Source organism: Cervus canadensis, chromosome 16 (assembly GCF_019320065.1).
Source record: "Cervus canadensis isolate Bull #8, Minnesota chromosome 16, ASM1932006v1, whole genome shotgun sequence".
In the NCBI taxonomy this organism is placed as follows: domain Eukaryota; kingdom Metazoa; phylum Chordata; class Mammalia; order Artiodactyla; family Cervidae; genus Cervus; species Cervus canadensis.
The window spans coordinates 29,445,443-29,517,531 of NC_057401.1; positions in this window are offsets into that span (position 1 = coordinate 29,445,443).

The window sequence follows — 72,089 nt, forward strand, 5'->3', positions numbered from 1 at the left end:
CGGGAAGATCCCCCGGAGGAAGGATTGGCTACCCACTCCAATATTCTTGCCTGGAGAATCCCACGGACAGAGGAGCCTGGCGGGTGTCGCAAAGAGTCAGACATGACTGAGCAACTAACACTTTCACTTTCACTTCCCTCGATGATATACAAATCCAGGGCAACATACAGACTTTCAATCTCACCATTGCATAATCTATCATATGCATTTCCAAAAATCTGTAGTTTTTTTTTAAGGCACTGTGAGCCACCAAGGAAGTAGTGATTAATTTCAACTGAAAGAAAATCTTGAAGGAGAATATTCTGTCAAGCCTTGAAAGATTTGTTTGATTTCAACAGTGGCAACTAGAAGGCATTCTTGGCTTAATGAGTAACACAAATCAAATGTAACATGAAAAAGTTTCTAGTGTTCACTAAGAAGCAGTGAGTAACAGAGTGGCAAGGTGTAATGTGTGAGTGTGAGGGAAATGTGCCTGGAATGGCATATTTGAAATTAAACTGAGTACAGGATACTATACTAAACATTTGACCCAGAAGTCATCCACAAATTCCCCTTCTCACATTCAATCCATTTATATTATAGATGCTGCTGCTGCTGCTACTGCTAAGTCGCTTCAGTCATGTCCGACTCTGTGCGACCCCACAGATGGCAGTCCACCAGGCTCCCCCGTCCCTGGGATTCTCCAGGCATGAATACTGGAGCGGGTTGCCATTTCCTTCTCCAACGCATGAAACTGAAAAGTGAAAGTGAAGTCATTCAGTCATGTCCGACTCTTCACGACCCCATGGACTGCAGCCTACCAGGCTCCTCCGTCCATGGGATTTTCCAGGCAAGAGCACTAGAGTGGGTTGCCATTGCCTTCTCCAATTATAGATGCTAGCTCCTGAAATTACTCATTAGTTTAAGGATTTAAAATGAAAATATTATCACAGTCGTTAAACTTGGAAATTAGCTACCTAGAATTGATAACCAGTTTTTGACAACTTCTTGAAGAGATATAATATAGGAAATATAAACAAATAAAAGATTATTGCAGCTGCAGTTTGGAGAATGCATTGGAGATGAGCAAGAGAAACACAGAGAGGCCAGAAAGAGGCAAATGTTGAAATCCAGTCAAGAAATGATGGTAGCATTATTGAGAGTAGCATGATGGACAATGCAGAGAAAAGTAACAAATATGACAACTATTGAAAAAGGCATCTATAACGTAGGACAACCTGAATCAATATCTGTGGAATAAGTGGATTTATCTCTAGGCCATGGTGAACCAAATAATCTTGAGAGTGGAAATTTGTATTTCATAATTCTGACAAGTGTGGCAGTTGGATAATGGTGGTTTAGAGATAGGAATTCTGAAGGTGGCAAAATTAATTAAGAAGCTAGGATAAATATGCAGGGGAAAGAGGCCTGAGGTTCAGAAACAAGATAGGGCAGAATAAAGGAAATTCAAAAGATGGAATTTTAAAGAAAAAGCTGGGTGAATCTAGAGGTTAATTTTGTAGAGAGCTTAGAGAACAATAAGGAACTAAAGACTCCTAACAAGGTGTAAGCATTGTGCCCTCTACAGAAATAGGGCACAAAGATAAACCAAGTTCGAGGTAGAAAAAGCTGGTAAGTCTCTTTTAAACATGTTGAAGTTGAAATGAGAGGTAACCATGTAAAAAAAAGATAATCACAGTTTCTCTGGTCCATACCAGGTCCAAACTAGGGACCAGGTTAATAGAGCCTAGCCACAGTGCAGAGTGGCTAGGTCACAGGGCATGCTGCTCTCTGGTGGATAACACAAGCATACAAATCAGAAGACATGAGGAAGGCTAACCTCTTTGGGCACAAATGCTGCTGGATAGGGAAAGTTGAAGAGGACCCTTCCTCATGCACCTTGTTTCTTGGTAAGGACACAAAGAAGAATCTGAGGTCTTACCTGTGATAAAAACAAGTTTATTGAAGAAAAAACAGAAAGAACACCTCAAGGGAGAGGTGGGCCAAGGCCAAGAGAGGCACTGGTCCAGAATGAAGAGGTACGGGGTTTTTAAGACAGGGCTTTTACATTTTCATCTAGGCGGATGTGGACTGACAGTTTTGATTGACAGTTGCAAGCTGCATAACAACAGGCTCTATTGTGAATGTCTTTCCCACAATTCAGTTGATTATAATCAGATGTGTGTATGTATACACTATTAATGAACATTTAATAGGCTCCTGGGCTTCCCTAGTGACTTGTCAGTAAAAAGTCTGCCTGCAATGCAGGAGCCGCAGGAGATGTGGGATCAATCCCTGGGTCGGGAAGATCTCTGGAGGAGGGCATGGCAACCCACTCTAGTATCCTTGCCTGGAGAATCCCATGGACAGAGGCATCTGGTGGGCTACAATCTATAGGGTCACAAACAGTAGAACACAACTGAAGCAACTTAGCATGCAATAGGCTCCCAGCTGCCGAAGGCCACTTGAGGACATGACTGTGCATCAAGGGCATGTGTGCCAGAGTTGAAGTCCCTGTGGTTAGTTTATATCCACTGTGAACATAGGGTGCATGTGCAGGAGCTGGAAATGTCTCTACAGTTATTTTGTAGCATATCTGTGAACTCTCCCAGGCCACACTAGTGTGCATCTGGTGTGAGGTTTAGAGGTCAGTTTGAAGCTTTTTCTGCTAGGCCACCCCTTTTTGCCTAACTTCCTGCCTAATATAAATACATGGATACATGGTGCAAAAAAAGAAATAGCAGTAGGGGAGATATAGCAACAGATGAGGATGCATGCATGCTAAGTCGCTTCAGTCATGTCCAACCTTTTGAGACCCTATGAACTATAGTCCACCAGGCTCCTCTGAGCATTTGATCCCAGAGAGATTAAACATTACCCATGTAAAGTATTTAAATTACAACTAGTCTAAGGCTTAAACACAATTGAACATTTAGTGTAGTTACTTTGAGGGGAGGGGATCTCAAGGACAGAGGTTCCTGCCACCAAGGGTAGAGTTGAGTAGGGAGCCAGAAAAATTACTGATAAAACTAAAAAATTGTGTTTCTCTACACATGTAAGTTGTAGTATGAGTTAAATTTATGACCCTGGAAAGGTAATAATATAATAGTGATAATGTTAGTAATACTGACAAGTTTCTTAATTGACCACATTAGTAGGTAATATTCACCTGTCATGAAATGGCATTCCCAATATCAGGCACCATTTGCCCTAATAAAAGAAGCAAGCAAAGCATAGTTCACTAAATAGACAGTGAGTGATAAAACCCCTCATACTGAAAGTTGCTCGGTTGTGTCCAACTCTCTGTGACCCCATGTAGCCCGCCAGGCTCCTCTGTCCATGAAATTCTCCAGTCAAGAATACTGGAGCAGGTAGCCATTTCCTTCTCCAAGAGATCTTCCCAACCCAGGGGTCGAACCCAGGTCTCCCGCACTGCAGGCGCATTCTTTACCATCTGAGCCACCAAGGAAGCCCCATACTGAAATAGAGTGCTAATTAATATGAATAGCTAGAGATGACACTGAAAACTTAAGAAAAAGGTTATGAAAACTCTTAAACATCAGACTAAGGAATTACTTCTATAAGTAGAGAGTAAATTCACATTTTTTAAGGATTAGAATAACAATAGAGAAATCTGTGCTTTAAGATTAACCTGACAGTTATGTGGGGGATAGTTTGGACATGGGGTGTCGGCCAATATGGATCTCACAGACAGGGAAAACTTGGAAGATATGGGCCCTAGGGCCCCTTTCAACTATGAACATTCTGTAGTCCTCTGCTTCAAAAAAATACCTGGAGCATTTTACCAGAAGAAATCAAGTTAAGATGAATACCGGAGGCAGTCTTAAAATGGAAAAGACAGAAAGCATGCAATGTGACCTCTGGAGGGAAGGGTGTAAGAGCAGGAAGGAAGAAGACTTGGTTACAAATGGATAGATGGAGATTGGTACTGAGAACACAATCTATCCTCACCCTCCTACCTCATTGCCAGCTTACTGGGTATACTTAGGGCGCAAGAGTGGGATTGCATTGTGGCAGCAGACCACGTGGGAAATGGTGAAGACACAAGACTGGTGATGACCCATGAATGCAAGGATGCAGGCAGATGTGACTGGTGCTCTGAAGGAACCAAGACCTCAGAAGGCAGTTAGGCAGTTAGAAGACCCAAGTTACAATACAGTTCTGCCATTAACTAATTACATGACCGTGAGAAAATGATGCAATCCCTCTGAGCTTCATTCATTCTCCTATCAAAATGAGACACAATGCATGTTCACTAAATTTACCTCTCATAGACAATGACTCTAAGATCTCAAAGGTTCTTCCTTTCTCCCCTAAAATTCACAAATACATATGTGCCAAAAGTTATGTTGTCTAAAATCCAGTGGAGCAGTAGCCTTTTTGGAGTAAGCTTACAAACTGAAGATAAGTTTCTCTTCCTGAATCAATTCTATTCTAGTTCCCTTCAAGGAGAATGTTCAGAAACTAAAATGGAAATTTATGTACTCAGATTTAAGTAATGCTTAGGATTTTCTAGTTTGCCACAGAGGTTGTTTTCACTTTCATACACCTTAAAATAAACCCAAAACAATTCTTTGCATAAATACTTTGAGTACACCTCTGATTATATTATTTTCCTATTTCATTTTCTATATTAAAATTTTGTTGTAAAGCCAGCTTTTCTCACAGTCCAATTATTCAACAAAATGTCAAAAATAAAACTTATACTCTTTAGATGATTTTTAACTGATCAAAATGTTCCACACTAAGCAACTAAGGAAACTTACCCCAAAAAATACATTATAACATATCAGATATTCTTGTTATTAATATCAGAATATAAAATTCCTCTTTAAAAAATGACTTTGGCTTCAAAATCCTATGCTAGCTTATAGCCAAAACTCATGTCATCTCATTTAACTTAGCCAGATCATGTATAGTTTGATTTGTCACTACTACAAAATAAATAATTTAAAGGGCATAATTACCTCAGATTGTACCTTTCAGATATCTTTCCAACCTGTAGTCTTTGGTCCTATTTTACATTATTTGACCTTATCATTCCCCTGGGTACTTGCTTCCTAGTAATTGAACTCACCTTTCCCAAAAACACCACTCAGAATACTACATATCTCTGAAATATCTAGTAATTATTTTGCTAGTGATATTACAAGAGTGTCCCATGTCTCTAGCTTGCCCTAATTAATATCACTTCGATCATTACAGATGAGTTTGCTAGAAGAGCACCTTTATAAAGGAAAAACACAAAATATTCCTATGAGTATTTTCAAAATTACACAGCTAGGATTATTTACATGCATTAACTTATTAACAGATGTTTGCGTTTCTTGACCTTAGCTTTCACAGGTAGACTGATTATTTTTTAACTTACATGTGACAATAGTAGTTCTATTTTACAATCGTATTTTCAATGAGGAAAAATAAAATTCTATATACAACATATACATATAAAGAACTGATCTTTAAAATACACCTGAAAACGTGAATCTTTTAAAAGGGTCTAGTTTCTAAATGGAGTCCAATAAAATATGAATACTTCTACCATCCTTGAATAAACAGAAGCTCATATATATGCTTGAATATTGACTATTTACTGTCACCTGAATTCAAAAAAAGCAGCCGATGCTTTAAAGTTGAGCACAAAAGTAATGTTTTGAAAGTGGGTGAAATCCCATCTTCTCTTTGAGCTGTCATTCAAGCCTTAGACTTTGACCATATATTCTATTTGATATTCTTGTTCTCAACCTGTGATACCTGATTCCCAGTTCAGTTATTTCCACCTTTTGTGCACAAGTATTTCCCCTTAACAATACACCATTCAGAAAAAGGTATGTCTTTGAATTGTCAACTAGTACTTTGTTCTGATAAAAGACACTCTAGTGTTTCAAGACTTTATGTTAGAAATCTTGAAATTAACACTGTTTTATCAAAAATGAATTTATTTCACAAGTGGTACTTTAGAAAGTAGAGTTAATAACACTGTAAAACAGAATCATACATTCCAAAATGTGTAAATATTTAGCATAGGTTTACATAATATCACTTTAAGGAATCTAAAGGACTATTCTCAGGTATGATTTCAACATACATTTGGTATGACATATTCATTATATAGTAAAGCCTCTATTCCCCAGCCAAAGGAGGGGAAAAAATTAGACAAATTAAGTAATTGAAGGAAAAACTAAATGGCCATAACTTCCTTGTAAAATTTATGTAGGTCAAATATACAAAATAAAGCAAGGTCTTAATTGCCCAGAAAATGAAAGAAATAGAACTGAACTAAAAAGAGAGTTAAATTGGAAGAATTGCACTGTACTTTCCTCAAGCAGCTATCTAGCTTATTTTTTATGTAATATTGCAACATTAATGAAAATATTATACTTTAGAAAATAAAATTATAAGATAATTTAGGAATACTGAAATTGTTTAACTAACTATGCTAAACTCCACCAATGCACATTTTATTAATATTATATTTATATTATATTAATATATGTTAATATATAATGTTATATATCACATATTAATATATTATTAATATATATAATAATTATTATAATATGTAATATTTAATTTATATATATAATATTAATTATATAATAATATATTTGCTACACTATAAATATAATTTAGATATAGTAAATTAGATTAACATAATTTGTTAAAATATTTTAAACAGCATACCACATATTAATATTATGAAAAATTATAGTTTATTACATTTTACTCAAAAGCTTAAAATGACAATATTCTTAATATTGTTTAAAATAATTGTGAAATAGATTGCTTTGATTCATTAATTATAGCACATATTTTCAGTTCTTGATTTTTAGATTTAAATTGGTAGCTGTATATAGTTAAATCATCTAAGAAAGCTGAGTGTCGAAGCATTGATGCTTTCTAATTGTGGTGCTGGAGAAGACTCTTGAGAGTCCCTTGGACTGCTTGGAGATCAAACCAGTCAATCCTAAAGGAAATCAGCCCTGATTATTCATTCATTGAAAGGACTGATGCTGAAGCTGAAACTCCAATACTTTGGCCACCTGATGCAAAGAGCCGACTTATTGGAAAAGACTCTGATGCTGGGAAAGATTGACGGTAAAAGGAGAAGGGAGCAGCAGAGGATGAGATGGTTAAATAAAATCACTGACTCAATGGACATGAATCTGAGCAAACTCCAGTAGACAGGAAAAGACAGGGGAGCCTGGGCCTGCTGCAGTCCATGGAGTTGCAAAGAGTTGGACACAACTTAGTGACTGAAAAGCAACAACATTCAGCTACTAGTTGACCAAAAGTGCTAAAGTCATAAACATGTTTACTTTAATTCTTATATTAATGTTTTCCTTTTTTTTGCTTTTACAAAAATAGACCTCAACATTAAAATGGATCATATGAACAATGAACTAGTCAGCATCTTCCATGTAATAGTGTTTCAAATATTTTATAGATTAGTCCAGAGATATTTAGACATATGCAAAATATATATATGTGAAATATATTTGAATATTACTTTTTCACAAATGATAGCAAACTATACATACTGTTCCTAACTGGTTTCTTTAACAAGTATCTCCAGAGGTCTTTTCATGTCAATAGTTAAAGGACTCTCATACTTCTGTTTTATAGCTATATCTAATTTCATTGTGTAGGTGCACACAATTTATACACCATCCATTACTGATAAATATATAAATTCACCATTTTTCCTTATTAAATGCCATTTCCCACAGAGGAAAGTCTAGCTATAAAATAAGCTTTCAGAGTAATTTCTGGTACAACAGGTACTATGCACATGTAAATTTGTTATTTGCCAAATTTCCCTCCATACAGGCTGTACCAATTATGCTCCCACCAACAATGTATGGGAGGAACAATTTCTCTACATTCTTCCCACACAGTGTATTCTCAAACTTTTTTTAATCTTTGCCAGTCTAATGAGTGAAAAATGGTATCTCACTGCACTTTCATTTCCATTTATCTTACTCCGAGTGATAATGAGAATCTTAGTGTGTTGAAGGATGCTTTTTTAAAAGAATAAAAAAAATCTGAGGTACAATTTGTTAAATTGATCCCTAACAATCTGATACAATCAACTTAGTGAATCGAATATTATTCCTGTACAACAGTTGTTCTTCCCAAAGGTCACCATCTCCACTTGCGCACAAGATGCCATCATCTCTCAGCTGCTCTGGGATGAAGCTCCAGCAGCTCTCCCCTCTCTCTTATGCCACAGTGGGGCACTGACATTCGTATACAAGTGCCTTATACTCCCTCTTAAAACAAAATAAAATCAAAATCTTTCCTGATCCCATATCTGCTTTCAGATTTCATCTCACTTTTCTGTTTCCTTTAGAGCAAAACTCTTCAAAGGATGAATCTATACTCACTATCTTCTTTTCTTTTCGCAAAAGTGCCTTCTGCACTTTGTAGTCAGTCTTCCTTCCTCCACACTCCAGAGAAATAACTCATGTCAAAGTCACAAGGGACCTCGAGGTTGCTGACTCAAATGAACTTTTGCCAAGTCATCTTATTGACCTTATTAACATGATTACCAAGTCATCTTGTTAACAGCAGTGTGTTAAATTCTTGATCACTCTCCACTCTGAAACACTGCTTGCCCTTGGCTCCCAGGACACTACATTTGTTGGTCTTCCTTCTATTTCACTGGCAACTCCTTTTCAGTCTCTCTGCTTATTATTCCTCATCTCCTCAACCTGTAATTTTTAAGTGTTGGAGCATCCCATAGCTCCGACTTTAGATCGTTTTCTTGTCTAAACTCACATCTTAACAATCACATCCATTTTCTTGCTTTATATGCCAACTACATTATGAATGACACCATATACTTCCAGCCAAATATGTGCCTGAAGTTCAGACTCATATAGTCTACTGTCTACTTGACATCTCACCATTGGTGGCTAACACGGGAATCTCACATTACTGCCAACAGAACTCCTAATTTCTGTCTCCACCCAAAATCTCTTCTGATCATATTCTTCTTCCCCATTTCATAAATTATGGCTCCATCTTTCCAACTGTTCAAGCCAAAAATCTTGAAGTCTTCCTAGACTCATTCCTTTCTCTCACACCTCATATTCAATACATCAGCAAATCCTACTGGTTTTAATAGTCAGGATGCAAACACCTCTTATCGTCTCTACCTAAATCATTCTAGTCCTAGCCAGCATCGTCTCTCACCTGGACTTTCACTGGTCACTATCCTGATTGGCATTCATCTTTGTCCCATAAAATCAAATCTCAGATACTAGCAAGAGTGATTCTTTTAAAATATGTCAGATTAAGTTATGCTTTACTAAAATTCCTCCAATATCTCACCATCTCACTCAAAGTAAAATCCAAAGTCATTAATGGCATGTTACATGGTCTGACATACCTTCGTTTCTGAACTTACCTCCCATACCGATGTCCTCTGCACTTACTCTGCTCCAGTCAGTTGTGAACTGAGACTCTCTGCTACTCCTGGAGCTTACCAAGCATGATCTTCAAAACCTTTGCACTTGCTGTTCTCTCTCCCTAGAACACTCTTCTTGCAGAGAACTATAAGCCTTGCCCCCTCCTTCCTCTCAGATCTCTACTCAACTCTCACCTTATCAAAGAAACCTTCCCTAGTCAACTATGTAAAATATTATCATTTCAGTAAGTAATTAATGTGAAAGAGTTCTCAATGAGGCATTCTACATTCTTTTTTGTACTGTTTCTAAAATCCAATACATATTTTATACATATAACACATCTCAATTCAGATACTAAATTTTCATAGGAAATACTTGCTCTATATTTAGACTTCATGAATTTACTCAAAAAGTAAACTGACATACTCAGGTTGTTTCAAACATTCACAGAAGTTTTCCAATGAATGAACTGTGTGTGAGTTTTTTCAATTTAAATTTAAAATAACTAAAATCAAGTAAAATTTAAAATTCTTACCATATTTCAAGTACTAGGTAACCACATTGGCTAGTAACTACTATACTAAGCATCAAAGACATTCTTTTTGTTAGGTCATTAACTGAGTATAGTATCTTATATTGCTATCTGGTATGTGGTTCGTTATGATAATAAAAATTATCTCATTGATCACCAAATAACTTATTTATCCTCTATAAAATATTGTTACCATTAATGTTAGCTAATTCAAATGAATATTTTAGACACAATGTCCAGTATGAACCATTATTTTCTTGAGACACTAAATTCCAAAAGCATACATACATTTGCATGCATGTAAGAGAGTTTATTTTCCCCTTAACATTTCTTGACCTCTTAGCACATCTCTATTGATCTAAATAATCAAAAATTAAATTAGAAGTAATCTGGTATTTCATTTGATCTTGCCACAGACAAGACCTGACTTGTCAGGCAAAACTTAGACTTGAGCAGATGAGCTTATTATTATTGCTTTCTGACCACCAATAGGTCTTGCCTCATCTCCTAAGGAAAGAAACTCTAGTCTGTAGACCAACAGGATGTGAGTTCCAGAGACACCGTAATTGCATAGAAACTAGCTCTATTCCATAGAAACCCAGAAAATTGAGTTTAGGAACAGTTGACTTTAGACATGACACTATAAACGGTAAGACATTAGTTTTGAAAATTACTGAGGACCAATATTCAAAGACACATCACCTGAATGTATATTTAAGGCACCCCCAAATACTGTTGCAGATTCTATTATCATAAAAAGCCTACAGGAAATAAACATATCTATGATATTTTCCTAATCTGGGCAGAGCATTATAGTTCCAGGAGGTTTTTAAGCATGCTTGTGCAGCCTGAAGAAAATCCAAGATGCAGCTGAATGTCAGAGTGCAGGAACAGCAAAAGAAAATAAAAGCATTTCAGGAATTTAGGATCCATGAAACCCTCAAAAATTCAGACGTGAGCTGCATCAGGAACAATAAACGTTTACCGAACACCTGCTGTATGCAAAACACACTGCTTCTTGCTGTGATTAAATTAAATCCTTTCTACTTAAGCATCAGAGACCACCCTACCTGTGTTTTCTGGAAGCATAAGTCCATATCAATTAGGCCACAGCATTCCTTCTTATTATAGTTGACAACCCCTTTCAACCTAGTCCTTGACTCAGAAAAGTGCTGGAAAAGTCCACAGATCCCACTCATGGGATAACTTATCATACCTATGCTCCTTTTCAGTTTGCCCATGATGTGTCTAAAATACTTTGGAAATCTATTTCTATCTAATGGGACAATATTTAAAACAAGTCTTTGTCTCTAATTCATCACATTTATTCCACAGTAGTCTATTTTGTCTTCCTAAAACATCCTTATAAACTCACTTGGATGGTCCCACAATTTTCTGATCAGAAAACTTCTATCACCAAATAAACACTTCATGTTTCTAAGTGTGTATATGCTTTAGATAGATAGGTAGTTGGCTATGAATTTCACTCATATCTAAAATACACTGTAAAACCTCTTTAAGTCAGAAACATCTTCCACTGTTTTCCTACTATCTAATCCACAATTTCATGCAGTTTTCTATCAAACTATCCACAATCAATTTGATGTGGATTCCAATCAAACTTTTGCATTGAATCAAACTAGAATTCTGCTTTCAGAAGTGCAAGCATGAGATAAGTCTGGTAGATAAGATTTCATTTTCAGAATAGGAATAAAGGAATAAAGTAATCCCCATAGATTCCACTCGAGACCTCCCCAGCCAGCTGCTGTGACTCTTCACCTGGCCCCTCTTGGGAAACACAGGAAAAAGAAAAATGAGAGCTCAGGACACAGCCTGGGCACGGCCCTAGGCTAGGATTTGCTAGTAAGTAAACAGCTTCTGACCTGAACTTGCTAGCGTTCTCTCTCTCTGAGAGAGCAACAGAGATGGAACGTGTACAATGGGGCTCCTAATTTTCAGTAGGCCTTCAAGTCAGATCACTTTACACTTGTACATTTTATCACTTGAACACATCAACTTTCCCAAAAGGATGCCCTCTCAAGCTGGATATTCAGGATCAAAAGACAAGTCGCTGGAATCAAAGCCCACCAGCCACAAAGAATATCCACTTAGGTTAAATATATCCACTCAGTTGTCCAATTTGGACTCTATTTCGAGTACACATGGATCATCATCACTTTGTTTTCTAGTAATGGTGCCTTCACTTAGGGCTGAAGAAAGTTTACTTCCATCTTTACATTTCCTGAAAAGGTCCAAAATACAAAGTTTATCTTATCTATGAAATGTAAGATAAAGGAGAAGAATAATTGGCTTCAAACTGTAATCCTGCATGTAAAGCTACAACATAATAACAAAATAACAAAAAATTATCAATAATAATACTTTACACTTATATGGTGTTCCTTCTTAGAACAGGAACTTTAGGTACATTAAATCATTTAATCACAATTTATCAATTTTAACAAAATTTTTCCAGCAGTCATTTCAAGTCCTACAGAATCAAGCAAAAACAAAATAAAAATTGCTCCTCTGATAGGCTTGCATTTGCCTTTTCCTAAAAGGGCAATATCAGGAGGACCAGTAGAATGTGTAAGATGATAAAACACTTCTCTGTCCCAACAGTCCTTTTTCACTCCCCATCCGTAGACTTATCTTCATAATAACTGAGCCTGCACGACACTTCACCCTTCAGGAAAGCGGACTTGGCTAACTGCCCTTCTCAGCAGCCGGCAGAGGCCAAATGGAGGAAGTGTATTTGCTCCCCTCATTGGCTCCTCCCTGGCAGATTGCAGAACTATTACTGGCTGTGGCTTCAAGCTTATCTAGGGATGTGTCACATGTTTGGGCTGTTATGTGATCCACCCTGGCTGCCTTGTACTCCTGAAAGCTTTTTCCAATTCAATGACTTTTACACATTTCTAACAATTGTGAATGAGGTGCCATGTGAGTCCATAGTGCAATCCCAAGGAAAGGGGCTCTCTCACCACCTAAAAGCAGACCAACTGCGAAAGCAGAGCATCCTTCCTAACCCACTCCACTTCCCACCACCAACCCCATCCCAGCTACTCAACAACCACCCTTCACCGTCACCTCTAGCCCACATCCTTCTTCACTGAGCCCTCTATTATCAAATTACATAATTGTCAAATCCAATGGACACTTCTTGGCCTCACTTGGCTTCTCCGAGGCATGCTGACCATCCTGCCCCTGGAACTGTCTTCTCCGGGCTTTCCAGGATCATGCTATGTTCCTCCTCCTTCCACAGGAGCTTCCTGCTTATTTTCCTCCAGTTTCCTCTTAAATGTTGGCCTTACCCAGGTATCTTAGTGAGTTCAGGCCACTACACAAAGTACCATGGACTTTGTATAACTCACGCAGTATAAACAGCAGAAATGTATTACTCACAGCACTGGAACTACAAGTCAAGGAGATCAGGGTGCCAACCTGGTCAGATTCCAGTGAGGACCCTCTTTTGGTTGCAGACTGCCCTCTTCTCATTGCATCCTCAGATGGCAGAAAGAGGATGAGAAGGTGGTCCTCTTTAAAAAGACACTAATCCCATTCACAAAGGCTTCACCTCATGATCTAATCACCTGCCAAAGGCCCCAGCTCCTTATACCCTCACATTGCAGGTGTTAGGATTTCAACATGAATTTGAGGAGGGTGGTGCTAGTGCTAAAAAAAAAAAAACCCACCTGCCAACATAGGAAACAAGGGACACAGTTTCCATCCCTGGATCAGGAAGATCCCCTAGAGGAGGAAATGGCAAATCCACTCCAGTATTCTTGCCTGGAGAATGCCATGGACAGAGACTGGTGGGCTACAGTCCAGGGGGTTGCAAAGAGCTGGACATGACTGAAGGGAATTAGCACGCTCGCACCTTCTTTCCATAACACCAGGTCTATGTCCAAGCTTCTCTTCTCTGTAAAATTTCCCCAGAAAACCTTACTTGTGCTTATGCTTGTGTGGCATCAACCTAAAATGAGGGTCTAAACCTTAACCCTCATTTTCAACTCCCGCCTCTCTCCTGAGCTCGACATACATCTTGCTAGCTGCCCCTGGCATCAGCACAGGATGCTTTCCTGTGTCTCGTGCCCAAACACATTGTTTTACCTGCTGCCTTACCCAGCAAACTCTCTTCTACCAGATCCCTATGCCAATTAGTGGCATCACTACCCCCACAGTTGCTGTGCCAGTTTGAACCATGGCTATAAATTCTTTGACATGCCTGAGACTCCCAAGGGTGCAGCTTCTGCTTTAGTTTCTGGTAACACTTGTTCTTGGAGCCCTGAGCCATGATACTAAGGCAATCATGCTTGAAAGGTCACATATAGGTGCTCTGAGGAGGGTCCTCCAGCACCACCACCCTTCCAGCCCCCAGCCATTCTAGGCACACCCTGACAATTGCATCAACTTCAGCAAAGATCTCAGACATTGTAAAGCGAAGGGGAGTTGTCCTCACTGTGCTCCTTCTGAATTACAAACCCACAAAAACCATGAACGTTTTTTTAAAAACATTGTTTTATGCCACTAAATTTCGGGTGGTTTGTTATATAACAATAAACAACTATAATAGCTCCCCAAGCTTCAAACATGGGAGGCATTACCTTTCTCTCTCTCCCATGTTTTTAACTAACACATAATTTCATTAAGGGCCTACTAGGTGCCAGGCACTGTACCAAGCACTGGTGATACCAATAAATATGATCTAGTGGAGACAACGGTTCAAAGAAAACAAATCGTAAGAAAATGAGACAGCATTCCCCAACCTTGTTCCAGGGAAATCTGCAGATAGATGTTTCTCCAAAGAGATATTTTATGAGAAATTAATTCTGGAAACATTGGATAAAAATAAGTTTCTTTCCTGAATATCTTCTCAGGACCACTAATACTCAAATCAGTATGGTAAGTACATAAGATGAGTCTAGAAGACAGTTTCCCAAAATTATTTGACCACAAAACAGGTCTGGGGTTTGCTTGTTTTGTTGTGTTTTGAAGAGATACTCAAGGAATTAGATTTCTGCAAAGCACTATGGAGATAATGCCCTGGATTATTAGATGTGTGTATAAAATAAACTGGGAGCCTAGGAGAACAGGCATGGAGACTTTCTTCGGTTATCAGGCAACACCTCATGGAGGAAGTAGTATTTGAAGTGATACCTAAAGAGTAAGAGGAAGGTGCCAGGTGGGCAAGCTGTGGGAAGGAAGCCGTAAAACTGACTATGGAGAGGGCCTGAAACTGGAGTGGGCCTGGCTATTTAGGGAAACTGTAAGGAAATATTTTTTGTCTCTTCTTCAAGAGACAGATGCTACAATTTGAAGTTCAGGTCAGAAGTTGTTTACTTACTAGCAAATCCTAGCCTAGGGCTATGTCCAAGTTTTGTCCTCATCTCTTATTTTTCTTTTTCCTGTTTCTCAAGAGGGACCAGGTGAGGAGCCATGGCAGCTGCCTGGCATTTTCTTATTCTTTTATTTCTGTATCTACAGTAAATGTTTTCTTACTTTTAAAATCCACTTCTCATGTCTGCAGTTTGAAAGCAAGAGCTCAGTCTGAGCCAATGAACCCACAACTTTTATAAAACTGCACACAAGATACCGAGGTTTAGTTCAGACAGGCTACATCCAAGATGTATTCCCACACTTAATAACTTGTGTATTTCATATAATATCCTGAGAGGATTTCAAATATATGCACCCTGATTCCATGTGAAGAATTTCTACTGAAGTTTTTGTATTTTACATAGCAAATGCTGAAGAGATTTTTATAGAAATTTATAAAGTCTATTTTAAGATGCTGGATCAGATTATAACAACATAAAGGTAACAATTGGAGGATATAGATACACTGAGTTGTGGTTTTTTCCTGTAGAAACTGGCTGCCAGAACATATAAGGCAGACTTCAAAGTCATTTATATACGAAAAGGATTAACTCTCTCTCTCCTCTTTCCAAAAAATGGAGTATCCATAAGTGAATTCTAGCAGTCGAGAACTAATGAAGCATGGCCAAAGACCAAGAAAAATCTACTAAATGGCTTTGATTTGGGGAGGCTTAAAAACAAATAATATTTAATTCTGTAGCTGATGAGCTAGTAACTGCAAAATGAAAGCATTCCAGGCTAGAATTTTTCTTGTGAGGACCACCCACTGTCAAAATCTAGAAAGATGTGAGCAATAAGGTAAGGTGTGGCAGATTTTATCTCATTCTAAACTGAGACTTTCATATAGAAGTACTAAGGACATCACTTCAACTATCCATGTAAAAATGTCTCTAGTCTGACATATTCAAGAACAAGAATGGAATGAGACCACCAAATGATGAAGTAGGAGACCCTAGCCTCTGTCTTCCCACAAAGATGAACAAACAGCTATCCACAAACAGAACCAGCTCTGGAACAGCCCAGAGGTCTACCTAAGAAATTTCAGCAACAACCATAACAACAAAACTGAGAACAACCTCACTGAAAGGGGAAGAAAAATAACTTCATTTTGCTGGCATCATCTCCTCCCCCAGAAAGGCACTGTCCAGAGCCCAGAGGGAACTCCACAACTAGAAAGATCTCTCCTGGCTGGGAAAGAGAGCAGAGTGAGCAAGCAGCTTCCCCTGAGTTCCAAGGCACGATGTGAAAGATCACTTTGGTTTCACACCGCCCAGAGACTGGCAGAGCTGAGAGTACAGAGATGACGAGGAACAAGAAAGAAGAACAGAGAGCACTGATATCAGTCACACGGAGGAGTGATCATGATTCCCAGTGACTCGCTGTGCAGAGGACCCCAGCAGCTTTCACCACAGACCCCCCTGAAGATTTTACCGATTTTCACCCCACAGGTATTGGCCAAGCAGATGCCAGCTAGCTGCCTGAGTCCCTCCTCCTCCCTCCCCGGCTAGATCCTGGAATCCACAGCAGCTGGCTCAGGCCTTTGCAGCTGCAAGGAGCCTGGAGCCCCGAGGCTGCCCCCACTGCCATGCTCAGGGCTAACCCCTCCAAACGTGCACTTGCACACGCTGGCCTGACTCCGCTAACCACCCTCCACTGCAGCGGGCCCTGGGTGAGGCCCTGCAGCCACAGAAATGCACGCGGACAGCCAGAGCCCCCACATCTGCTCTAGGCCCAGCTCTGGCCCTGTCACCTTCCAAGTGAGACAGAAAGGAGTCATCCCACCAAATGGTGAGGAGGTGCGTGTGCCCGAGGTGAGACCCTGTAGACACAAAAGTGCATGTCAACACTCAAGTGCCCCAGTAGCATCCAGCGTACCTGCAGTAGGTCCTGGCCCTAGCTGTTGGCCCCGGTCCTGACTCCTACGTGTGTTTACAACAGCTCCTGGGATACAGAGCTGGTCCCTGCAGTCCTGTTTTTGCACATGACCGGCACTGCCCACCACCTCTGCCTGCCCAGATCCCTAGCCCCTGAACCCGGAGGTGCTACGAGGACCTCAACAGCCTTTAGAACTACTGTGGACCCCTGCAGCAAGTGCCAAGGACCACTCAGTCATCAATCCTGTGGATCTCGGTGGCCTGAGCTAACAAGACATCATGCCTCCCTGGACCAGAGCCACCACGCACTCTCGCACTTGGAGCCCGGCAGCACAAGACCCAGAATCACAGCACACTCTAGCACACCACACCAGCTGAAGGTCTCTCCCTGTAGATCAGTCCATAAAGTCTGAAAGAGGCAGATAAAGAACAAAGGCAAAAGAAAGACTTCCAAACAAACAAGAGATGAGGAGTTCATCACCACTAGACCTGCCTATACAAAAAATGCTGAAGGTTGTTCAAATTGAAATGAAAGGATATAATTAGTAAAAATAAAATTGTATGAAAACACAAAATATGCAAAACACTGGTAATGTACATAGATTTATAATACTCTAATACTGTAAAATGGTGGTGTGTTAACCATTTAAGTCTAGTATAAATGTTAAAGGACAAAAGTGCTAAAAAATAGCTGTACCTACAATGGTTTGTCTATGGATATACAATTTTAAAAAGATATGTGCTGTGCTTAGTCGCTCAGTCATGTCCAACTCTTGGCAACCCCATGGACTGTAGCTCACCAGGTTCCTCTGTCCATGGAATTCTCCAGGCAGGAATACTGGAGGGGGTAGCCGTTCTCTTCTCCAGAAGATCTTTCCAACCCAGGGACCAAACCCAGGTCTCCCACATTGCAGGAAGATTCTTTTACCGTCTGAGCCACCAGGGAAGCCCAAGAATACTGAAGTGGGTAGCCTATCCCTTCTCCAGGGGATCTTCCCTACCCAGGAATTGAATAGGGGTCTCCTTTTGGCACTGAAAAAATAAAACGCAGGGAGGAAGTCAAAAGGTTAGAATTTTCATATGCAACCAAAGTTATCGTCAGCTTCAAATAAATTGCTATATCAGCACAGGGAACTTTATTCAATATCTTGTGATAAAACATAATGGAAAATAATATGTATCAGTTCAGTCGCTCAATCCTGTCCGACTCTGTAACCCCACAGACTGTAGCACACCAGGCCTCCCTGTCCATCACCAACTCCTGGAGTTTACTCAAACCCATACCATTGAGTAGGTGATGCCATCCAACCATCTCATCCTCTGTCATCCCCTTCTCCTCCTGCCTTCAGTCTTTCCCAGCATCAGGGTCTTTTCAAATGAGTCAGGTCTTCGTATCAGGTGGCCAAACTATTGGAGTTTCAGCTTCAGCATCAGTCCTTCCAATGCACACCCAGGACTGATCTCCTTTAGGATGGACTGGTTGGATCTCCTTGCAGTCCAAGGGACCTCAAGAGTCTTCTCCAACACCACAGTTCAAAAGCATTAATTCTGCGGTGCTCAGCTTTCTTTACAGTCCAACTCTCACATCCATACATGACCACTGGAAAAACCATAGCCTTGACTATATGGACCTTTGTTGACAAAGTAATGTCTCTGCTTTTTAATATGCTGTCTAGGTCGGTCATAACTTTTCTCCCAAGGAGTAAGTGTCTTTTAATTTCATGGCTGCAGTCACCATCTGCAGTGATTTTGGAGCCCGAAAAAATAAAGTCTGACACTGTTTCCACTGTTTCTCCATCTATTTGCCATGAAGTGATGGGACTGGATGCCATGATCTTAGTTTTCTGAATGCTGAGTTTTAAGCCAACTTTTTCACTCTCCTCCTTCACTTTCATCAAGAGGCTCTTCAGTTCTTCTTCACTTTCTGTCGTAAGGGTGGTGTCATCTGCATATCTGAGGTTATTGATATTTCTCCTGGCAATCTTAATTCCAGCTTGTGCTTCCTCCAGCTCAGAGTTTCTCATGATGTACTCTGCAGCGAAGTCTAATAAGCAGGGTGACAATATACAGCGTTGATGTACTCCTTTTCCTATTTGGAACCAGTCTGTTGTTCCATGTCCAGTTCTAACTGTTGCTTCCTGACCTGCATATAGGTTTCTCAAGAGGCAGGTCAGGTGGTCTGGTATTCGCATCTCTTTCAGAATTTTCCACAGTTTATTGTGATCCACACAGTCGAAGGCTTTGGCCTAGTCAATAAAGCAGCGAGCAGTGGCTGTGTGGTGCTGGAGCAGCTGAGAGCAGATATGTATACGTATATGTATAACTGAGTTGTTTTGCTGTATAGCAGAATCTAACACAACAGTGCAATTCAACTATACTTCAATAAAATATAAATGTAAAACAAATGGACTGCTGTATCCATAGGATGTTACAAGTGAGCTTCGTGCATGTGTGCAAAGTCGCTCCAGTTGTGTCCGACTCTGTGCTACTTTATGGACTGAAGCTTGCTAGGCTCCTCTGTCCATGGGATTCTCCAGGCAAGGATAGTGGAGTGGGTTGTGCTCTCCTCCAGGGGATCTTCCCAATCCAGGGACCAAAGCTGCGTCTCAAGTCTATCTACCTGCATTAGCAGGTGGGTTCTTTTTTTTTTTTTTTTTTTTTTTTTTTTTTTTTTAATTTATTTTTTTCCCATTTATTTTTATTAGTTGGAGGCTAATTACTTTACAAATATTGTAGTGGTTTTTGCCATACATTGACATGAATCAGCTATGGATTTACATGTGTTCCCTATCCCGAATCCCCCCTCCCACCTCCCTCACCATCCCATCCCTCTGGGTCTTCCCAGTGCACCAGCCTTGAGCACTTGTCTCATACATCCAACCTGGGCTGGTGATCTGTTTCACCATAGATAATATACATGTTTTGATGCTGTTCTCTCAAACATCCCACCCTCGCCTTCTCCCACAGAGTCCAAAAGTCTGTTCTGTACATCTGTGTCTCTTTTTCTGTTTTGCATATAGGGTTATCATTACCATCTTTCTAAATTCCATATATATGCGTTAGTATACTGTATTGGTGTTTATATTTCTGGCTTACTTCACTCTGTATAATGGGCTCCAGTTTCATCCATCTCATTAGAACTGATTCAAATGAATTCTTTTTAATGGCTGAGTAATACTCCATGGTGTATATGTACCACAGCTTCCTTATCCATTCGTCTGCTGATGGGCATCTAGGTTGTTTCCACTAGCGCCACCTGGTAAACCCCAAGTAAGCCTCAAGGTACCACAAAACTAAAGCCTATGGTAGACAGACATGAGATAAAAAGAAAAGAATAAAAGCATACTAACTATGAAAGTCACCAGTTCACAAAGGACAAGAAGAGAGGAAGAAAGGAACAAAGGAATTACAAAATAACAAGAAAGCAATTAACAACATGGCATTGGTAAGACTTTACCTATTAGTAATTATTAGAAATGTAAATGAATTAAATGTCCCAATCAAAAAATTTAGAGTAGCTGATGGATCAAAAAAATAAAAGACTCCACTATGTACTGCCTAAAAGAAACTCCAATAGCCATGATGGGGAAACAATCCAAATGCCCAATGGCAGATGAACTGATAAAGAAAATGTGATGTTTTCTTGAAATGAAATATTATCAGTGAAATATTATCCAGCCATAAAAAGGAATGAAATCCTGCCATTTTTTATGACATAGATGGACTTTGGGTGTATTATGCTAAGTGAAATAAATGAGAGAAAGACAAATACTATATGACTCACTTATATATGGAATCTATAAATAGCAGACTCTTAGAAATAGGGAGTAAAGAAAGTTTCTCAGGACATTATAGTTTCTATGTTAGACTATATGAGCTACTCACACTTGTGACTCCAAGTGATGAAAAACAGCTAGATCATTTTGTATTTACAATCCCTAGTGAGCCATGTGATGCATAATAATAAAAATGCCTGAAATTGAAAGCACTGACACATTAAAATTATCTTTTATGGAACACTGCCATAATTCTGTATATTGCATTCCATCTAAAAAAGCTATTCACATACCAGATGTCAACCACTTAGAAAATAAACTTTGTATCTAAAATATCTTATTTATTCTTTTCTTGACCACTTTGAAATTGCTCGTTGCAAGCTCTTTGCAGGCATTTCATCTTGAATCAGTTTGGCACTCCTAAAAGCCATCATTTCTTCAATGTTTAGAAGTGGTTTCATTTAGATTTCAAGTTCACAAACCAGTGTTTTTATCCAAAATCCATGCAACGTCAGTAATAATAAATATTAAACCTCAGTGATATGCCATACAAGCTTGGCAACCAACAAGAAGTTTTATCATCCAAGAACACTGCTTTGATGATCTCTACATATTATGGAAGAATTGTCCCATCTTCTCCCAACAGATTACTCCTTCCCTGAATCCTTGTAAGTTTCCTTTTAGGTAGTTGGGAGTCAATATCTTTTCTGTGGCTTACATTTTTCTTAAAAACTCTTAGTGATAGGAAAAAGAAAAAAGTTAAAACTTAATTCTATCTTATTAAGCAATATATTGTATCTAACAAATTGCTCCAAAGTTCCTTGACTCAAAGAAGAGAATCAATACTCTTTGGAGCATCAATTAATAATATTAAGACTCAACAAGCTAATAGTTGCACCCAGCAAAGTATTTTCTCCCCAAATGGAACAGCAAAACCTTAGTCTGAGGTTATTTATAGATAGGCTTATCTGGGAAGAACCTTATCCAACACAGACAAAAATGGACACTACATTAGAGAAGCTACCAGCATGATCTGAGTCACTATCTCATGGTGACCTCTGCCACATGATTGCTTCTCAGATAATATGGGCTTTCTAGATCATTAGACACTATTTCTTAGTTAATACATTTATCATTTGAGGTGCACTGAGAGCACTGAATGCACTCTAAGATACATTAAAGTTCTATTCACATTTAGCTTATTGTTACCAAAATATACACACTTGTGTGTATATGTGTATGCTTTTGTCTAGAGAGAGAAAAAAACCATGGAAAAACATTACCTCTGTTTTTCTTCTTTTATATTATGTTAATTTTTCTACAAAACATTTCTACTTTCATAATAATAAAAATACAAGCTTTTAAGTTAAAAACTGAGAACTCAATTGTATCTCTTATAGAGCTAAGCATTGCACAGCAGAATAAAATAATTAAGTCATATGTTAAAAGGTAAAAACATTTTCAACATCTTTAATTTCACATGTTTAGAAAGGGAAAGAGTAAGAGAAAACCAGTCCAAAATCCATCTCCTACAGGCTACCTATTTTCCAGTAGTCATGTATGGATGTGAGAGTTGGACCATAAAGAAAGCTGAGCGCCAAAGAATTGGTGCTTTTGAACTGTGGTGTTGGAGAAGACTCTTGAGAGTCCCTTGGACTGCAAGGAAATCCAACTAGTCCATCCTAAAGGAGATCAGTCCTAGGTGCTCATTGGAAGGGCTGATACTGAAGCTGACACTCCAGTACTTTGGCCACCTGATGCAAAGAGCTGACTCATTTGAAAAGACCCTGATGCTGGGAAAGATTGAAGGCAGGAGGAGAAGGGGATGACAGAGGATGAGATGGTTGGATGGCATCACCGACTCAATGGACATGGGTTTGGGTGAACTCAGGGAGTTGGTGATGGACAGGGAGGCCTGGCGTGCTGCAGTTCATGGGGTCGCAAAGAGTCGGACATGACTCGCCAGCTGAACTGAACTGACAGGCTATCTCTCAGAGGGAAGACTGGCCTCCTGCAAAACTCAGTGGAAGCTGGCAATGGCCAAGGGCTTAAAACAAGCAAAACTGCTCAACAGAAATATCCAGACCCCAGCTTCCCATCAAGTCAGGAAAAGAACTGGTGCTCCCTTCAACACTTATAAGGCTCATCTGGCTGAGTCTGCCACTTCATAAGCTGCAAATACACTGCGTGGGCCCCAGAACCCTGATCACCCTTGGAGAGAGACTGGTGCTTCCCACCCCCAACACAGCCCCTAAGCTGAGGTGGTAGTTTAGAGCGGCAGACCAGCTGAATGTTTCCAATGTCATATTGCCAGTACCGAACTCCAATTACATTAGATGGTGTCTGTGCTTTCCTAACCATGCAGGATTAGGATCCCCCTCCTAGAGGACATTTATATGTACCTTTGAGGAAACAAATGAAATATAAGTGACATACTTATCACGCATACCAGTCTGTGGTAAAAACTAAAAGATGAAGGCAGTCCTACAAAAATATTTCTCTAGATTAACTCCCACCTGTTTCACAAAAACTCTAATCTCCTTCCAATTCCTCCCAAATAGATCCAGGAGTCCACAGTCTAGTGGGCTGTCTGCTGGTCTGGTTGTATGTTCATTACATCAATTTTTCCCTCTCCTGTTCCATTTCAAGGAGGTGATGTGCCCGGTCACTGCAATAATAGAAAGCAGCCAGCTGCCGCAGTGCCCCAAAGGCATCAGTGCCACCTTTTCTCGGCTGAGGTCACAGTAGCAATGTTATACTAGCTCCCTGTGTACCAAGGATGCTGCAAAAATACTTAGGATGAAGAAAAGGAAGAATATTCCAGAAGTTCAGTATCTGGACCATGAGAGAGAGAAATGTTTCCAACTGCAGTGGATTAACTGGAGATGAATATGTACCAAACAAATTCACAGTAATTCTTAGAGAATCACTCTCAGAGATAAAGACAGTTGAAACAGGTGAAGCATTATCAAGACATCATTTAGCAAAGAGCTAAGATATACCATAAACATATGGAAAGCAATAAGGTAACCCCATAAGGGGGTTTCCCTGGTGGCTCAGATGGTAAAGAATCTGCCTGCAATGCAGGAGACCTGGCTTCAATCCCTGAGTCAGGAAGATCCCCTGGAGATGGGAATGGCTACCCACTCCAGTAAACTTGCCTGGAGAATTCTATGGACAGAGGAGCCTGGTGGGCTACAGTCCATGGGGTTGCAAAGAATCAGACACAACTGGGCGACTAACACAAGCCCATAAGACAGGACACAGAGCAGTGGGAGTTCCAAACAGGAAGAAGGTATTTCCCAACTGTGAAAATCAAGGAAAGTTGGAGCAGACAGTCTCTGCAAAAGGATGGAAGAGGATTTTCATGGAAAAGCAACAGGCCATGATTTTCTCGGCCTGAACCTGGAGCAACATATTGATAAATGGTAGGACCATATCTCAGAAAAGTATGTTGGGCCACATCCTCAAAGGTTCTGGATGTCAAATTATTCACGTGTCCCACATGTTGCTCTCCCCATTAGGTCCTAACTCCTCCCCCAGCTTACAACCTGTAAACCCCCTGCTTCCACGCCAGCCTCATCTCACCACCACTCACACTCTACATTACAGCCAAACTATTTGGTTCCCTGAATAGGTCCAATTCTCCCTGACCAATGGACACATGCAATTCTCTCTTCCTCTAATGCTTTTCACACCTTTCCTTCTCCAACCTCCTCCTCCTGCAACTTTCACACCTGTATTTTCCTTATCACACTTTTTGTTAGGGACTTATTTGCTTTCCACAAGTCTATAAGCTCCCTGACAGCAAATGACTGTGGCTTTCTCATTCATCATTTCATCCTCAGTGCCCAACTTAATACCTGATATACAGTAAATGCTCAATTAATAATTGTTGATTGAATGAGTATATGGGTAAATGAATGACAAATGTTTTGACTAATCAAGCTATTCTAAAGCAATAAACAAACTAGGGTAAATGAGAGCAACAAATATTTTAATGCTTATTCAACATCTTTAAAAACATGAAGTACTTTATTGATAATAAACATTTCACAACTAGGTGGTTATTTAACAAATACTAATTGCTAGAAGGCAAATTCCATGCAGTCATCAGGTTATTTAACTTTTATGTATCCTATCTCAGAGACTTAATAAGCTTTCTATCTCTGATTATGTGGTGGTGACTGCAAAAGATAAAATTCTGCCTATGGTTTATTTCAGAAATCTTCAATGATATATTACAAAGAAAACTCCTCTCCTCAAACTTCCAAGGAAAATCAAAATTCTGCTGTCTCCGAGAGCTGACACAATTGTAATGTGGATTTTTAATTTATGAGTGTTTATACTGAGCAAAATGTGGGAGAATTATACTTAATGATTTGACAGAGGGAATGTAATAGTAAAGTGAAATGTTAACTTTTTCAAGAGAAATAGAGTTCAAAAACACGAAGAACTTGAAAAATAAGAAACAAATTCTACATGTTAGGTAAAGATACCCCAAAGTATCGTGCATGCATGCTCTGTCATGTCCGACACTTTGGACCCCACTGATTGTCACCCACTAGGCTCCTGTGTCTATGGAATTCTCCAGGCAAGAATACTGGAGTGGGTTGCCATTTCCAAAGGATCTTCCTGACCCAGGGACCAAACCCTTGTCTCTTGCATCTTCTGTATTGGCAGGTGAATTCTTTACCACTGAGCCACCTGGGAAGCCCATATGGAAGTACCATGACACATTTAAAACTGGAGAAGAGAATGAGATGGAGAAAGTGAAGAAATAAAACAATTCAGAATGACTTCCACAAAAGGAAAAAAAAATTATTGCTATTCAAACTATCAGAAAAGGGCTTATCACTAAGAAAGACAAAAACTTTGCTGTTTTAGAAAGGAATGCTGGAACTTAAATAAGGTTGAAATGCCTACAGAGAACGCCTATTTCAACCTGGAGTTGAAAGCTAAACCAATAGACCAAGAAAGCAAAGCTAAGTGACCAGAGAATTAAACCTACCATACCTGGGTAGCCAGTAACATAAACAATCCAAGAGCCACATATGCCCACAGAAGAGTCTGTATAAATGAAGCAGTAGCAGAATGAGGCTGTGTATTTGAAACTTACAAGTCATACGTAACTTATATCCAAGATCTCTACAAACAAATCCCTATACATGGGAGACGATATAGTTTATCATTCAAACTGGAATGCTTTTAAGATGGAAAAGGGTGCCACTAATAATTAAGCTGGTACTTAATTAAATTAAAACTGTCTCAGTCAAACTGAGATGTAAGGTCAACCTTATTACATATTAAACCCCTGTGTTATACCAGAGAAACACTTTGAAGAAAGGGCACCGAAGGTGAAAATCTTCAGAGGAAAAACACAACTTCTTTGAGGAGGGGGCCAAAAGTTTCCCAAGCAGGAGAGAACTACAGGGCCTTCTGCTAGTTGCTGACCTCGATGAAAGCGGTTGCACATGTAATGTCCTATATTATTGGGCATACACACCATTTGTGCAACTTGTAAATAACATCTCTGAAATTTCTCAGTGTTTACATGCCCTTCCACTGATTTTTTCTACACTGATGACATCTATGAAATTTTAAGGCTGTAAATGTCAGGAATTTTGTTTCAATTTCCTGTATATAGACTTAGTCTGCGTTGATTTTGCATAATACGTACAGGAGAATATGAAGATTACTTCCATCTCTGAAGAAATATCTTGTTACAGCTCATGGATTAACCACCATCATTTTCTTAAGCACGGCACATTATGTGACAATGCAGTACAGATGTCTTTGGATTACATATAGGTCAGAGCCCCAACAGCACACAGATGGCATACTCAAAAGGGGTGAATAATCTCAGTTTAATGAAGGGCCACTAGCAAAGGTGTGGGCAGAATAAAGGAAACTGTAAGTGATGACAAAAACACTCAAAGGAGACCACTACCATCCCTAGGCTTGAAAGGGCAAGGGGGAAAGCCATCACAGGAACGTGGAGAAGTCTGTAACTGTAGAAGCCTGCCAGGCAGCAGTTGGCCAAAGGAGCCTTCTTTGATGAAAAAACACAGCCACTACCAGTATACAACCCTGTGGAGAAGAAGTTGTGGAGTAAATACTCCAAATTCTCTCTTTTCCAGCCATCCAGTCTCTAGCTGGCACTTTCCTTTGGCCTGATCCACAGGGCAAGAGGGCCTAACTGATAATAATCCAGAGAGATCAGCCTCCTAGGAAACAGAGAAGAATGGAGAAGACAAAAGAATGGATCTTGAAAGATAAAATGGAGATTATCTGGCAGAATTCAATTGAATACTGTAAAAGCCCATATTTCTAAAGCCCAAATAGATCGCATACATCTTTTAAACTTATAAGCGAAAACTAAGAATAATTTGATCTTCACAGGGATACTACAGATAGAGAGGATGTTATTAGTATTACCTTCATTTTACAGAGAAGGAAATCATGGACAGAGAAGAGAAATTACTTGCCTAAATCACCCAAAAAAAAAGATTTAGTGAAGGCCACTGTGTCCATGGACCTGTCTGAGACCAGTTATTTCCAAACTTTAGCTTCAACCTCTAAATCTAGAGATCTTTCCACTTGGCCTTAAGCACGTAAGCCGGTATGCGTGTGTGCTGCATCTAAGTCACTTCAGTCATGTCCAACTCTTTGAAACCCTATGGACTGTACCCCACCAGGCTCCTCTGTCTAAGGGATTCTCCAGACAAGAATACTGGAGTGGGATGCCATGCCCTCCTTAAGAGGATCTTCCTGACTTAGGGATCGAACCTGTGTCTTATCCTGTGTTGGTGGGTGGGTTCTTTACCACTAGTGCTACCTGGGAAGCCCAAAGTACAAGTGTTAGCCATGCAATTGTGTCTGACTCTTTGTAACCCAATGGACTATACCCCACCAGGCTCCTCTGTCCATGGAATTCTCCAGGCAAGAATACTAGAGTAGGTAGCCATTCCCTTCTCCAGAGGATCTTCCCAACCCAGGGATCAAACCAGGTTTCCTGCATTGCAGGCAGATTCTTTACCATTTGAGCCACCTGGGAAGATATTCCCCACCATATGGCAGAAGGAGACCAAGAGCTAATTAAGCAAACACATACCAAAAGAGATTTACAGAATGAAAGCATTGTCTGTGCCTTCCAGGGGCTCTGAGATTATGGACTGGAAAGAACACCACACTGAAAAATATAGGAAAACTATATGTCAGTCAAGGAACATTCCTCTAACACCTACTATGCACTAACTGTCTAGTACATAAAACTTGTGTGTGACTTCAATTAGCCATTTTATTTCTGGGGTCGTTTATTATAATGATTTGTAGTTTATAAGGCAAAGGGGATTGGTGGTAAATTGTCACGACTCTGACTTACAGTGGAATAATGGTTGACACACAGTGTAAGCGGGCCAATGAAATACTAAAAACCTGTTCCTGGGTTTCTTCATGTAGAACCATGCGGCCAGCATCAAGTTCTGGTGGTGGCAACAGTAATGAGAACTGGTTACAAAATCAGGTGATGACATATATTGGTCTTTGACTGAAGCAGAGTCCTGGTAAATCCAATGACAACTTAAAAACACAGTAAAGCATGAGAATAACTATACACATTATCCAGGATCTAACCAGAGATTGCTCTGGATATACCAAAACCCTTTTTCTCCTGAGCATACAGGCCAATCACACTTCCTACCCTTCTTACAATTAGATAAGGCCATAGAAAAGAACTCTGGTCAATGTGGGAGAACACTGTTAGCCTAACCCATAAAACATTCCAGAGATCTTCCACTTTCCCTTTTTTCCCATCTGCCAATTGATAGTCAATGTCCAGAGGACACTGGAAATTCTGAGTTAAAGATGGTGGAACCTATGCCATCCTGAATCCTTGAATGACTATGTGGAGTAGCCCCACACCACCCTGACCACCTCTCAGCCAACAACTGATTCAGTAAAATTATTGAGGTTACTAAATTGACCTTAAGAAAGACACTACCTCTCAAGCATAAGCTCTCAACATTTTTCATATTCATGTGTAAATAAGGATATATATGTACAAAAAGTATACCATATTATACACATTGTCATGTAACCATTTTATCTGTCATCATATTGTGAACAATTTCCCATATTCACTTAATCCTTTAACATTACAATTTTTAATGACTAGAGTGTTCCAAGCTGTGATTATAACATGCTTTCAATTTCTAACTTTTTATAACTTCCATTTTTCAGTCTTGCTAGTACACAGATCCAAAGACTTTTGAGATCCTGTTAACATAAACAAACATCCCTTCTTCATTACAATTATTTGCTGATCTATAGCTGCCATTCAGATTAATGGACCATTGATTTTTGTGCTATTCAACCTCACACAAGTTAATAATTTTCTTTGAGTTTGTTCCATATGATAAACCTTTCTCATGTCTCATAGGAAGATATTCCACAAAAGTTAATGAATGTCTTTTAAAAGGTTACAGAATAAAAGGCCTGGTATGAATCATCAGACACTGGTATCAAGTCACTGACTGCTCTGTGACCTCTATTAGCATACAAAATGATTTATTCTCTTGTCCTAAACTGATGATGATAAAGTCAAAAATAAAATGTAAACCTATACATTGTGAGGCATATTTAATTTCCTGCTTCCAAAAGGAGACATGTCTATATAATCAACTGCATTAACAGAACATTACCTGCTTTCTCACTTTCTCTATTAAAAGGGTAAATATAATCACCTTTTCGAAGTTTTTGAGAATAGGGATTAGCAAACGTCTCCATGGGCACACACAACAAATTCAAGAGAAAGTGAGTAATGTTGCCCTAGATTTTGTACAGTACGTGACTGCAACAGGACAGAAGATAGCAGCTATCTCAAAATGTATAAGGTGATACCACCTTTGAAAATTATTTAAATCAGGGATATAAACATTTTTCTAAAATGTCAAAGAACGCTGCCAATTTGCAGTTAATATTTAAATGTAATTTCACTCTACACAACAGTAACACAACTTTAGGGGGATGGATAAATTAGGATCTTGAAATTAACAAATATACACTACTACATGTAATAGATAAATAACCAGGTCCTACTGTGTAGTACAGTAGGGAATTAGTGATCAATAATGTAATACCTTGTAAACCTATAATGTAAAACCTTGCAATAACTTATAAGGGAAAAAATTCTGAAAAAGTATATATATATATAAACTGAATCACTTTGCTATATACCAGATTCTAATATAATACTGCAAACCAGCTATACTTCAACTTAAAAAAAGTAAAGCCTTGAAATGCTTTTCCCAACAACAGATCCTAAAATAAAGGATATAATTATGACACAATGTTGATTAAACACTTGATAATTATGTTTCTAGAAATATTATCCAAGTTCTTATATGTGATTATTTTTAGATATAAATATTTTTGTTTGTTTGTTTGTTTTCATTTTGAAAGATATATCAGCTTACTTTTTTTTTAATTATTTATTTTACTTTACAACATTGTATTGGTTTTGCCATACATTGACTTGAATCCACCATGGGTGTATATGTGTTCCCCATCCTAAACCCCCCTCCCACTTCCCTCTCCATCCCATCCCTCTGGGTCATCCCAGTGCACCAGCCCTGAGCACCCTGTCTCATGCATCGAACCTGGGCTAGTGATTCGTTTCACATATGATAATTTACATGTTTCAATGCCATTCTCCCATATCATCCCACCCTCGCCCTCTCCCAGAGAATCCAAAAGACTGTTCTATACATCTGTGTCTCTCTTGCTGTCTCGCATACAGGGTTATCGTTACCATCTTTCTACATTCCGTATATATGTGTTAGGATACTGTATTGGTCTTTATCTTTCTGGTTTACTTCACTCTGTATAATAGGCTCCAGTTTCATCCACCTCATTAGAACTGATTCAAATGTATTCTTTTTAATGGCTGAGTAATATTCCATTGTGTATATGTACCACAGCTTTCTTTTCCATTCGCCTGCTGATGGGCATCTAGGTTGCTTCCATGTCCTGGCTATTATAAACAGTGCTGCGATAAACACTGGGGGTACACGTGTCTCTTTCAATTCTGGTTTCCTCAGTGCGTATGCCCAGAAGCGGGATTGCTGGGTCATATGGCAGTTCTATTTCCAGTTTTTTTTTAATATAAATATTTTTAAGGAACTATGTAAAAGAAATGTCAAAACTCGTTGATGTCCATCAGAGCACACTGTGGCACTAATGACCCATCTTCTTGTCTTTCTCTACCTCTTTGTAAGAAACATGGCTAATGTGGAAAGCTTGTGATATGTGAAATCACTATTAGCTTTGAAGGGCTTCCCAATGGCTCAGTGGTAAAGAATCTACCTGCCAATGCAGTAGACGCAGGTTCTATCCTTGGGTTGGGAAGATCCCCTGAAGGAGGAAATGGCAACTCATTCCAGTATTCTTGCCTGGAAATTTCACAGACAGAGGAACTTGGTGGGCTGCAGTCCATGGGGTCGCAAAGAGTCAGACACAACTTAGTAACTGAGCACACACAGACACGTGAAGAAACTAGCATAGTACCTAGAACAAAGCGGTCAACAGCTGCCGGTTCCCTTTTTCACCACTACATTTACTGAAATGTTTTCTCCCTAATACTGTCATTTAGGACTTTTTCTTAAGGCAGCCAGATTTTGTATCATTGAATAGTTTCTTCGAGATCCATTTACACTTTTCTTATCCATTCATCCTTCTAATATACATTTGTCATAAATCTACTATGTTCCTGGGACTGTTCTAGGTGCTAAGGATACTGCAGTGGGGAAAAACAGACCAAAAAAGTCCTGACATTTATGAAGTTTACATGCTTATATAGGAATATATTTTTAAGTAAAATATGCTATAACATCTGGGTTATCTGGGTATAGGTGTTATGGGGCTTCCCTGATAGCTCAGATGGTAAAGCATCTGCTTGCAATGTGGAAGACCTGGGTTTGATCCCTGGGTCGGGAAGATCCCCTGGAGAAGGAAATGGCAACCCACTCCAGTATTCTTGCCTGGAAAATTCCATGGATGGAGGACCCTGGTAGGCTACAGTCCATGGGACCGCAAAGAGTCGGACACAACTGAGCAACTTCACGTAGGTGTTATGAAGAAAAGCATGGCAGGAAAAGAGTTACACAAAATGATATGACTGCCTGTATTTGCAATTTTAAATAGAATGGCCAGAGTAGGCTTTACTGAGAAGGATGTATGTCTGCAGATATTTGAATAAGATGAGGGAGAGCCACTGGAATATCTGAGGGAATAATAGTAAGAGTGAGGAAACAGTAGGTGTAAAGATCCTAAGAGAAGAGCAAGCCAGGCATGTCAGAAAAATAGCAAAGCCAGGGATGGCATGTCAAGAATGGGCAGGATATAGGTGGGTTAAAATGGGAACTACATCATCTATAGCCTTCTAAGCCATTTTAAGAACTTCAGATTTTACTCCAAGTTAAATGAAAGGCATCTAAAATTAAGTAGATGACAGCAAGTGTAAAAGACAGGTGAGCAATATTGTGCATTTTGCAACATTCCAAGTAAAACATAACGGTGGCTTGATCAGGATGGTAGATATGAAAACAGTGAGGAATTGTTAGATTCTGATGTTTTTTAAAGCAGAGATGATTGGATTAGCTGATAGATTGGACGTAAGATGTGAGATCACAAAAAAAGGAGACAAGGATAACACCTGAGCTTTTGGCTGTGGTAGTTGGAAAGATGAATTTGTCACTTATGAGAAAAAGTATGAAAAGAGAAGCTTGGGGAGGAAGGAACAGGAGTTTAGCTTCACACATGCTAAGTTTGAAACATGCACTAGACATCTAAGTGGATATACAAAGAAGGCACCTGGATCATAAAGAGTCTGAAATTGATGATAAAATTCAGGCTGGTAACCAAAACCTGGGATTCAAGAATGTATAGATAATATTTAAAGTCATGAAACTGGCTGCACTCTCCAATCAGGAGCCAGTGTAGACAGGGCAGAGAAGAGATCCAGGGCTAAGCCTTGGAGCAATCAGTGTTTAGAGTTTGGACAAGCAGAATGGGTGGGTTGTTTCTCACACCAATCAATTCCACTTTCCAACACCAAGAATGTGTCTCACAATTCAATTCTGACACTACCTACCTAGAGTTAGTATCAGACGCCACAGGTTTAATGGTTTACTCCCATGAGACTGCCCCACTTCAGATACCAGCTGCTAATGTTAAAAAACAAAACAAGCCCAAAATGGAATCATTTATGCTAAGCTTCATGTCATCAGACCAAGAACTGACTTAATTACAGTCTGACTCTTCCAGAAATGGAATCTTAAGCCAATCAGTAATCACCCGATCAGCACTAGTTAGGTAAGTCTGCCAGACAGACCCTTGCCATCCCCTAAAGGAAAGTAACTTTGCAATAACCAACCCACTTTTTTTGCATAGTATAACTTCCGTGTTCCCACTCCCTGCTGCCTGTAAAAGTTTTTCATTTTGTACAGTTCTTCAGAGTTCCTTTCCATCCATTCCAGATTGAATGCTGCACAATTCAAACTGATTTTCACTCAAACTCTTGAAATCTTTAATATGCTTCAGTTTATCTTTTAACAGTGTCAGAAGAGAGATTTGAAAGAGATGCCGACTGTCCCCAGGAGCACTAAGCAACCAGGAATGAGCAGCTGTTGAGCCCCTTGAGCTTGCTGGTTTCCTGATGCCTCTGGAGGTCATGGGTAAGTCCCTCTCAGATCCTGGCTCTGCAGATTTTGCATTATGAGCTTTCAGACTTCACCTGAGTATTTCTTTTTCTGGACTGGGTCCAGAAACAGCCAGAATTGGACTGGATCTGCCTTAAAAAACAGATTGGGTCTGGGGGCAGAGTGGTTCTGACTGACCCTGGATCCAGTCCAATTTCTAAGGCGGAACAAACAGGTTAACCTTACCAAAATAATCTTGAATTCAAGTAGTCACAGTGGAGAACTTTTAACCTCATAAGCTTATCCATTAATATTTATGAGATGCCCTAGAGAAAATGGGGTCTCAGTCAAATATTTGGCACAAAGGGTAGAGGAAAAATTATTTTTTCCTCCTCTACAGTTTGTGGCACCAGAATGAGACCTGCTGGAATGCCTCCACTTGCTCTAGAACCTTCAGAAAGAATTCTGGGGAAATCGACAGAAACCTATAGAGGGTGGGAAGATCCTTACCCAAGTCAGCTCTCCCAGATTTCTATCTGTGGTACCTAGTTGAGAGAGAAAGGTAGAATTTCACATTATCCCTTTCTTTCCAAATTCAAACTGGCAAGCAAAATAGTTTGGAAGAATTAGATCTTTGGATTGTGAATCATGAATTTGTTTTCAGATACCCATTTGTTGTCAAGTCTTTGTCCACCAGGAACAGGTATTGCCATCCTGTTTGCCTCATTTTGTGTCCTGAGAACTTGGCTTGGCAACCATCAGGTTGACATCCCCAAAAATATGGCTAAACATAAATGTCGGTTGCACTCCATTAGTGGCTAGAAATGTACTCCCACTTGCAGCTAGGGTCCTGCCAGCTGTTGCCAGCTCTCGGGGAAAGGTCTGAGTCTCTTTCTCTAAGCTATCCTTGAGAGTGAATGACTCTGGATCTTGGGTGGGAGGTGTGTTTTGCACCATTTGTGGGGATGTCTCTTGTGTCCAAAGTGTTGTTCAGCTCTGCCAGGAATATTGACTGCTTGTCCTGGCTGAAACTTGACAAGATATTTGAGAGGATTTTTTTTTTAAGTAACTCTATGGTCAGAAGTTGACCAAATTAGAAGCTGATATTCAAAGCCTGATAAGAACTTTTTTCGAGGCTTTCTCCCCTAAGCTAAAACGAACTCATTTGCCCAGAGGGAAAGAAAAACATTCTGAAACCTTTAGAGAAGGATTTACTAAAACATTCCAAAGACACCAGCTCTGAATCTAGGACATAGGAAATTTTTAATTTCCATTTTAGTTGAAGGTCTTCTCCTTGACATAAAGAAGCAAATTGAGATAATGTAGTTCAATGGGTGGAGCAGCCTCTTTACATTATTCAGTTTCTAACTCAATTCTTTGAGAAATTAAAAATAACTGTACTTATCTTTCAAATCTCATCTTTATAAGAACAGAAATATGGCTCTAAAAACAATTCAAAGTTCATCTGTTTTTTAACCAATCTCAAAATCTCCGTAGTCATTTCAAAGGCTTGTGTTTATTGTAAAGATCTAGACTTATGCACCCTGGGAAAGGACTCTTGGAAAAGACCCTGATGCTGGGAAAGATTGAGGGCAGGAGGAGAAGGGGACAACAGAGGATGAGGTGGTTGGATAGCATCACTGACTCAATGGACATGAGTTTGAGCAAATTCCAGGAGATAGTGAAGGACAGGGAAGAATGGCATGCTGCCATTCATGGGTTGCAAAGAGTCAGACATGACTGAGTGACTGAACAGTAAGACTTGTGGAACAAAAGTCCCTCTTGGTAGAACTTACATTCTTTCTCTGTATCTTTTGAGATGTAAGTTTTCTACCTGGTCTTCTTCAGTAATCAAGGTAATTTTTATCAGAAGAAGGAAGGGGAAAAAAGGAAAACCTACCTTGAAAACTAGGCCTTAAAAAAATCTGAAAAATCTCTTCCACAAATATTAGTAAAAATTTTCACCATCTGAGAAGGTAAACTTATTCCACCTGATTTTGATCCAACTGTTCTTTTATAAACTAGTAAGTTATAAATTATTGTACCTGTCTTGTGGCTGAAAGTTTAAAACAAAAGTCTTAAGATCTGTTAGCACATGTTTGTATGTTTATGTATGTCTGTGGTGGTTTAGACGCTAAGTCGTGTCCAACTCTTGAGACCCGGTGGACCGTAGCCTGCCAGGCTCCTCTGTCCATGGGATTCTCCAGGCAAGAATACTGGAGTGGCTTGCCATTTCCTTCTCCAGGGGATCTTCCCAACCCAGGAATCGAACCTGGGTCTCCTGCATTGCAGGCAGGTTCATTACTGACTGAGCTACGAGGGAAGCCATGGCTATGTACATATATATTATAAATGTGATTTTTTTCCACTTCCCCATGGGGTGTGTGTGTGTGTGTGTGTGTGTGCTCAGTTACGTCTGATGCTTTGTGACCCCATGGATTATAGTCCACCAGGCTCCTCTGTCCATGGGATTATCCAGGCAAGAATACTGAATGGGTTGCCATTTCCTACTCAAGGGGATCTTCCTGATGCAGGGATTGAAACTGCATCTCTTGCATCTCTTGCATTGGCAGGCAGATTCTTTACCACTACCAGCACTTGGGAAGCTGCCCAAATGGTATTGTAAATATTAATTTGCAAAGAGCTCTATTTAATTGGATTAAAGACAAGCATTTGTGTAAATCAAGTATACTCTCAGAAATATAAAAACTGACAACAATTATTTTTTAAATTCACACAATCTAGGATATTCTTCAGTAAATTAAAGCTAGTTTATGCTTTCTGGTTTAATTAAAACAGGCATGTCTTTAGAGTTATCAGCATTAAATATAATACTTTTCTTCTACCTAGGTTTATTAACAGTCAAACAAACTCATGTCATCTCTGTCACAGAATTAGTCAGCAAGAAAATGAAAGTGAAAGTCTCTCAATGGTGTCCAACTCTTTGCAACTCCATGGACTGTAACCCGCCAGGCTTCTCTGTCTGTGTGATTCTCCAAGCAAGAATACTGGAGTGAGTTGCCCTTCCCTTTTCCAGGGGATCTTCCCAACCCAGGAATTGAACCTGGGCCTCTGGTATTGCAGGCAGATTCTTTACCATCTGAGCCAGAAAGATAATTTAAAATAATAGTGTTTAATGTCTCATGAAATTTTTGTGACTAATCTAAACGTAATTGTTAAGAACAAATAAATTAAATAGATGTAAGATAAAGGTTTATAAATGAAATTTCCAACTACAATTATGTTTTATGATATGCCTACTTAAAAACAGTTTCTAAACTCTTATTGGTAGCTTGAAATCTTAAAGCTATACTGAAACCAGTTAAAAATGTACATTCATTGAAAATCTAATAATTTCCAAATACTGAACATTAATTATTTTGCATAGGTTTATTTACTTTTGGTTTCTTTTTTACAGTGGGACTAGAGATATTTGTGTTTATTAATTAACATGTTTTATACCACATTGAAAAATTTACTCTAAGGAAAACTATTCTGCTAGAAATTATAAAAATATATGTATAAATTTGGCTAGAACTGAGGGCAATTGTCCCAAGGCCACTTCAGCCTCCACATGTGTTAAAATAGTCAAGTACAGACCCTTTCTCAATACTGGGTTCTAGAATCATCCAGTATTGTATGTTGAGTTTGACTGATCCACTTTGCTAAATTCCTACCTTTCCAGTCTGACTTCTACCCTTTGCCTTCCTCCTAGAGAGAACACCCTCTGATAGGCTTTTCCTAGTTAAAAAATTATTTTCCTTTGTTTGAGTGGTGCTCCTCTTTAGAAACAAATTCAGTTTGTCTCAGGATACCTAGACTGGCATCTATCTCCACTAAAGCCCTTTCTGTCTTATGAGCCAGTGTTATTTAATCTATCATGCCTGTTGTTGCCATTATGTGCCAAAGGCCTGAGTGGAGTTAGAATGCATGTTTTGCACCCCAAAATGTTTGAGCCCCCATACTAGGGTTAGTTGAGTGCTATGCACACCTTTGGTAGCACAATCTAGTATAAACCATTTTCATTTTAAACCATTTCTGATATAAACCATCTTACTGTAGAACCCTCCTGGGCACTGTTCTCTGCATTAGAATGTTTCTTCAACATCATCCATGAATTGAGGCTGTTCTAGAAAATCCCACTCCTGATACCCAATGATTGGCTTTTTCCTCACACCAACCAATTTTCCAACTCTCTGACACCAACCAAGTGTCCTACAATTTCACACTAACTATCCAGAACTACTGTCAGATGCCAGGGGTTTAAGAACTCAGTCCCACAAGACTACCTCACTTCAGGCACCAGTGGTCAATATCAAGTCCTCAGCTTACCATACTTTTGTCCAACTTGGTTACAAAGTCAGTGATCCCCACACATCACCCACTCAGGTTCAGTAAATTGCTACAAAGGAAGCTGAGAGGAAAGATAATGAAAGAGGAAGAAAAGCAGAAGAGCATGGTCCTGAAGCCAAGTGAAGAAAGGGTCTTAAGAAAGAGGGAAGACTGAGTGTGTAAAAAATCATTGATGGCACAAGAAAATTAGAGACAAATGATCGCTAGATTAAACAATGGACATACGATTGGTAACATTTCTGAGAAATGCTTGCCTGGAGTGGAGGGGATAAAAGCCTGGTTGGAACAGGTTTGAGAAAGAATGAGAGGAGAAAAACAAGGGACCATGCTGCCCTAAAAAAAAATGTGAAGTCAAGAGAGATTTAGGGAGGATTGCTTGTTTTTATTTTTAAGATAGGAGATAATATCAGCATATTGTTTTCCTGATGGGAATAATCGACTGCAAGGGGGGAATTAGAATTCAAGACATAAAATGGAGAACTACTGGCCTGAGTAGAGGAGAGGGAATGGGACCCAGTACACGTTTAGAGGGCTTTGCCTTATCTAGGGTCAGAGACAGCCATCCATAGTAACAGGAAGGAGAGCACAGATACAAGAAGGTGAGAAAGCGCCAATGTGTGCTTCAGCAAGTCTCTTGAAATTGGTCTTTTCAGACGAAAAAAGCAAGCCATTAGTTGAAAGTACAGATGAGAGCGAGTGTTGGAAAGTTTAAAGAGAGAAAAGATATTACATGCTTTACACAGGGATTCTCAATCTTAGCACTACAGATGTTTGTGGGATGATAATTCTTTGTGGGGCAGGGTGGGCTGTCCATGCATCATAGGATGTTTAGCAGCATCCCTGATCCTTACCTATGAGATGCCAGTCATATTCCCTCCTCCAGGTTATGACAACCAAAACTATTTCCAGATATTGCCAATGTCCTCTGGGGGTGAAATCACCCTAACTGAGAACCATTGATTGTACTAAGTGATGGAGAGAGTGAATGGATTAGGGAAATGCAAACATTGTGGTCATCTTGAGGCTCACTTGAGGTTAGTGGTCACGGATTTCAAATGAGGCCAGTACCCTTGCTATTGAGTGTTTTTCCAGCTATGCTCAGCTGCACATGACTGGAGCAGGCAAGTTAGTACAGCAAAGTCAGAAAGAACCAAAGAGTTGAAGATAATACGCAAGTAAGTGATTATAATGATACAGTGTAAGTCAGATAAGGAGCAAATGAGGGATGTGAGACCATGGACTCATATAACATATATATATATATATAATTATAAATATATAATGTTTTTATATATGCATACTGTATATTTATCATATACAATATTATATATATACTATATATTATATTATTATATAGCAATGTGTCCATGTGATTAGTAGTAACCTTGAGCAGTTATAAATGAGTTCCAAGCATCTCTCTCCCTAAGCATTACCTCATAATTTCTCAGTTCATACCCTCTGGCATCCAGACACCTACATCTCTCTGGGATTTATAATCTGTTGTTCCCTCATCTTTCCTTGTCCCTCCATAGAAGAGCTGAACTGTAAAGAAGGCAGAACACCAAAGAATTGATGCCTTCAAACTGTGGTGTTGGAAAAGACTCCTGAAAGTCCCTTGGAAAACAAGGAGATCAAACCAATCAATTTTAAGGGAGATCAACCCTGAATATTCACTGGAAGGACTGAGGTTGAAGCTGAAGCTCCAGTATTTCGGTCATCTGGTGAAAACAGGTGACTCACTGGAAAAAACCATGATGCCAGGAAACATAGAGGGCAGAAGGAAAGAGGGCATCAGAGGATGAGATGGCTGGATGGCATCACAATGAACATGAACTTGGGCAAACTCCGAGAGATGGTGAGGGACAGGGAGGCCTGGACTGCTCCAGTTCATGGGGTCACAAAGAGCTGGACATCACTGAGTGACTGCACAACAATAACTATACAATATAATTATTATAATTATCTTATAATAAGATGATGAGAAATATTTAGCCCCATGATTAGTCAAAAGCTGTGTTGCAAATATTACATTCAGTTCAGTTCACTCGCTCAGTTGTGTCCAACTCTTTGCAACCCCATGGACGGCAGCATGCCAGGCCTCCCTGTCGATCACCAATTCCCCCAGAGTTTACTCAAACTCATGTCCATTCAATCGGTGATGCCATTCAATCATCTCATCCTCTGTCATCCCCTCGCCTTCAATCTTTCCCAGCATCAGTCAGCTCTTTGCATCATGTGGCCAAACTATTGGAGTTTCAGCTTCAACATCAGTCCTTCCAATGAATATTCAGGATTGATTTCCTTTAGGATGGACTGGTTGGATCTCCTTACAGTCCAAGGGACTCTAAGAAGTCTTCTCCAACACCACAGTTCAAAAGCATCAATTCTTCAGTGCTCAGCTTTCTTTATAGCCCAACTCTCACATCCATAAAACACGACTGGAAAAACCTTGAATAGATGGTCAAGGCCTTGACTAGATGGACTTTTGTGGCAAAGTAACATCTCTGCTTTTTAATATGCTGTCTACGTTGGTCATAACTTTTCTCCCAAGGAATAAGCATCTTTTAATTTCATGGCTGTAGTCACCACCTGCAGTTATTTTGGAGCCCAAAAAAATAAATTCTGCCACTGTTTCCACTGTTTCTCCATCTATTTGCCACGAAGTGATGGGACCGGATGCCATGATCTTTGTTTTCTGAATGTTGAGCTTTAAGCCAAATTTTTCACTCTTCTCTTTCACTGTCATCAAGAAGCTGTTTAGTTCTTCTTCGCTTTCTGCCATAAGGGTGGTCTCATCTGCATATCTGAGGTTATTGATATTTCTCCCAGTGATCTTGATTCCAGCTTGTGTTTCATCTAGCCCAGTGTTTCTCATGATGTACTCTGTATATAAGTTAAATAAGCAGGGTGACAATACACAGCCTTGACATACTCCTGTTCCTATTTGGAAGCAGTCTGTTGTTTCATGTCCAATTCTAACTGTTGCTTCTTGACCTGCATACAGATTTCTCAAGAGGCAGGTCAGGTGTTCTGGTATTCGCATCTCTTTTAGAATTTTCCACAGTTTATTGTGATCCACACAGTCAAAGGCTTTGGCATAGTCAAAAAGCAAAAGTAGATGTTTTTTAGGAACTCTCTTGCTCTTTCAATGATCCAGTGGATGTTGGAAATTTGATCTCTGGTTTCTCTGCCTTTTCTAAAACCAGCTTGAACATCTGGAAGTTCACAGTTCATGTATCGTTGAAGCCTGCCATGGAGAATTTTGAGCATAGTTTACTAGCATGTGAGATGAGTGCAACTGTGCAGTAGTTTGAGCATTCCTTCGCATTGTTATTCTTAGGGATTGGAATGAAGATTGACTTTCTCCAATCCTGTGGCCACTGCTGAGTTTTCCAATTCGCTGGCATATTGAGTGCAACACTTTCACAGCATCATCTTTTAGGATTTGAAATAGCTTTCTTCGTAGTGATGCTTCCTAAGGCCCACTTGACTTCACATTCCAGGATGTCTACCTTTAGCTGAGTGATCACACCATCGTGATTATCCAGGTCATGAAGATCTTTTTTGTACAGTTCTTCTGTGTACTCTTGCCACCTCTTTTTAATATCTTCAGCTTCTGTTAGGTCCCTACCATTTCTGTCCTTTATTGAGCCCATCTTTGCATGAAATGCTCCCTTGGTATCTTTAATTTTCTTGAAAAGATTTCTAGACTTTTCCATTCTATTATTTTCCTCTATTTCTTTGCACTGATCACTGAGGAAGGCTTTCTTATCTCTCCTTTCTATTCTTTGGAACGCTGCATTCAGATGGGAATATCTTTCCTTTTCTCCTGTGCTTTTCCCTTCTCTTCTTTGCACAGCTGTTTGTAAGGCCTCCTCAGACAGCCATTTTGCTTTTTTGCATTTCTTTTTCTTGGGGATGGTCTTGATCCCTGTCTCCTGTACAATGTCATGAACATCCGTCCATAGTTCATCAGGCTCTCTGTCTATCAAATCTAGTCCCTTAAATCTATTTCTCACTTCCACTGTATAATCGTAAGGGATTTGATCTAGGTCAAACTTGAATGTTCTAGTGGTTTTCCCTACTTTCTTCAATTTCAGTCTGAATTTGTCAATAAGGAGTTCATGACCTGAGCCACAGTCAGCTCCTGGTCTTGTTTTTGCTGACTGTATAGAGCTTCTCCATCTTTGCCTACAAAGAATATAATCAATCTTTATTTTGGTGTTGACCATCTGGTGATATCCATCTGTAGAGTCTTCTCCTGTGTTTTTGGAAGAGGGTGTTAGCTATGACCAGTGTATTCTCTTGGCAAAACTCTATTAGCCTTTGCCCTGCTTCATTCTGTACTCGAAGGCCAAATTTGCCTGTTACTCCAGGCAATTCTTGACTTCCTACTTTTGTATTTCAGTCCCCTATAATGAAAAGCACATCTTTTTTGGGTGTTAGTTCTAAACGGTCTTGTAGGTCTTCATAGAACTGTTCAACTTCAGCTTCTTCAGCGTTACTGGTCAGGGCATAGACTTGGATTACCATGATATTGAATGGTTTGCCTTGGAAACAAACCAGAGATCATTCTCATTTTTGAGACTGCATCCAAGTACTGCATTTTGGACTCTCTTGTAGACTATGATGGCTACTCCATTTCTTCTAAGGGATTCTTGTCCACAATAGTAGATATAATGGTCATCTGAGTTAAATTCACCCATTCCAGTCCATTTTAGTTTGCTGATTCCTAAAATGTTGACGTTCACTCTTGCCATCTCCAGTTTCACCACTTCTAATTTGCCTTGATTCATGGACCTAGCATTCCAGGTTCCTATGCAATATTGCTCTTTACAGCATCGGACCCTGCTTCTATCACTAGTCACATCCACAACTGGGTGTTGTTTTTGCCCCATCTCTTCATTCTTTCTGGATTTATTTCTCCACTGATCTCCAGTAGCACATTGGGCACCTACCTTCCTGGGAAGTTCATCTTTCAGTGTCCTATCTTTTTGCCTTTTCATACTGTTCATGGGGTTCTCAAAGCAAGAATACTGAAGTGGTTTGCCAATCCCTTCTCCAGTGGACCACATTTTGTCAGAACTCTCCACCATGACCCGTCCGTCTTGGGTGGCCCTACAGGGCATGGCTCATAGTTTCATTGAGTTAGACAAGTCTGTGGTTCATGTGATTAAATTGGTTAGTTTTCTGTGACTGTGGCTTTCAATCTGTCTGTCCTCTGATGGAAAATGATAAGAGGCTTATGGAAGCTTCCTGGTAGGACAGACTGATTGAGGGGGAAACTGGGCCTTGTTCTGATGGGCAGGGCCATGCTCAGTAAATCTTTAATCCAATTTTCTGTTGGTGGGTGGAGCTGTGTTCCCTCCCTGCTATTTACCTGGGGCCAAACTATGGTGGAGCTAAGGAAGATAATGGTGACCTCCCTCAAAAGATCCCATGCATGCACTGCTACACTCAGTGCCCCCAGCCCTGCAGCAGGCCACCACCGACCCACGCCTCCACCAGAAATTCCTGAACACTCACTGGCAAGTCTGGGTCAGTCTGTTTTGTGGTCACTGCTCCTTTCTTCTGGGTCCTGCTCATAAGGTTCTGTTGTGCCCTCCGAGAGTCTATTTCCCAGACCTGTGTAAGTTCTAGCAGCTCTATGGTGGGGTTAATGCTGACCTCCTCCAAGAGGGCTTATGCCATACCCAAGGCTGCTGCATTCAGAGCTTCTGTCCCTTCAGCAGGCCACTGCAGACCCGTACCTCCACAGGAGATGCTCAAACACAGCTCTGTCTCAGTCTCTGTGGGGTCCCTGGGTCCTGGTGCACCCAAGGTTTGCTTGAGCTCTCTCAGCATCTCTGGCAGGAATGGGGTTTCATTCTAAACGCAAATTCGCCCCTCCTACCATCTTGCTGGGGCTTCTCCTTTGCCCCTGGATGTGGGTTATCTCCTCACAGCTGCTCCACTGCCTACCGTCTTACTGGGTTGACTTTGGACGTGGAGTGTCTCCACAGGGCCAGTCCAGCGAAGAGCAGCCACTGCTCCTGACCTTGGATATAGGGTATCTCGTCTTGGCCACTCCAGCACCGCACAGCTGCGGCTTGCACTTAATGGGATACTAATATCCCATTAGTAAGGTTAATAAAGTTTAAGGTTCAAACAGAGCTTCCCCTGTGGCTCAGTGATAAAGAATCCACCTGTAATGCAGGAGATGCAAGTTTGATCACTGAGTCAGGAAGATCCCCTGAAGGAGGGCATGGCAACCCATCCAGTATTCTTGCCTGGAGAATCCCAAGGACAGAGGAGCCTGGTGGGCTACTGTCCATAGGGTCTCAAAGAGTCAGACACGACTGAAGTCACTACGCACACCTAAGATTCAAATATCCTTTCAAGTTTACCCAGAGAAAACATAGTCTAATATAGCCTATTTAGCCAAGCCTTGCTTTTTATTTGATAATAATTCTCTATATCTCAATAAATGAGTGAAGGAACAGGATTCCAGCTTGCTACAAGTTCAAGGATTGACATGATATTTAACTTGCTTACCTGTGAGAAAACTTGAGGCAAAAGGCCTTTTTCTCTGAAAAGGGGCTATCAAGCTTGTGAAATCAAAGCAGCTAAACAAACCTCTTATTATTAGAATAATGACTATGATATTCAATATCCTTCAGGGAAAATTTAACCTGGTCTTTGATTTTGGCACTTTTAGCTACTTTGAAATTAAACAATAAAGAGGGGGAAAGGATACAGGACAAAAGACAAAATAAGGTCATATACCAATTTTACTTCAGCATGACTGAAAGAAAAATAAGAACAAAGGACATTTTCCTTAAGTTCTAACTAATGTTTCACCCTTCTCCTTCTGAAGAATAATGTGTTTTTCTGTGGTTTTATCATAAATCTAAAACACTATCATTTTTACCATGAAACACTAAGTACTTGTTTCACCAGAAATAGTCACCCTGTATTACAACCATCTAAGTTTGTTTTAATAATTCTCAGATACCCACTTCCACTATGTCAGGCCCTTTAGTACACCACTATGATTATCTGTTGTTTAAAAAAAGATGTCCTAAGTACGTTATCTAAGTGAACAAAAGCATAAACATTTCAACTATCAAATCATCAGAACTGCTTAGGCAAGCATAAATATCTCCTGGCTCCAGTGTATCCCTTATGGAATTTGTGTGTGTGTGTATTACTTGCTCTGCTGTTGCAATGATAGCAGGCCCATGCTGAGATAATAAAATTATGGATATCCTTTTTATAGCTTAAGTACTTTTCATTTCTTATGAAATAAAGGTTTATTTCCAAATAGTGATACATTTTAATATAGTACAAACAAAGGAAAAACAAGATGTTTAGTAAATCAGGAACACAATCAATAAAACATACCACATGGAAAAATAAATTGAGTTTAGGAAAAGAATCAAGCTTCTTGACTGGATTACATTAGAGAAGGCAAAAAGTAATATACTTTTTATATACTTCAAGCTATTGATATTTTTCTCAGTTTCACCAGCAAACTGAGTTCTTCAAGTCCTGCACTAATTTTCCCAACAATTCTTTGGTTTTTGCAAAGTGAAGTACCCCTCCAGGGTGATGTTCAACTCAGTGACTAATTGACTTAGAAATTTCATTTTTTAAGTCTCATCTTCATATCACACAAGACCACCGACTCTGGCTTGACAACAAAGATGACATGCCATAGAGGATTACAGAGCAATACAAGAGAAACCAAGTCCTATTATACCTTCCTCTGGTGAAATAATTTCTTTTGCATTGGTATCAGATTCCATTTAATACTGTCCATTTCTGGGACCTTTCTTTTTTCCTCCAACAGAAGTCCTCTCAACTGTCATACTGACAAGACAGCCTTTTTCTCATGTCCCTAAGTGTCTGCACTACCAAGGTTTCAGATACGAACTGGAGATGAGTGACTGGGTTAATGTTAAAATTGCTAATTAAAGCCCTGTTTTCAACACTCCTGAAAGATTAACCAACTGGGCCAACCTATAGAACACAGAGGAAGTTTTACTTTTAACAGTGTACACTGTTTGGTAAACAAAAGTTTTTAACAATTTCAAAGAAAGTAATGTCAAGAAATTTCCAAAGACATTTTTCCCTCCAGCGCAGTATACAGATGGACAATTTAAGCAAAGCTTCATAAGGGTTTTCTTCTAGTGAGCACTGTTGCTTGACAGGCAAGCACAGAAGTTGATCAACGGAATGTTTATATATCATTGAGCAGACACACAACAAGAGCAACACAAATCTAGAAGTGTCATTTTCTTTCAAAAATTAACCTAATTATTTCAATTTTAAAACTGGTGAGAAACAAAAAAAATCCATCTCTGACTTTCTCAGTGAGATATTGTCAGAAACATAGTGTAATGTGGTGGCTTATGGTATGGACTTAGCAGCCAAGAGCCTTGCTTTGGATTCTACCTCTGTTACTTTCTAACTGGGTAACCTTGAGCTAGTTATTTCTCTATGCCTCAGTAATCCCATCTGAAAAACTGAAATGAGAACAATAGTACCTACCTTGTAGGGTTTAGTGAAGGTAAAATGAATTAAATCAAGTGCTTAGAAGAGTATGAGACACAGAAAATCTTATAGGAAATGTTTGTTATTATAAGTACATAAACAAAGATGACCATTAAGTGTCTCAACATAAGATTTAACTCCACTTTGTGTGTGTTTTTATAATGAAAAATAACTTCTCAGAGACCAAAAATATCATCTATAAAATGAATTTCTTGTACAATGTGATTGCTAAACTTTCTTCCTGCTCAAATGATCATCAGTCTTAAGTCTGGAATCCCTGACTTCCTTGGCCCACTGGCTAATTATCTTTCTCTTGTGACTACTTTCCAGGTGTGCTGTAAATCCACCAAGTGCCCAATCCCAAATATGAATGTAACCCACTCAGTTGGGAAAAGCTCATATAAAATTCTCTATCATGGAATTTGTCTTTTTTTTTTTTTTTTTTTTGGATTGTAAAAAGAAGTGGGTTCATTATTCCTGAGACATCTTGTTTTTCCCCCAGAACAAGTTAATCCCTCTAGTGACAGACATATGGCATATGAATTGTCCTGGGAAGGAAAGATGGAGAGTGGGTGGGCAGGAGAGTTAAAAACAGGGAAGAAATACAGCCTCGCCAAGTTTTCCCTTGCCTGTTGCCCTCTCTGTGACTGAAAGGCCATTAAAATGTGACCATCTTTGATATCACTTCTAATATGGCTGGAAACAGGACTCTTGCAGTTCAAACGTGGGGTGTTTAGACTGTATTAAAACATGAGGCTCCAGGAACATCAAAGGCTACTCGTGGGTGGTTTGGGCCAGTGCGAGGTCACCACTGCTCACAACTGTAATAGGTGTGGAGACACTGTGTACCTGAGAAATGGTGGTGTTTGCTTTTTTCCTGCTGATAAATGTGGAGCTGGGAGAGGGGATGCCTTTGTGTGCTTGAGGGATGATCTACTGTGGAAGGTTTAAAGGCAAACAGGTATCAGGTTAGGGTTACAGGGGGCAACTTTTTGAACGGGGTGTCCTTTGTTCTCAGAGAATAGGCTTCTTAAATTGGTGGAGCAAGGACAGACATTGATAGGGAAGGCTTCCTGCTTGACCACCAAATTTAAAATAAAGGCAATGTAATTCTGTCAATAGGAAATTTGGATGACATCGAGGAAGGATATAAAACGTGAGGGGATGTTAAACTCATTTTGCTTTTTTATATGTAAATATTTGTGTCTTACAATAGCTCTGCAACACTCATCCAATGTCCTCTTTTAACTGCAATAACATAAAATTGAGGTAAGAAAACTTCAATAGTTTCTCCTAACCTATAGGACATGTTCTAAGAAATCTCTCTCTACTTACTATTATTTCTATTTATTTATTATAAATAAATCTATTTATCTATCATGGTTTCAGAGGTTTTAGCATAATATTCTAAAGTAAAAGTGTCTCCGTGGACTGCATCCCACCAGGCTCCTCTGTCCATGGAATTCTCCAGGCAAGAATACTGGAGTGGGTAGTCATTCCCTTCTCCAGGGGATCTTCCCAACCCAGGGATTAAGCCTGGGTCTCCTACATTACAGGCATATTCTTCACCATCTGAGCTACCAGGTAAAAGTTCTTAAAATTAGAGATTTAGCTATGAAAGAGACCTCACTGAAATAATCCTAACCATTTTTCAGAGCAAAAGTTAATACTATACCCACAGGAAAATGGATAATAAATAAATATTTTACCTCTAATATAGACAGAAGAATAATATAACAAGAAAAAAGGCAAACAGAGACCAACCAAAACAAAGGAAATGAGAGAGAGTGACCAGACAGATTCTAAAGGACTAGTTCAGGGAGGTGCCATCTCCGCCTCTCACAGTTTGGACTTGGTGGCATTCTCATCCTCCCCCAGAAACCTGTTCATTAGGAACTTCACTTGAGGGAGTTCACTCCCTAATTCTCAGACTCTCCTGAGTTCTATCAATACTTATCAGCCTCATTGGAGCTCATGAACTGCCTCAAAATTATACCTTATATATGGTAATTCCTCAAATAATTGCAAATTCTAGAAATTAGTTTACCTCCTCCTTTCTTTTCCTCCCACATTCATCGAGTGCAACACTATGAAAGAGAAATTTATTTATTATTAGTTGAGGTAGAAATGACGACTCTCTCCCTGATAGGAAGAAAAGAAAGAGTAACAGGAAAACCTCACTTTCTGCATCTTCTGAGTGAACTAAAAGCAAATACAGACTTTGGTTTCTAATTGTGTGTTATACATTTTAGGGGAAAAAATCATTTTCTGCTTGACTCAGGTCCAATTTCCATTGTGATTTTTTTGCCCTCCAGAAATAAATATCGTGGTCAGGATGTCTGCCCAGCATCCTTCTGGCCCAACAAGACGGTGGTTTCCTATGAAATGCAACTGCTCTGGTGAGACTGTGCGGGCCCCAGTGGCTGCAAACTCATGAACCACAGGTTTTTTAACCACTGGCAGGATTTCAAACCACTAAATTGAATGACAAGTCCCTCAAACAGCTGTCACTTAAGATTCCTGGGTTTTGATGAAAGGCCAGAAGGACTTGCAATTACTCCCCTCTAGCACCCTTTTCCTAAACACAACACACAGCATTGGCAACAATTCTCAATAAAATAACCAGTCTGAATATGGGCTGATAAAGCAGGCATCTAATGACTGATAGAAAAAAGACAAAGGGGGCTTTGTTTTCTTTCTTTCTTTTTTTTTTCTTTTTCCAGTTACAAGAAAACCCCAAGGTCTAAAAACAATTACAGCTCTTAAGGCCCCACTAATTTTAATCTCCTTCCAGCTTTCATTGGCTTCCAAGGTTCAGTTCCCTGTGGCAACTTTGTTGAACCTCACTTCACCTAGAGTAGTTCATCTGAGATGGGAATGCTGATTTCCTGAGTGGAGGAAGTCATTTCTTTGGATGTATATCATCATTCCACTTGGAACTTTGGTGCTGATCAAGTCTAAATTCTCTAAGAAAAAATTATTGTAATTGTTGAATTTAAACAGCATTAGCTTAACTGTAGTGATTCCTTACTCTAAAGAAATATTTATATATGTACATATATACATAATATGGGCTTCCCAGGTAACTCAGTGGTAAAGAATCCACTCACAAATGCAGGATTTGTTTCGATCCCTAGGTTAGGAAGGTCCCCTGGAGGAGGACATGGCAACCCACTCCAGTATTCTTGTCTGAAGAATCCCGTGAACAGGGATATAGACTGGCAGGCTACAGTCCATGGAGCCACAGAATCGGACATGACTGAGCACATATGCACATACATAATATGATCATACTAAAATGACTATAAAGACAACAGAGTGAGAAATGTCTGGCAAGTGTCATTATCCTGATGTTACACATTGAGCAATAATGTTTAACTATTAGTTTTCCAGCCCTGAAGCTCTATTAACTGATAGTCAGAACTGAAATTCACAACCCAGTGATTTCAAATCTAGTTAATAATCATACTTAAAAATGCAGTCACTTCTCATGGAAGCAACCTAGATGCCCATCAGCAGACGAATGGATAAGGAAGCTGTGGTACATATACACCATGGAATATTACTCAGCCATTAAAAAGAATTCATTTGAATCAGTTCTAATGAGATGGATGAAACTGGAACCCATTATACAGAGTGAAGTAAGCCAGAAAGATAAAGAACATTACAGCATACTAACACATATATATGGAATTTAGAAAGATGGTAATGATAACCCTATATGCAAAACAGAAAAAGAGACACAGAAATACAGAACAGACTTTTGGACTCTGTGGGAGAAGGCGAGGGTGGGATGTTTCAAAAGAACAGCATGTATATTATCTATAGTGAAACAGATCACCAGCCCAGGTGGGATGCATGAGACAAGTGCTCGGGCCTGGTGCACTGGGAAGACCCAGAGGAATCGGGTGGAGAGGGAGGTGGGAGGGGGGATCGGGATGGGGAATACATGTAACTCCATGGCTGATTCATGTCAATGTATGACAAAACCCACTGAAATGTTGTGAAGTAATTAGCCTTCAACTAATAAAAAAAAAAAAAAAAATGCAGTCACTTCTTTCACATTCACTTCCTCTTACTGTACCTAATCGGCTGCATTTTCTAATCCAGTCATTCACACTCAGCATCCTCATAGCAAACCTCCACTCTTCTATTAGGTTGGTATGAAAGTAATCGTGGTTTTGGACCATGAATTTAAATCATCATAACTAGGCTCAAACACATCGTTATTCATCAAAACAGGAACCATTACAATCAATGCATTTTTGCCAACAAGAAATAATTTTGTTTATTCCTGAAAATCCATGCTTCAGGATTCGATGAAGAAAGCATTTTCTGCATCCTGCTGCTTGTGGAAGTGTTTTCTCTGAAAAAAAGTTGTCGAGATGCCCGAAGAAGTAGTAGTCAGCTGGTGAGAGATCAGGTGAATGTTGGATGAGGTAAGACTTTGTAGCCCAATTTGTTCAACTTTTGAAGTGCTGGTTGTGCAATGTGTGGTCAGTGTTGTCTCAGAGAAGAATTGGACCCATTCTGTTTACCAATACCTGCTGCAGACATTGCAGTTTTTAGTGTATCTCATTGATTTGCTGAGCATACTTCTCAGATTGTAATGCTTTCATCAGGATTCAGAAAGCTGCAATGGATCAGACCAGCAGCAGACTACCAAGCCATGATCATGACCTTTTTCCTGGTGCAAGTTTGGCTTTGGTAAGTGCTTTGGAGCTTTTTCTCGGCCCAAGCACTAAGCTGGTCATCACCCGGTGTCATATAAAATCTACTTTTCCTTGCACATCATGATCCAATTGAGAAATGATTTGTTGTTGTGTAGAATAAGAGATAACACTTCAAAACGATGATTTTTTGTTTTTTAGTCAACCCATGAGGCACCCACTTATAGAACTTTTTCACCTTTCCAATTTCTTTCAAATGCCAAATACCATAGAATGGTCAACATTGAGTTCTTCGGCAACTTCTTGTGTAGTTGTAAGAGGATCAGCTTGGATGATGGCTCTCAACTGGTCACTGTCAACTTTCAAAGACCAGCCACTGCACTCTTCATCTTCAAGTCTCTTACCTCCTTTGCAAAACTTCTTGAACTATCACTGCACTATAAGTTTGTCAGACTTCCTGGGCCAAATGGGTTTTTGATGTTGTGTGTTGTCTCTGCTACTTTATGACCCATTTTGAACTCAAAACAATTGCTCAAGTTTGCTTTTTGTCTATCATTCCTACAGTCTAAAATAAACATAAAATTAACAGCAAATGATGTCATTATCAAGAAAACATGAAGTGAAAATGCACATTAAAGTGATGTATAATATAACCACATTTATTTAAGAATGTATTAATACTCCAATATCAAAGGGCAAAGTTCAACAATGTAAAACCACAATTACTTTTGCACCAACCTAATAATTTCCTCCATGCTTTTTCTTATTCCACATGGCCACTCCAGTGCCGACACCTAGTCTACCCAATCTATCTCTCCCATTCTGTTCTGTTGAAGTCCTGTTCAACCAGGAACAAAGTTTGAGCATCTCTAAAAGCTCACAATTTTATTTGAATTGTCTTTCCACAACCGACTCTTAAATGTACCCAGGTCACCGCCATCCAAGGAAAGCACAAGGCCAATAGCTATATATCTAGTGTTGAGTATTCCATCTGGGGGCTTGTACAGATGTACAGATGTGAGAGTTGGACCGTAAAGAAGGCGATCATGGAAGAATTAATGTTTTTATACTGTGGTGTTAGAGAAAACTCTTGAGAGTCCCTTGGGCAGCAAGGAGATCAAACCAGTCAATCATAAAGGAAATAAATCCTGTATATTCATTGGAAGGACTGATGCTGAAGCTGAAGCTCCAATACTTAGGCCACTTGATGCATAGAGCTGTTCCTTAAAAAATACAACCTGATGCTGGGAAAGACTGAAGGCAGGAAAAGAAAGAGATGACAGAGGATGAGATGGTTTGATGGCATCGCCAACTCAATGGACATGAGTTTGAGCAAGCTCTGGGAGACGGTGAAGGACAGGGAAGCCTGGTGTGCTACAAGTCCTTGGGGTCACAAAGAGTTGGACACAACTCAGTGGCTGAACAATGACAACCACTTGCTCCTAATTCTCCTTTACACTTTCATCAGTTATCATTCTTAGTGTCTAGTATACTGGCTGATAATGATTCTATTGCCCCAATGTCTAATTTCTAGAAAGACTAGTAAGATAGATATGCAAAGGTTAAGGAAAGGAAATATATGAGAAATGACAAGGAGGTTCAGGTGTGTCTTGTATTTGTGAAAATGAAAATACAGGCATACCTCAGAGATATTACAGGTTTGGTTCCAGACTGCCACTGTAAAGCAAATATCACAACAAAGCAGCTTACACAAATTTTTTTGTTTGCCACTGCATATGAAATTTATATTTACATCATGCTGTAGTCTATTAATTATGAAATAATGTAACTATTGTGAAACTAATGTACTTTAGTTTAAAAATGATAATCATCATCTGAACCTTGAGCAAGTCATAGTCTTTTTGCTGGTAGAGGGTCTTGCCTTGATGTTGATGGCTACTCACTGATCAGAGTGATGGTTGCTGAAGGTTAGAGTGGCTGTGGCAGTTTCTTAGAATGAGACAATGAGTTTGCTGCATCAACTCATTATTCCTTTAACGATTTTTCTGTAGTATATGAGGTAGTTTGATAGCACTTTAACCACAATAGAACTTCTTTCAACACTGGAATCAATCATTCTCAAACCTGTCACTACTTTATTAACTAAGTTTATGTAATATTCTAAATTCTTTGTCATTGTTTCAACAATCTTCACAGCATATTCACATAAAGTTCACCTCAATATACTGTCCTGTTTACTCATGTATAGATGGGGAAACAGTGGAAACAGTGGTAGACTTTATTTTGGGGGGCTCCAAAATCACAGCAGATGATGACTCCAGCCATGAAATTTAAAGATGTTTGCTCCTTGGCAGGAAATTGTTGACCAACCTAAACAGCATATTAAAAAGCAGAGATATTACTTTGCCAACAAAGGTCCGTCTAGTCAAGGCTATGGTTTTTCCAGTAGTCATATATGGATGTGAGAATTGGACTATAAAGAAAGTTGAATGCTGAAGAATTTATGCTTTTGAACTGTGGTGTTGGAGAAGGCTCTTCAGAGTCCCTTGGACTGCAAGGAGATCCAACCAGTCCATCCTAAAGGAGATTAGTCCTGAGTGTTCACTGGAAGGACTGAAGTTGAAGCTGAGACTCCAACACTTTGGCCACCTGATACAAAGAGCTGACTCATTTGAAAAGACCCTGATGCTGGGAAAGATTGAAGGCAGGAGAAGAAGGGGACGACAGAGGATAAGATGGCTGGATGGCATCACTGACTCAATGGACATGAGTCTGGGTGAACTCTGGGAGTTGGTGATGGACAGGGAGGCCATCTGCAGTCTGTGAGGTCACAAAGAGTCAGACATGACTGAGCAACTGAACTGAATTGAACTGAAGAAGCAACTCCTCATCCATTAAAGTTTTGTCATGATATTACAGCAACTCAGTCACACCATCAGGCTTTATTTTTAACTCTAATTCTGTGGCAATTTTCACCACCTCTGCAATTACTTCTACTTAAGTCTTGAACCCTTTTCAAGTCATCCATGAGGGTTGGAATCAACTTCTTCCAAACTCCTATTAATGTTAACATTTTGATCCCCCATGAATCATGAATGTTCTTAATGGCATTAAGAATGATATATCCTTGCCAGATTTTCAATTTACTTTGCCCAGCTCCATCAGAGGAATCATTGTCTATGGCAACTATAACCTTATGAAATGTATTTTTTAAATAGTAAGATTTGAAAGTTGAGATTTTTCAATGATCTGTGGGCTATAGAATGGATGTTTTGTCAGAAGGCATAAAAATATTAATCTGTTGTACGACTCCATCAGAGCTCTTGGGTAACCAGGTACATTGTCAATGAGCAGTAATGTTTCAAAAAGAATCATTTTCCTTAGTAGCAGATCTCAACAGTTGGCTCAAAATATTTCATAAACCATGCTGAAAACAGATGGACTTTGTAGGCTATTGATAGAGCATAGGCAGAGTAGATTTAGCATAATTCTTAAGCACCCTAGGATCTTAAGAATGGTAAATAAGCATTGGCTTCAACTTAAAGTCACCAGATGCATTAGGCCACTAACAAGAGAGTCAGCCTGTCCTTTGAAGCGAGCTACTGACTTCTCCTCTGTAGCTATATAAGTCTTAAATGGCATCTTCTTCCAATATAAGGCTGTTTTGTTTACATGGAAAATCTCTTATTTAGGGTAGGCACCCTTATTAGTGATCTTAACTAGATCTTCTGGATAATTTGCTGCTTCACTTTGTATTTTTATGTTATAAAGATGGCTTCTTTTTTTCAAGTTCACTCTACTTCATTCAACTTCCTTCTTAGAGCTTCAGACTTTTCTTCTGCAGCTTCCTCACTTCTCTCAGCTGTCATAGTATTAAAGAGAGTTAGGGCCTAGCTCTGGATTAGATTTCGGCTTTAATGATGCTGTGACTGGTTTGATATTCTATTCAGACCACTAAAACTTTCTCAAATCAGCAGTAGAACTGCTGCTATGCTTTTGCTTTCTTATCATTCATCTGTTCACTGGAGTAGCACCTTTAAGTTTCAAAAAATTTTCCTCTGAATGAACAAGTTAGCTAACTGAATGGTGCAAGAGGCCTAGCTTTTGACCTATCTCAACTTTTGACATGCCTTCCTAAGTAAGCTTAATCATATCTAGCTTTTGATTTAAAACAATAGACATGCAACCCTTCCTTTCACTTTAACACTTAGATGTCATTGCAGGATTACTAACTGGCCTAACTTCAATATTGTTGTGTCTCAGGGAATAGGGATGCCTGAGGAGAGGGAAAGAGTGGGGCTGATAAGAAGGGCCATCAGAAAACACACAACATTTATTAAGTTCACCAACTTATATGGACACAGTTCATAGCATCTCAAAACAATAGTAAATCAAATATCACTAATCACAGATCACCATAATAAATATAATATTGAAGAAAAAACTGAAATACTGCAAAAATTGCCAAAATGTGACACAGAGGCATGAAATAAATGCTGTTAGAAAAATGGCACCGATAGAGCTATTCAATGCTGAGTTGCCACAAACCTTCAACCTGTAAAAAAAATGCCATGTCTGTGAAGAGTCATAAAGTAAAGTGCAACAAAACATATATACCTATAATATGGTTTACCTAAATGACATAGAAGACAAGAAGTAGAGGGAGATAAGAGTAAAAGACTATTCAGCTCTTCATATTTATATATATCTTCATTACTTAACCATAACGTTCATGAAGGCAGAAGCACCTCTAAGATCATTTTCAATTCCCTACCTTCAGGTGTCCCCAACTTACATGACATCCTGTGCTTCCAATGGAAAGTGAATTAGACAAGACATTCTCTACTAGACATTTTTAAGAGTAGAGAGTGTGCCCAGTAGTCCAGTCTTTAGTTAGAAGTTATTAAATTTTCAAAGACTTCTACTGTTTATAACTCAGGATCTTCACTTTGTATATTACCTACATCCAAAACAAGCTAGTTCTTACTATTCACAAATATGGTCTATACCTATTTGAATTTCTCACCAATCAAGATGCTTTGCTTCAAACTGTGTTCTATTTTGTTCTTGTACTAATATCAGACTTTGAAATTCTCTATGGCCAAATCATTAATGATTGCTCCTTAAAATTGTCTCATGTCTTTCTCATCTACATCACCAAAATATTCCAATGGTTTAGTTAAGAAGATAAATTGCTACCTCTTATTTTTCCACACAGAACTAATGATTTGTTTCTCATGATATTTATTGCTTGAGTAAAAACAAATACCTCTCTAAAGACCATAGCTTAATCATATTACTGAAGTTTCCATCTCAAATAGATTGCCCAGTGGTCACCTATAATTTAAGGGTAAATCAGTCCAATAGTGAAAAGAATTTCACTTCTCTCTTATATATCAGTTGGGTAAATCTCTTACAGAATAATTTGTGTCAAAGTAACATAATCTGACATACTCCTTCTGGGTGATGATGTGGCAAGTATAGTAGAAAGATGGGCTTCCCTGGTGGGTCAGCGGATAGAGAATCCACCAACAATACAGGAGAAGCAGGAGACGTGGGTTTGATCCCTGAGTCAGTAAGATCCCCTGGAGGAGGGCATGGCAACTACTCCAGTATTCTTGCCTAGAGAATCCCATGGACAGAGGAGTCTGGAGGGCTACAGTCAATGGGGTCTCAAAGAGTCAGACACAACTGAGCAACTAAGCCTACACAGTAGAAAGAGTGCTGGACCAAGACTCAAAATACATGACTTCTAGTTAGTTGATACACATGGTTTCACAAATAAAAATATTCTAAATGTAACACTGAGCAGAAATCTGAAATTATGATTCCGCTGAAAAATTAAGATTGCTGTAGCTCTCATTTGACTTCTTGTATCCACTGTCTCTGAAATTTTGTACCAGTTATGTCACCATTCACCTATCTCACCTGTACAGTGGAAATCATATCTACCTTACTGGACCCAGAGCACCAGTTATTATAACTCAGAAAATGGAGGTTCCTCTCATTCCTCTCTGTGACTATCCCAGCTTATACTGGCAAAAATTAGCCCATTACTCTACATCCTATTTCTCAAAGTAACATGTCAAGATTATCTTAGACTAGTTTTGTATACCCTTGGATCCCTATTCTTTGACTCTTCCCTGATCCTTCCTCTTTCTTCTCTTACCATTTTTATTTTCTTCATTTATTCCCTTGTCAGTTTTCTTCTGAAGGATAAGCTTAGCATCAGCTGGGTCCTTCTGATTCATGGGCACATGAAATGGAAGATATTGCCAATTGTTCTATTTTTCTTCCTAAGAGACTTAACTTTTTACCAAAAATAGGCTGCTCAAAGAAAAGCAGCAAATTAACCCAGACTAGACTCATGTTTTCTGTCTGCAATGTTCCCATAAAATTCATAGTCTGCATGTTTTCTTTAATGCTTCATCCAAAACTTTCCCATTCTGGAATACTATCTAGTCATCTACTTCGTTTAAGTGCCCAAGTTAAAACTGGAGTGTGTGTTTCTATGGACAATTAACATTACTTTAAAAGTTTGAGAATTGAGTCATCATCCATAAGACAAGGATTGTTTATAGTTAGTCCATATAGAGGATGAAAGTCTATTTTAGTCAGTGAACTGTTGTTATTGGGCATTTATTTACTTAACTCAAGACATTTTTGCCATTATAAATGTCTCAAAAACAATATACAAACACTTGACACAGTAAAATTGGACTTGTCTTCTCACATGATCCTAAGTTCTTTGATTTCCTCTTTCTGTACTCTCTGTTCTGGGAAACTCATACGATCACATGTTTTCAACCACTGGTACAAGTACACAGTGGCTTTTAAATATTAGTTTAAAGATCAGTCTTAAATTAAAATCATTAGCCAGTCATTTTTATGCTTCACTGCCTCTCTTAAACTTTGCATCTTAAATATGAAGCAATTTCTTTCTCCATAAATTATCACTTCTTAATTCTCTGTGACATTGAATGACATTTCAACCTCTTGATTCTTCACTCTCAAATATTATAATGGATATTACTTCAATCTTTAATCTTCTAACTCAAGAAGGGAACTATTCCTGAAATTGAGATCAGGTCGCACAAAACCTACATTATCACTCCTGGAATAAAATTCCTTACTATGGCCTACAAAGCCCAAGACCCCCAGTGATATGGATTCTGCCTGTTTCTCTAGCTTCGTCTCCTAATACTTTTTACTCTAACCTCATTGACAGCAGCTTCCTTTTCGCTCCTATACTATGGATAACTACCTTCTTGTAATGCAAGTCTCAGCCAAAATTCCACCTTCACCTTCTAAAAGAGAATTTCCCTCCACCTATCTCTTGCCAAGTAACGATCTCATCATCTGGTTTTTTTTTTTCTTTTTTCCAGAAAACTCACTGTTTACTTGTTGATTGTCTTCCCCAAACACCCACCCCCAGAGAGAGAGAGAGATCTGAATGCAATCCACAAGAGTGAGAGCTTGTCTGTTTTGTTCTCAGTCGTTGCCTCAGTACCCACTAAACCAGATGGAGATGCCCCCGGGTTCCATTATTCTTTCCCAGGATACCCTCTACTTGGCCTTTCCACTCACTCATCACACAGCATTCCGTCAGGTTCTATCTACCACCATCGACTGTAAGTTCAAAAAGAAGATGAAATGTATCTGTCCCACTCACCACTATTTCTGAGCCACTTAGCACAGATATTGACATAACAGGCACTCAGTAAATATCTGTGGAAGCAAGGAAAGAAAGAAAGAAGGAAAGAGGGAAAGAAAGGAGGGCAAGAGGAAGGGAGGGAGGGAAAGGAAAGAAAAGGAAAAGCAAAAGGACTTGACTTTAGAGTGACCAACATTCCAGCATGCTTGGGACTGACGAATTTCAGTTTGAGGGACTTTCAGTGCTCAAACCCAGAAACACTCAAGAAAGCCAAGACAATTTGGCCATACTAGCTTTGAAGGAAACCATTAGAAAACAGTCATCTCAGACATCAAAATGCCTGCAGATGTTATATGTAAGTCTCTCCTACATGTTTAACAAAATAGAAATCATTCTTTTTTGTCTAGTTGAGTAACATACTTCATAATTATATTGACAACCTCAAAGAAATCTTCAAGTTCTTCCAAATCCACAAACTCACAAATAAGGACAGTATCCTAATACCCTGGTCTTGATGAGTGGACAAGGAATGTGCTGCTGACCCAGAGGCTGCCATTTAGAGGCTGGCTAACAGACTGACAAGTAATCTCCATGAGAACTCAGCCCACTGTGGGAGATAGGAAAGCACTATAAAATAGATGTTGATTAACTATACCACCCTTGGAGTCAGGGGGTGGATCGAGCTTAACATTTAACCAGGAGGAGATCAGGGAGAAGTGTCATGAGTAGTAGATTCAAAAATAGCAAGTAATGTCAACATAATAAAATGGTGACATATAGAATAGGGAGCAAGAGGTTTCTGGAGTTTCTGAGTCTCAGGGTGATAGAGCTAAGAACTATATCCTAAAATACACTGTGGTCTCCTAGAGGCCTGAATGTCTGGTGTTGAAACTGTTTCTGGCTTCCTTATTTCCCAGTGTATCATTAAAATAAATCCCATTAAGTAAGGTAAACTGAGTATGTCTCTGCTTCTTAGAAATTAAAAGAACCTAAAAGATAATTATTTCTTCAGTTGAGGAATGGGACAAAAAGTAAGAATCAAGACCGAAAAGTCAGAAGAAGAAAAGGAAAAAAAACAAGTCCTTAGGCTATCAAGTGATCATAAACATTTAGTAAAGAAAGACTGATGGCCAAGCAACCAACAGTATTTTGAATTATTTAGAGTTGTCTCTATGAGTTACTTGTACTAGTTTGACTATTTTTAATAATCACTTGACTACTCAATTGTATTTTTGAAGGGTTCTTTAAAATTTTGTTTGATGAGGTACTACCTCACACAAGCTAGAATGGCCATCAGATTAAAATCTATAAATAACAAATGCTGGAGAGGGTGTGGAGAAAAGGGAACCCTCCTACACTGTTAGTGGGAATGTAAATTTGTGCAGCCACTATGGAGAACAGTATGGAGATTTCTTTAAAAACTAACATTAGAGTTACCATGTGGTCCTACAATCCCACTCCTGGGCATTTATCTGGAGAAAATTATAATTCAAAAAGATTCATGCACCCCAATGTTCATAGCAGCATTATTTACAATAGCCAGGATACAGAAGCAACCTAAATGTCCATTGAGAGATGAATGGATAAAGATGTGGTACATATACACAGTGGAATACTACTAGGCCATGAAAAATGAAATAACTGCTATTTGCAGCAACATGAATGGACCTAGAGAATATCATACAAAGTGGCATAAATAAGAAAGATGAGCACCACATGATTATCACTTATGTGTGGAGTCTAAAATATGACACAAATGAACTTATTTATAAAACAGAAACAGACTTACAGACACAGAGAACAGACTTGTGATTACCAAACGAGAAAATGACAAAGGACGAATAAATTAGGAGTTTGTGATTAGCAGATAAAACTACTGTCTATGAAATATATAAACAATGAGGTCCTACTATATAGCACAGGAAACTATATTTTACACCCTATAATAAACCATAATGGATCAGCACGTGAATTTTGACCTGCTCCATTTTGGAACTGGGCTAGTTCACCCCCTCCTTAATACAAACTGGTGGTCCCTCGCTCCCAGGAGGTCACCATATTGACGTTGAATTTAGTGCAGACACCCTATTGGTAGAGAGCGCTACAGACCTCCTAGGCTCAAGCAGTCCTCCTGCCTCAGCCTCCTGAATAGCTGGGACTATAGGCACAGACCATCAAGCATGGCTGTAATAAACCATAATGGAAAAGGAAAAAATTGTTTACAGTGGAAACCTGAATTTGATTGGATAAACTGCAACTCATTCAGTAAAGAGTCAGCCTGCAATGTGGGAGAGTAGGGTTCAATCTCTGGGTCAGGAAGATTTTCTGGAGAAGGAAATGGCAATCCACTCTAGTATTCTTGCCTGGAGAATCCCATGGATGGAGGAGCCTGGCAGGCTACAGTCCGTGGGGTCGCAAAGAATCGGACATGACTGAGTGACTAACACATACACACAAACTGCAATAACCTTCTGATAGATAATGTGGAATATAAGTAGAATTGAAGTACTTTGATTTGAAATATGTCCATCCATATTTGGGGGCTTCCTTTGTGGCTCAACTGGTAAAGAATCTGCTTACAATGCAGGAGACCTGGGTTCAATCCCTGGGTTGGGAAGATCCCCTGGAAAAGGGAAAGGCTACCCACTCTATTATTCTGGCCTGGAGAATTCCATGGACTATAGCCCATGAGGTCGCAAAGAGTCGGACTCGACTGAGCGACTTTCACCTGTCACATTTACTTATCCATATTTAGGAGGAGAGGGAGACAGAATTATAGAATTATATGATTGCCAATATAATTACCAAATAATATTTTGTATTTATTATAAAATAAATATAAGATAACACAAACAGAGAACAAGAATATAATCTACCTATTCATTTTCTTAGTTCTATAACTTCCATGGAACTGTGCGTGTGTGTGTGTGGGTGGGTGGGTGGGTAGGTGTGTGTGAGTCACTCAGTCATATCCAACTCTTTGCTATCCCATGAATTGTAGCCCACCAGACTCCTCTGTCCCTGGAATTTCCCAGGCGGGAATACTGGAGTGGGTTGCCATTTCCTTCTCCAGGGAATCTTCCCAAACTAGGGATTGAACCTGACTGCTATGTCTCCTGCATTGGCAGGCAGACTCTTTACCACTGCACCACCTGGGAAGCTCACTTGTTGCCAGACTCATTACCAAATATTTGGAAGATTTTTTCCTGCATCTGCTAATGGCAAGTTGGAAGTATCCTTACTGTCTGTGACTTCTTTCACCTGCTTACCTTGCTTGCTTATCTTTCTCTCAATGCTTCTGTTATCTCAGTTCAAGTCAGTTGCTGAGAAGTCAAGCAATAGGCAGAATGAGATCAGCCACACAATCATGCCTGTGATATATACAGATACTACCACTCCTAAAAAAAGAATCAGTTTTTTTTAATTAATTGATCTTTTCACAAAGGCAAAAGAACAGTCAATGAGAGACGCTATAAATAATAATGTAAATACATTTGTGTATTTTTTCTTATTATTTCATCTGTATATATAAATGTAAAAAGTTGGGGGAGTAAAATAATTACAAAATGAAGAGAGGAAAAATTAGAATATTTCTAATAATAAATCAAATCAACCTTATATCCTACAGCATTTGATTGACTCTACATCATATTGTTCATGTAATATGATTAAATATGGAGAGAAACATTGTCTGTTCAAACATAGCCCCCTCCACCATCACCAGATGGAATAAAATTCAATATTTCACCATGATATATTTCTTTTGCTTAAAATGACTGCATTTTCAAGAGACCCCTATCAAAATTATTCTACCTGCATACAACTTTATTTGCATAAAATAATTGTATTTAATCCTGACCACAAACCAGTGAAGCAGATATCACTGACCTCATTTTAAAATAAGGAAACTGAAGCTGAGAAAGTCAATTCATACAGTTGGCCAATTCATATAGTTGGTTACAGGCTGAATGAGAATGCAAACTCTGAGGCCAAGTTCCATGTTCTGTTTCCACTCTGCTCACTCTGGATACAGATGTGCAGAGCAGAGTTTTGCAGTAGAATCCTCCCTGCCATGTGCCATCCTCAGGAAATCCAACTCAGATTTCCTTGCAGAGCAGGAACAGGACATTTTATCACTATAATCATGTAACAGAGTCTGCTTATTTATTTCCAGATGCCCCCTGGCCAAAGAATCCCTCTTCCTTATGTTTCTACACAAATGCTATCTCCTCATTTGGCAGAAAACATGATAATAGCAATGACAGAGTTACGGGGCTTAATGACACTTAAGGAATTCTCCTTTTTTAGGATTCCAGCCAAGTATCCAACAAGTTATGCAGACCTCAATATAAATGGTATTTCCTCCACTAAGAAATAAGCTCACCCCTAAAGGGGTGACTCTTTCTCTGCTGAAATAAGTGGAAAATGCCTAATTTTCCAAAGGCCAGAAAGTCAAGCCTGACAACCTCCTTATGTAACATAAACTGGTAAGATTTCATAATCATAAGAATTCAGACATATTTTTAAATAGAAAAGTCAAAATGGAAACTATTTCTCCTTTATACTTTACTAATGAGTCATTCTTTAAAGTATGAAACAGTCATTAAAACTACAGGCATTTGTTAGCACCTGTGTATAGAAGCTAGTTGGTACCAACAATTCACATCAACACAGTAAAAGCTGTGAGGAGCCACACCTAATCCTACCTTGAGGAAGTGACTCTTAAATTTAACCTGAAGAATAAGTAGGAGTTCTTTGGAACAATAAAGTGGAGAAGCCCTTTTGCACAGAATATATAGCACATTCAGAAGCAAGGGTGCAAGATTAAGAAAAATACAACTAGTTGGTTATAAGAGGGAACCAGGGATCTGCTAGGGAAATTGCCCAGAACAAGGGTGGAAAGATGAGCAAATATTTGACCCTTAATTGCTGACTGCCTACAAGGCTCAGTGAAAGGTGTGAAAACTCTTATCCATCATTCTTCAAAACACTTGCCTACAAATTATAAACTCAGAAAACTAATGCTGGTGTATGATTTACAAACCCATATATGATGCACCACCAACCATTTTCCTACTTTCTTTGTTTGTCAGATAAGTACTATTATTCCTATTTCACCGAGTAAATTAAAAGCAAAATAAGTTTAAACACCACCCAAACTTGTACCATTAGTGATAGAACCAAGAAAACAATAATTCAGCCTAACACATAAGTCCAATGAAATTTCCATACACTACATGAAAAAAAGAAATTCCAAAAATAATAACTACCAACAGTTGTTCTATTCTATTAATTTTACAAAATAATTTCAAAAGCATTATTTGTATCAATCCTTATGAAAACCCTATACAAAAATTTAAGACTCAGTTACCCCATGTTTGTTTGACTGGTTAAGTGGTGAATCACAGACTCAAGAAATCTTAGGATGCTGACCTATTTGTTAAACCATTATTTTTCTAATAAAAGCTATAGATTTGGGTTTACAAAAGAATTTAAATCCTTTGAGGAAAAATTTGGAATAAAGTTACAAAAGTAAAAAAAAAAAAATACAACCTAGAAATAAATGAAAGAACTAACTGATATGAATTTTCTCTTTACTTCTTCACTGAACGTATTCTTATTAGGGTCGCCACAGATCCTTGCTTCATAGAAGCTATTAGAGTGGGAGCATTCCAAACCACTTCTAATTTGTCACTCCCAGATTCAAATGAACTTTTTCTCAACCCCACCACCTCTACCAACAGCCCCCAGGAGCAACCAAACCTAGGTATCTGTGGAACCATGACCTCAGGTTTCTTGCTGCCTCTGGAGGTTATGGGCAAGTCCTTGGATCCTGGAACTGAGCTCCACAGCTTTCGTACTATGAGCTTTTTTACTTTATTTGAGCATTTCTTTTTCAAAACTGGTCCAGAATGAGCCTGAGAGTAACTAGGTCCAACTTAAAAAAAAACAGTCTAGGTCCAGGATCAGCCTGGGTCTGATTTAAGCTGGACTAAGTCCAGTGTGAGGCCACACGTGAATAAAATTTTGTTTTAAAGCTGAAGGAGTAGCTTCCCTACCAAAGAGAACCTTGAATTATAGTGGCCACCAGTGGAGAACTTTAAATATAGATACATTTATCTATTCATGAGGTATCCTAGAGAAAAGGAGGTCTCAGCCAGGGACTCACCATAATGGGTAGAAAGAAAGGCATTTTCCTCCTCGAGTGTTTCTGGTGACCATGAGAGCTGCTGAGGCAAACCCACTCACTCCAGAGCTTACAGACGGGATCCTGGGAAAATTGGCAAAAGCCAGAAAAAGTAAGAATTCTTACCAAAGTCAGCTTTCTCAGTTCTCTATCTGTGGTGCCTGGTCAAAACAGGAAGGTAAAATTTCACACTGTCCCTTCCTTTCCAAATTCAGACTGTCAGGTAAAGAAAGAGGTTATCAATCCTTTATCTCCCCAAGACAGCTATTACCTCCTTGTTTATCTCATTTGTGTCCTGAGAACTTGGCTTGAAAATTGTCAGGTTGGGGGAGGGGAGGGGGGGCGGGGCAGTCCCCAAAATATGGCTGGACAGAAATGTGAGTTGTACCTCATTTGCAGCTATAAACGGTTATTGCCAAAATTAATTTGTAAAGAACTCTAGTTAACTGGCTTAAAGACAAACTAGCATTTATATAAATCAAGTACATACTCAGAAATAAGAGAACTAGCCCAAATGCTCTTCAAGTTCATGTGATTTAGAATAACATTCAGTAAATAAAAAGTTTAAATTTGCTAGTTTAATTAAGACCAGCATGTTTTAGAGTTAACAGTATTAAATATAATATACTTTATTCAACCTAGGTTTACTAACAAATAAGCTCATGTTATCACTGTCACAGAATTTGTCAGCAAGAAAGATAACTTAAAATGATGGATAGTTGTTTAAAGTCTTGTGAAATTTTTATTAGTAATCCAAACATAATTGTTAAGAACAAGTGAATTAAACAGATGCAAGATAAAAGTTTATAAATAAAATTTTCAACAATAATTATACTTTATTTTATGTTTACTTTAAAATTTTCCAAAATCTTTTTGATAATTTGAAAGCTTACACTGAGATAAATTAAATGAATATTCAATACTTATTGACTATCTAGACAATTACCAAAAAAGATAAAAGTACTAAAACATTAACTACTAAAAATAGATTTATCTACTTTTACCTTTCTATTTGTTCTATTAGCAAACATGTTTTGTGCCACCTTGAAAACGAATTCTTCTTTGAGGAAGAATATACTTCCAGAAATTGTGAAATATGTTTATAAATTTGTCAATCAACACAATGCTAGTGAAACAGACACAATTGCTTACTTCTTAGTTTTCACTAGGAATAAAGGGTTCCAAAGGTTAAGAATTCTAATCAATACATATAATTAAAACTACTTAGAAATTATAAGGGTGAAAAGTAACAACTGTGTATGAAATGTAGGTAAGGAAAGGAGAATAATCAGTTATCCAAGATTGAGAAAGAGGAAAAGACATAGGACAAAACCTGAATGGATATCTTTAAAGTTTCAAAAGGTTTATGGAAAACGAAACCTGGAAAAAGAATTCATCTGTGGTCAAACTGACTAAAATTTGAATGAATTTATTTAAGTTTTTAAAGGATGAGTTTTAATATCAAAAGTACAAAACTAGAATTTGGTTTTCTCTCTCTGTTAAAAGGACAAAGTTATTTTGGACTATTGGTCTGCTCTCAGTAAGAAAGGCATTTTTTAATCTTCTAGGTAATCTACTTGGAAAGCAAAAATTTTGTATCTTACCAAAATAATTTCCTGTGCCTTACATTGTCTTTTTTTAATTAATTTTTTTCTATTGAAAGATAATTGCTTTATAGAATTTTGCTATTTTCTGTCAAACCTCAACGAATCAGCCATAGTCTTTGATTACTTAAGAAAACCTAGGCTTTTCAGTATTAAAAGAGAGTTTTGAAAAAAAAAAAAAAAGAGGGTTTTGTTCATAACTATGTAATCTTTATTTAATTTTAAAATCTCCTATTGTCACTTTGGTTAAATGATCAAGTATTGTTTCATAATGATCTGGGATCCTGTATAGTCAAATGTTTGAAACTTTTGACATTTTGACAACTTCCTCAAATCAAATTCTAAGTGGAGTCATTCTGATCTCAAAGTAACAGATTTTCCAGAAGGCTCCCAGAAAATCTCAAAGGATTTTCCTCTTACCTTGCAAAAGAGAGATGGTAAACTAATCAATTTATTCTGTGTTAACTTGGGAAGCATTGAAAAGAAGTGATAATAAACCTTCTTAGGTTATATGTATGAATATATATACTGAAAATGTGTATTCCAGAAATTGTTTAAAGTTTCTAGATATTTGTCAATACTCTCCTTGCCCAATTATTATCACAAATTATCATATGTGATGTAATTAGCATTTCCTTATCAAATGAATCTCATCAGATTTTTAAATATAGCCAATATTTTTAAGTTTTTTTGTCATTTACTCACAATTATTGTTTTACTCTGGTGCTTTTGCCCACGTGATTCATCTTTAGAGAGATTCATGGAAAGGACCCTGACAAGTATTCTAGAATATAGACTTCTGACAACTTTAATATCATAAAACTGAACTGGCTAAGAAGTCCCGGAACTAATGGAAAAACTGGATTCAAGCAGAATAAGAATTAATAATATGGAATTGAATAAATGAAATAGGATAGTTTTAATTTTTTATATTTTTTCTTTGAGATGGGTTTCCCTCATAGCTCAGTTGCTAAAGAATCCACCTGCAATGCAGGAGACCCCGGTTTGATTCCTAGGTTGGGAAGATCCGCTGGAAAAGGAATAGGATACCCACTCCAGTATACTTGGTCTTCCCTTGTGGCTCAGCTAGTAAAGAATCCGCCTGCAATGCGGGAGACCTGGGTTTGATCCCTGGGTTGGGAAGATCTCCTAGAGAAGGAAAAGGCTACCCACTCCAGTATTCTGGCCTGGAGAATTCCATGGACTAGAGAGAGTCAGATGCAACTTTCACTTTCTTTGAAACACTGTTGGATCCTTAATGCTTTATTTTTTCCAGATTTAAGGAAAGTACCTTCTCTTTTCTCTTAAACTATCAATGACACACTAATTTTTTTAATAATATATCTCTAAACAGAAGTGAAATATATACTTTTTCTGCTTACTTGATCTCTCTAGAACTCAGAAACATACTGAGTATTCTTATTTTCATGACACAGCAATTTTATAAGTTCAGTAATAATCTCTTTTCCTTATAATAGACACAATTGGAAACACTGATTATATTACCAAGGCTTTGACTATCATATTTGAGAATATACATAAAATCAGATGTGACTAGACAGTTTCACAGCAGTAAAGTTGACTTTATAGCACCCATAAAAGCACCTTGCTCTCCAGCCTGGTACCTCTGTGTCAGAGTTTCTGGTAGCCGTAATAGTTAAGTAAGAAAGATCATTTCCTGGCAGCCCCAAGTACCTCAGAAAGATGAATTAACCCCAAAATACAGGCATTCCGGGTGAAGTCTGATAGTTCTTGGCTTGGTTTCTTAGCCTAGGGAGGCTTATAAAAGTCTAACTTAAAGATTCTTATGTAAAGTTCCAGCAAAGCAGGTTTTTAAAAACCCTGTATAGTCAATCATTATTCTTTAGACACATATAAATAATCAGGCCCACTTAAAGAGACTATACTTACTTTGCAAAGAAATTAGTTTCACTGTGATATCTTTGAAAGAAAATGAATCTTGACTACGCTAAAGCCTTTGACTCTGTGGATCACAACAAACTGAAAAATTCTGAGAGATGGGAATACCAGATCACCTTACCTACCTCCTGAGAAATCTGTCTTCAGGTCAAGAAGCAACAGTTAGAACCAGACATGGAACAATGGACTGGTTCCAAGTTGGAAAAGGAGTATGTCAAGGCTGTATATTGTCACCGTGCTTATTTAACTTCTGTGCAGTGTACAACATGCAAAATGCCAGGCTGGATGTATCACAAACTGGAATCAAGATTGCCAGGAGAAATAGCAATAACCTCAGATATGAAGGTGACACAACCCTAAAGGCAAAAAGTGAAGAGGAACTAAAAAGCCTCTTGATAAATGTGAAAAAGGAGAGTGAAAAAGCTGTCTTGAAGCTCAACATCCAAAAAACAAAGATCATGGCATCTGGTCCCATCACTTCATGGCAAAGAGATGGGGAAAAAATAGAAACAGTGACACACTTTATTTCTTGGGCTCCAAAATCACTGTGGACAGTCACTGTGGCCACAGAATTAAAAGACACTTGCTTCTTGGAAGGAAAGTTATGACAAACATAGACAGTATATTAAAAAGCAGAGATATCACTTTGCTGACAAAGGTCCGTATGATCAAAGCTATGGTTTTTCAAGTAGTTATATAGAGATGTGAGAGCTGGACCATAAAAAAGGCTGAACACCAAAGAATTAATGCTTTCAAAGTGTGGTATTGGAAAACATGCTTGAGTCCCTTGAACAGCAAGATACAACCAGTCAATCCTAAAGGAAATCAGTCCTGAATATTCATTGGAAGGACTGATGCTGAAGCTGAAGCTCCAATATTTTGGCCACCTGATGTGAAGAGCTGACTCACTGGAAAAGACCTTGATGCTGGTAAAGACTGAGGGCAAGAGGAAAATGGGGCAACAGAGGATGAGATGGTTGGATGGCATCATCAACTCAATGGAAATGAGTTTGAGCAAACTCTGATAGTGAAAGACAGGGAAATCTGGTGTGTTGCAGTCCATGGGGTCACAAAGAGTCAGATATGACTGACTGACTGAACAACAACAATAGAGGAAGATATTATGCTTCAGTAGAAAACTATTGCACAACTTACAGATATAAGATTTTTGGCCTGTTTATTGTTTTTGAGATTTCAGGTATTGTTGTTGTTCAGTCACCCAGTCATGTCTGACTCTTTGTGACCCTGTGGACTGCAGCTCGCCAGGCCTACATGTCTCTCACCATTTCCTGAAGTTTGCCCAAGTTCATGTCCATCGCATTGGTGATGTCATCCAGCCATCTCATCCACAGTTCAAAGGTATCATTTCTTTGGCATTCTGCCTTCTTTACAGTCCAGCTCTCACAACCATATGTGACCACTGGGAAGACCACAGCCTTGACTACATGGCCCTTTGTCTCAGTACATATCTGTAGACCAAACTGGATCCTGAATTATTGTTTCCTCAAATATCTGGCAAAAACACTCCAAACCAACATTTCAAAATTTCCCCACCCTTCTGCTTTGGATCCACTAAGGACAAAGACTTCTCTTGAACTCCCTTGGAACGTAACATACCAGGTCATCCTCACTACCTCAGTTCAGTTCAGTTGCTCAGTCGTGTCCAACTCTTTGTGACCCCATGAACTGCAGCATGCCAGGCTTCCCTGTCTATCACCAACTCCCAGAGCTTGCTCAAACTCACGTCCATCCAAATATCTCATCTTCTGCCACCTCCTCCTCTTCCTGTCCTCAATCTTTCCCAGCACCAGGGTTTTTTCTAGTGAGTCAGCTCTTCCCATCAGGTGGCCAAAGTATTGGAGCTTCAGCTACAGCATCAGTACTTCCAATGAATATTCAGGACTGATTTCCTTTAGGATTGACTAGTTGGATCTCCTTGCAGTCCAAGGGACTCTCAAGAGTCTTCTCCAACACCACAGTTCAAAAGCATCAATTCTTCGGTGCTCAGCTTTCTTTATAGTCCAACTATCTTATCCATACATGACTACTGGAAAAACCATAGCTTTGACTAGATGGACCTTTATTGGCAAAGTAATGTCTCTGCATTTCAATATGCTATCTACGTTGGTCATAGCTTTTCTTCCAAGGAGCAAGTGTCTTTTAATTTCATGGCTGCAGTCACCATCTGCAGTGATTTTGGAGCCCAAAAAAATAAAGTCTGTCACTGTATCCATTGTTTCCCCATCTATTTGCCATGAAGTGACAGGACTCGATGCCATGATTTAAGCTTTCTGAATGTTGAGCTTTAAGCCAACTTTTTCACTCTCCTCTTCCACTTTCAGCAAGAGGCTCTTTAGTTTCTATTTGCTTTCCACCATAAGGGTGGTGTCATCTGCATATCTGAGGTTATTGATATTTTTCCCAGCAATCTTGATTCCAGCTTGTACTTCATCCAGTTTGGCATTTCGTATGATGTACTCTGCATATAAGTTAAATAAGCAGGCTGACAATATACAAGCCTTGACATACTCCTTTCCCGATGTGGAACCAGTCTGTTGTTCCATGTCCAATTCTATCTGTTGCTTCTTGACCTGCATACAGATTTCTCAGGAGACAGGTCAGGTAGTCTGGTATTCCCATATCTTTTAAGAATTTTCCACAGTTTGTTGTGATCCACATAGTCAAAGGGTTTGGCATAGTCAATAAAGCAGAAGTAGATGTTTTACTGGAACTTTCTTGCTTTTTCAATGATCCAATGAATGTTAGCAATTTGATCTCTGGTTCCTCTGCCTTTTCTAAATCCAACTTAAACATTCGGAAGTCCACAGTTCACATATCATTGAAGCCTGGCTTGGAGAATTTTGAGCATTACTTTAATAGCATGTGAGATGAGTGCAATTGTGCAGTAGTTTGAACATTCTTTGGCATTGCCTTTCTTAGTGATTAGAATGAAAAATGACTTTCTCCAGTCCTGTGGCCACTGCTGAGTTTTCCAAACTTGCTGGCATATTGACTCCAGGACTTTCACAGCATCATCTTTTAGGATTTGAAATACCTCAACTGGAATTCCGTCACTTCCACTAGCTTTGTTCATAGTGATGCTTCCTAAGGCCCACTTGATTTCACATTCCAGGATGTCTGACTAGGTGGGTGATCACACCATTGTGGTTATCTGGGTCATGAAGATCTTTCGTGTATAGTTCTTTTGTGTATTCTTGCCACCTCTTCTTAATATCTTCTGCTTCTGTTAGGTCCATACCATTTCTGTCCTTTATTGAGCCCATCTTTGCATGAAATGTTCCCTTGGAATCTCTAATTTACTTGAAGAGATCTCTAGTCTTTCCCTGATCACTGGAAAGGCTTTCTTATTTCTCCTTGCTATTCTTTGAAACTCTGCATTCAAATGGGTATATCTTTCCTTTTCTCCTTTGCTTTTCACTTCTCTTCTTTATACAGCTGTTTGTAAGGCCTCCTCAGACAGCCATTTTGCTTTTTTGCATTTCTTTATCTTGGGGATGGTCTTGATGCCTGTC